The sequence below is a fragment of the Chiloscyllium punctatum genome, chromosome 13 (genome assembly GCF_047496795.1).
Source record: "Chiloscyllium punctatum isolate Juve2018m chromosome 13, sChiPun1.3, whole genome shotgun sequence".
Classification (NCBI taxonomy): domain Eukaryota; kingdom Metazoa; phylum Chordata; class Chondrichthyes; order Orectolobiformes; family Hemiscylliidae; genus Chiloscyllium; species Chiloscyllium punctatum.
Window position 1 is genome coordinate 66,690,918 of NC_092751.1, and position 69,952 is coordinate 66,760,869.

Here is a 69,952-nt window from a genome sequence, read left to right on the forward strand (position 1 = left end):
TCTCGCCCCCAGTCTCTCTCTTGCCCCCAGTTTCTCTTTCGCCCCCAGTTTCTCTCTCGCCCCCGTTCTCTCTCTCGTCCCCGGTTTCTCTCTCGCCCCCAGTCTCTCTCTCGCCCCCAGTCTCTCTCTCGCCCCCAGGTTCTCTCTCGCCCCGTTCTCTCTCTCGTCCCCGGTTTCTCTCTCACTCCCGTTCTCTCTCTCGCCCCCAGTCTCTCTCTCGCCCCCAGTCTCTCTCTCGCCCCCAGTTTCTCTCTCGCCCCCAAGTCTTTCACTCATCCCCGGTCTCCCTCGCTCCCATTCTCTCTCTCGCCCCCGGTTTCTCTCTCGCCCCTGTTCTCTCTGTCGCTCCCGTTCTCTCTCTTGCCCCCGGTTTCTCTCTTGCCCCCGTTCTCTCTGTCGCCCCCGGTCTCTCTCTCGCTCCCGTTCTCTCTCGCCTCCTGTTTCTCTCTCGCCCCCAGTCTCTCTCTCGCCCCCAGTCTCTCTCTTGCCCCCAGTTTCTCTCTCGCCCTCAGTTTCTCTCTCGCCCCCGTTCTCTCTCTCGTCCCCAGTTTCTCTCTCGCCCCCAGTTTCTCTCTCGCCCCCAGTCTCTCTCTCGCCCCCGGTTTCTCTCACACTCCCGTTCTCTCTCTCACCCCCAGTTTCTCTTTCGCCACAAGTCTCTCTCTCGCCCCCGGTTTCTCTCTCGCTCGCAGTCTCTCTCTCACCCCCGCTCTCTCTCCCTCGCCCCCAGTTTCTCTCTCATCCCCGTTCTCTCTCTCGTCCCCGGTTTCTCTCTCACTCCCGTTCTCTCTCGCCCCCAGTCTGTCTCTCGCCCCCAGTCTGTCTCTCGCCGCCAGTCTCTCTCTCGCCCTCATTCTCTCTCTCGCCCCCGTTCTCTCTCTCGCCCCCGTTCTCTCTCTTGCTTCCGATTTCTCTCTCGCCCCCGGTCTCTCTCTCGCCCCTGGTTTCTCTCTCGCCCCCAGTCTCTCTCTCGCCCCCGGTCTCTCTCTCATCGCTGGTTTCTCTCTCACTCCCCCGTTCTCTCTCTCGCCCCTGCTCTCTCTCACCACCGGTCTCTCTCTCACCCCCAGTTTCTCTCTCGCCCCCAGTCTCTCTCTTGCCCCCAGTTTCTCTCTCGCCCCCAGTTTCTCTCTCACCCCCGTTCTCTCTCTCGTCCCCGGTTTCTCTCTCACTCCCGTTCTCTCTCTCGCCCCCAGTTTCTCTCTCGCCCCCAGTCTCTCTCTCGCCCCCAGTCTCCCTCACACCCCCAGTTTCTATCCCGACCCCAGTCTCTCTCTCGCCCCCGGTTTCTCTCTCACTCCCGTTCTCTCTCTCGCCCCCAGTCTCTCTCTCGCCCCCAGTCTCTCTCTCGCCCCCAGTTTCTCTCTCGCCCCCAGTTTCTCTCTCGCCCCCAGTCTCTCTCTAACCCCCGCTCTCTCTCTCTCGCCCCCACTTTCTCTCTCACTCCCGTTCTCTCTCTCGCCCCCAGTCTGTCTCTCGCCCCCAGTCTGTCTCTCTCCCCCAGTCTCTCTCTCGCCCCCAAGTCTCTTTCTCGCCCCCAGTCTCTCTCTCGCCCCAGTCTCTCTCTCGTCCCCGGTCTCCCTCTCTCCCATTCTCTCTCTTGCCCCCGGTCTCTCCCTCGCTCCCGTTCTCTCTCTCACCCCCGCTCTCTCACCCCCGGTCTCTCTCTCTCCCCCCAGTCTCTTTCTTGCCCCCAGTCTATCTCTCGTCCCCGGTCTCCCTCGCTCCCGTTCTCTCTCTCGTCCCTGGTCTCCCTCGCTCCCATTCTCTCTCTCGCCCCTGTTTTCTATCTCGCCCCCAGTCTCTCTCTCACTCCCGTTCTCTCTCTCTCGCCCCCGGTTTCTCTCTCGCCCCCGTTCTCTCTCACGCTCCTGTTCTCTCTCTCGCCCCCGGTCTCGCTCTCGCTCTTGTTCTCTCTCTCCCCCAGTTTCTCTCTCGCCCCCAGTGTCTCTCTCACCCCCAGTTTCTCTCTCGCCCCCAGTCTCTCTCTCACCCCCAGTCTCTCCCTCACCCCCAGTTTCTCTCTCGCCCCCAGTCTCTCTCTCGCCCCCGGTTTCTCTCTCACTCCCGTTCTCTCTCTCGCCCCCAGTTTCTCTCTCGCCCCCAGTCTCTCTCTCTCTCTCGCCCCCGGTCTGTGTCATCACCCCGGTCTCTCTCTCTCTCGCCCCCGGTCTGTCTGATCTCCCAGGTCTCTCTCTCTCTCTTGCCCCTGGTTTCTCTTTCGCCCCCAGTCTCTCTCTCACTCTCGCACCCGGTCTGTCACATCACTCCTGGTCTATCGTCACCCCCAGTATCTCATCAAACCCGGTCTCCCTCGCTCCCAGTCTCACTCACCCCCAGTCTCTCTTGTCAACCCCGGTCTCTCTCGCCCCTGGTCACTCGTCAAACCCGGTCTCTCTCGCTCCCAGTTTCTCTCGCCCCTGGTCTCTTTCGCACCTGGTCTATCTCGACCCCGGTCTCTCTCTCGCTCCCATTCTCCTTCTTGCCCCCGGTTTCTCTCTCACCCCACTGTCTCTCTCTCGTTCCCGGTCTCCCTCACTCCCGTTCTCTCTCTCACCCCCGGTCTCACTCTTGCTCCCATTCTCTCTCTTGCCCCCGGTTTCTCTCTCGCCCCCCAGTCTCTCTCTCGCCCCTGGTTTCTCTCTCGCCCCCAGTCTCTCTCTCGCCCCCAGTCTCTCTCTCGCCCCCAGTTTCTCTCTCGCCCCCAGTCTCTCTCTCGCCCCCAGTCTCTCTCTCGCCCCCAGTTTCTCTCTCGCCCCCAGTCTGTCTTTCGCCCCCGGTCTCTCTCTCCCTCCTGTTCTCTCTCTTGCCCCCAGTTTCTCTCTCGCTCCCAGTCTCTCTTTCGCCCCTGGTTTTTCTCTTGCCGTCAGTGTCTCTCTCACGCCCAGTCTCTCTCTCGCCCCTAGTCTCTCTCTCCCCCCCCCGGTTTCTCTCTCGCCCCCAGTCTCTCTCTCATCCCCTGTGTCTCTCTCGCTCCCATTCTCTCTTTCGCCCCCATTCTCTCTCTCGCCCCCAGTCTCTCTCTTGTCCCCGGTCTCCCTCGCTCCCATTCTCTCTCTCGCCCGTGGTCTCTCTCTCGATCCCATTCTCTCTCTTGCCCCTGGTTTCGCTCTCGCCCCCAGTCACTCTCTCGCCCCCAGTCACTCTCTCGTCCCCGGTCTCCCTCGCTCCCATTCTCTCTCTCGCCCGTGGTCTCTCTCTCGCTCCCATTCTCTCTCTTGCCCCCGGTTTCTCTCTTACCCCTGTTCTCTCTCTCGCCCCCAGTCTCTCTCTCGCCCCCAGTCTCTCTCTCACCCCCGTTCTCTCTCTCGCCCCCGGTTTCTCTCTCGTCCCCAGTCTCTCTCTCGCTCCCAGTTTCTCTCTCGCCCCCAGTCTTTCTCTCGCCCCGGTCTCTCTCTCGCCCCCAGTTTCTCTGTCGCCCCCAGTCATTCTCTCGTCCCCGGACTCTCTCTCACTCCCGTTTTATCTCTCGCCCCCAGTCTTTCTCTCGTGCCCGGTCTCCCTCGCTCCCGTTCTCTCTCTCGTCCCCGGTCTCCCTCGCCCCCAATTCTCTCCCGCCCCCGGGTTCTTTCTCGCCCCCGTTCTCTCTCTCGCCCCCAGTTTCTCTCTCGCCCCCGTTCTCTCTCTCGCCCCCAGTTTCTCTCTCGCCCCCAGTCTCTCTCTCGCCCCCAGTCTCTCTCTCGCCCCCATTCTCTCTCTCGCCCCCAGTCTCTCTCTCACCCCCATTCTCTCTCTCGCCCCCGTTCTCTCTCTTGCCCCCGGTTTCTCTCTCGCCCCCGGTCTCTCTCTCGCCCCTGGTTTCTCTCTCGCCCCCAGTCTCTCTCTTGCCCCCAGTTTCTCTTTCGCCCCCAGTTTCTCTCTCGCCCCCGTTCTCTCTCTCTTCCCCGGTTTCTCTCTCGCCCCCAGTCTCTCTCTCGCCCCCAGTCTCTCTCTCGCCCCCAGTTTCTCTCTCGCCCCGTTCTCTCTCTTGTCCCCGGTTTCTCTCTCACTCCCGTTCTCTCTCTCGCCCCCAGTCTCTCTCTCGCCCCCAGTCTCTCTCTCATCCCCGACTCCCTCGCTCCCGTTCTCTCTCTCATCCCCGGTCTCCCTCGCTCCCATTCTCTCTCTCGCCCCCGTTCTCTCTCTCGCCCCCAGTCTCTCTCTCACCCCCGTTCTCTCTCTCTCTCGCCCCCGGTTTCTCTCTCGCCCCTGTTCTCTCTCTCGCTCCCGTTCTCTCTCTTGCCCCCGGTTTCTCTCTTGCCCCCGTTCTCTCTGTAGCCCCCGGTCTCTCTCTCGCTCCCGTTCTCTCTCGCCCCCTGTTTCTCTCTCGCCTCCAGTTTCTCTCTCGCCCCCAGTTTCTCTCTCGCCCCCGTTCTCTCTCTCGTCCCTGGTTTCTCTCTCGCCCCCAGTCTATCTGTCGCCCCCAGTCTCTCTCTCGCCCCCGGTTTCTCTCTCGCCCCTGTTCTCTCTCTCGCTCCCGTTCTCTCTCTTGCCCCCGGTTTCTCTCTTGCCCCCGTTCTCTCTGTAGCCCCCGGTCTCTCTCTCGCTCCCGTTCTCTCTCGCCCCCTGTTTCTCTCTTGCCCCCAGTTTCTCTCTCGCCCCCAGTTTCTCTCTCGCCCCCGTTCTCTCTCTCGTCCCTGGTTTCTCTCTCGCCCCCAGTCTATCTGTCGCCCCCAGTCTCTCTCTCGCCCCCAGTTTCTCTCTCGCCCCCGTTCTCTCTCTCGTCCCCGGTTTCTCTCTCACTCCCGTTCTCTCTCTCGCCCCCAGTCTCTCTCTCGCCCCCAGTCTCTCTCTCTCCCCCAGTTTCTCTCTCGCCCCGTTCTCTCTCTCGTCCCCGGTTTCTCTCTCACTCCCGTTCTCTCTCTCGCCCCCAGTCTCTCTCTCGCCCCCAAGTCTTTCACTCATCCCCGGTCTCCCTCGCTCCCATTCTCTCTCTCGCCCCCGGTTTCTCTCTCGCCCCTGTTCTCTCTGTCGCTCCCGTTCTCTCTCTTGCCCCCGGTTTCTCTCTTGCCCCCGTTCTCTCTGTCGCCCCCGGTCTCTCTCTCGCTCCCGTTCTCTCTCGCCTCCTGTTTCTCTCTCGCCCCCAGTCTCTCTCTCGCTCCCAGTCTCTCTCTTGCCCCCAGTTTCTCTCTCACCCCCAGTTTCTCTCTCGCCCCCATTCTCTCTCTCTTCCCCAGTTTATCTCTCGCCCCCAGTTTCTCTCTCGCCCCCAGTCTCTCTCTCGCCCCCGGTTTCTCTCACACTCCCATTCTCTCTCTCACCCCCAGTTTCTCTTTCGCCACAAGTCTCTCTCTCGCCCCCGGTTTCTCTCTCGCTCGCAGTCTCTCTCTCACCCCCGCTCTCTCTCCCTCGCCCCCAGTTTCTCTCTCATCCCCGTTCTCTCTCTCGTCCCCGGTTTCTCTCTCACTCCCGTTCTCTCTCGCCCCCAGTCTGTCTCTCGCCCCCAGTCTGTCTCTCGCCGCCAGTCTCTCTCTCGCCCTCATTCTCTCTCTCGCCCCCGTTCTCTCTCTCGCCCCCGTTCTCTCTCTTGCTTCCGATTTCTCTCTCGCCCCCGGTCTCTCTCTCGCCCCTGGTTTCTCTCTCGCCCCCAGTCTCTCTCTCGCCCCCGGTCTCTCTCTCATCGCTGGTTTCTCTCTCACTCCCCCGTTCTCTCTCTCGCCCCTGCTCTCTCTCACCACCGGTCTCTCTCTCACCCCCAGTTTCTCTCTCGCCCCCAGTCTCTCTCTTGCCCCCAGTTTCTCTCTCGCCACCAGTTTCACTCTCACCCCCGTTCTCTCTCTCGTCCCCGGTTTCTCTCTCACTCCCGTTCTCTCTCTCGCCCCCAGTTTCTCTCTCGCCCCCAGTCTCTCTCTCGCCCCCAGTCTCCCTCACACCCCCAGTTTCTATCCCGCCCCCAGTCTCTCTCTCGCCCCCGGTTTCTCTCTCACTCCCGTTCTCTCTCTCGCCCCCAGTCTCTCTCTCGCCCCCAGTCTCTCTCTCGCCCCCAGTTTCTCTCTCGCCCCCAGTTTCTCTCTCGCCCCCAGTCTCTCTCTAACCCCCGCTCTCTCTCTCTCGCCCCCACTTTCTCTCTCACTCCCGTTCTCTCTCTCGCCCCGAGTCTGTCTCTCGCCCCCAGTCTGTCTCTCTCCCCCAGTCTCTCTCTCGCCCCCAAGTCTCTTTCTCGCCCCCAGTCTCTCTCTCGCGCCAGTCTCTCTCTCGTCCCCGGTCTCCCTCTCTCCCGTTCTCTCGCTTGCCCCCGGTCTCTCCCTCGCTCCCGTTCTCTCTCTCACACCCGCTCTCTCACCCCCGGTCTCTCTCTCTCCCCCCAGTCTCTCTCTTGCCCCCAGTCTCTCTCTCGTCCCCGGTCTCCCTCGCTCCCGTTCTCTCTCTCGTCCCTGGTCTCCCTCGCTCCCATTCTCTCTCTCGCCCCTGTTTTCTATCTCGCCCCCAGTCTCTCTCTCACTCCCGTTCTCTCTCTCTCGCCCCCGGTTTCTCTCTAGCCCCCGTTCTCTCTCACGCTCCTGTTCTCTCTCTCGCCCCCGGTCTCGCTCTCGCTCTTGTTCTCTCTCGCTCCCAGTTTCTCTCTCGCCCCCAGTGTCTCTCTCACCCCCAGTTTCTCTCTCGCCCCCAGTCTCTCTCTCACCCCCAGTCTCTCCCTCACCCCCAGTTTCTCTCTCGCCCCCAGTCTCTCTCTCGCCCCCGGTTTCTCTCTCACTCCCGTTCTCTCTCTCGCCCCCAGTTTCTCTCTCGCCCCCAGTCTCTCTCTCTCTCTCGCCCCCGGTCTGTGTCATCACCCCGGTCTCTCTCTCTCTCGCCCCCGGTCTGTCTGATCTCCCAGGTCTCTCTCTCTCTTGCCCCTGGTTTCTCTTTCGCCCCCAGTCTCTCTCTCACTCTCGCACCCGGTCTGTCACATCACTCCTGGTCTATCGTCACCCCCGGTATCTCATCAACCCCGGTCTCCCTCGCTCCCAGTCTCACTCACCCCCAGTCTCTCTTGTCAACCCCGGTCTCTCTCGCCTCTGGTCACTCGTCAAACCCGGTCTCTCTCGCTCCCAGTTTCTCTCGCCCCTGGTCTCTTTCGCACCTGGTCTATCTCGACCCCGGTCTCTCTCTCGCTCCCATTCTCCTTCTTGCCCCCGGTTTCTCTCTCACCCCACTGTCTCTCTCTCGTTCCCGGTCTCCCTCACTCCCGTTCTCTCTCTCACCCCCGGTCTCACTCTTGCTCCCATTCTCTCTCTTGCCCCCGGTTTCTCTCTCGCCCCCCAGTCTCTCTCTCGCCCCTGGTTTCTCTCTCGCCCCCAGTCTCTCTCTCGCTCCCAGTCTCTCTCTCGCCCCCAGTTTCTCTATCGCCCCCAGTCTCTCTCTCGCCCCCAGTCTCTCTCTCGCCCCCAGTTTCTCTCTCGCCCCCAGTCTGTCTCTCGCCCCCGGTCTCTCTCGCCCTCCTGTTCTCTCTCTTGCCCCCAGTTTCTCTCTCGCTCCCAGTCTCTCTTTCGCCCCGGTTTCTCTCTTGCCGTCAGTGTCTCTCTCGCGCCCAGTCTCTCTCTCGCCCCTAGTCTCTCTCTCACCCCCCGGTTTCTCTCTCGCCCCCAGTCTCTCTCTCATCCCCTGTCTCTCTCTCGCTCCCATTCTCTCTTTCGCCCCCATTCTCTCTCTCGCCCCCAGTCTCTCTCTTGTTCCCGGTCTCCCTCGCTCCCATTCTCTCTCTCGCCCGTGGTCTCTCTCTCAATCCCATTCTCTCTCTTGCCCCTGGTTTCGCTCACGCCCCCAGTCTCTCTCTCGCCCCCAGTCACTCTCTCGTCCCCGGTCTCCCTCGCTCCCATTCTCTCTCTCGCCCGTGGTCTCTCTCTCGCTCCCATTCTCTCTCTTGCCCCCGGTTTCTCTCTTACCCCTGTTCTCTCTCTCGCCCCCAGTCTCTCTCTCGCCCCCAGTCTCTCTCTCACCCCCGTTCTCTCTCTCGCCCCCGGTTTCTCTCTCGTCCCCAGTCTCTCTCTCGCTCCCAGTTTCTCTCTCGCCCCCAGTCTTTCTCTCGCCCCGGTCTCTCTCTCGCCCCCAGTTTTTCTCTCGCCCCCAGTCATTCTCTCGTCCCCGGACTCTCTCTCACTCCCGTTTTCTCTCTCGCCCCCAGTCTTTCTCTCGTGCCCGGTCTCCCTCGCTCCCGTTCTCTCTCTCGTCCCCGGTCTCCCTCGCCCCCAATCTCTCTCCCGCCCCCGGATTCTTTCTCGCCCCCGTTCTCTCTCTCGCCCCCATTTTCTCTCTCACCCCCGTTCTCTCTCTCGCCCCCAGTTTCTCTCTCGCCCCCAGTCTCTCTCTCGCCCCCAGTCTCTCTCTCGCCCCCATTCTCTCTCTCGCCCCCAGTCTCTTTCTCGCCCCCAGTCTCTCTCTCACCCCCATTCTCTCTCTCGCCCCCGTTCTCTCTCTTGCCCCTGGTTTCTCTCTCGCCCCCGGTCTCTCTCTCGCCCCTGGTTTCTCTCTCGCCCCCAGTCTCTCTCTTGCCCCCAGTTTCTCTTTCGCCCCCAGTTTCTCTCTCGCCCCCGTTCTCTCTCTCTTCCCCGGTTTCTCTCTCGCCCCCAGTCTCTCTCTCGCCCCCAGTCTCTCTCTCGCCCCCAGTTTCTCTCTCGCCCCGTTCTCTCTCTCGTCCCCGGTTTCTCTCTCACTCCCGTTCTCTCTCTCGCCCCCAGTCTCTCTCTCGCCCCCAGTCTCTCTCTCATCCCCGACTCCCTCGCTCCCGTTCTCTCTCTCATCCCTGGTCTCCCTCGCTCCCATTCTCTCTCTCGCCCCCGTTCTCTCTCTCGCCCCCAGTCTCTCTCTCACCCCCGTTCTCTCTCTCTCTCGCCCCCGGTTTCTCTCTCGCCCCTGTTCTCTCTCTCGCTCCCGTTCTCTCTCTTGCCCCCGGTTTCTCTCTTGCCCCCGTTCTCTCTGTAGCCCCCGGTCTCTCTCTCGCTCCCGTTCTCTCTCGCCCCCTGTTTCTCTATCGCCCCCAGTCTCTCTCTCGCCCCCAGTCTCTCTCTTGCCCCCAGTTTCTCTCTCGCCCCCAGTTTCTCTCTCGCCCCCGTTCTCTCTCTCGTCCCCGGTTTCTCTCTCGCCCCCAGTCTCTCTGTCGCCCCCAGTCTCTCTCTCGCCCCCAGTTTCTCTCTCGCCCCCGTTCTCTCTCTCGTCCCCGGTTTCTCTCTCACTCCCGTTCTCTCTCTCGCCCCCAGTTTCTCTCTCGCCCCCAGTTTCTCTCTCGCCCCCAGTCTCTCTCTCGCCCCCGGTTTCTCTCACACTCCCGTTCTCTCTCTCACCCCCAGTTTCTCTCTCGCCCCCAGTCTCTCTCTCGCCCCCGGTTTCTCTCTCGCCCCCAGTCTCTCTCTCACCCCCGCTCTCTCTCTCTCGCCCTCAGTTTCTCTCGCAACCCCGTTCTCTCTCTCGTCCCCGGTTTCTCTCTCACTCCCGTTCTCTCTCGCCCCCAGTCTGTCTCTCGCCCCCAGTCTCTCTCTCACCCCGAGTCTCTCTCTTGCCCCCAGTTTCTCTCTCACCTCCAGTTTCTCCCTCGCCCCTGTTTTCTCTCTCGTCCCCGGTTTCTCTCTCGCCCCCAGTCTCTCTGTCGCCCCCAGTCTCTCTCTCGCCCCCATTCTCTCTCTCGCCCCCAGTCTCTCTCTCGCCCCCACTCTCTCTCTCGCCCCCATTCTCTCTCTCGCCCCCAGTCTCTCTCTTGCCCCCAGTTTCTCTCTCGCCCCCGTTCTCTCTCTCGTCCCCGGTTTCTCTCTCGCCCCCAGTCTTTCTCTCGACCCCGGTTTCCCTCGCTCCCGTTCTCTCTCTCGTCCCCGGTCTCCCTCGCCCCCAATCTCTCTCTCGCCCCCAGTTTCTCTCTCGCCCCCGTTCTCTCTCCCGTCCCCGGTTTCTCTCTCACTCCCGTTCTCTCTCTCGCCCCCAGTCTGTCTCTCGCCCCCAGTCTCTCTCTCATCCCCGACTCCCTCGCCCCCGTTCTCTCTCTCGTCCCCGGTTTCTCTCTCACTCCCATTCTCTCTCTCGCCCCCGTTCTCTCTCTCGCCCCCAGTCTCTCTCTCACCCCCGTTCTCTCTCTCTCGCCCCCGGTTTGTCTCTTGCCCCTGTTCTCTCTCTTGCTCCCGTTCTCTCTCTTGCCCCCGGTTTCTCTCTTGCCCCCGTTCTCTCTGTCGCCCCCGGTCTCTCTCTCGATCCCGTTCTCTCTCGCCCCCTGTTTCTCTCTCGCCCCCAGTCTCTCTCTAACCCCCAGTCTCTCTCTCGCCCCCAGTTTCTCTCTCGCCCCCGTTCTTTCTCTCGTCCCCGGTTTCTCTCTCACTCCCGTTCTCTCTCTCGCCCCCAGTTTCTCTCTCGCCCCCAGTTTCTCTCTCGCCCCCAGTCTCTCTCTCGCCCCCGGTTTCTCTCACACTCCCGTTCTCTCTCTCACCCCCAGTTTCTCTCTCGCCCCCAGTCTCTCTCTCGCCCCCGGTTTCTCTCTCGCCCCCAGTCTCTCTCTCACCCCCGCTCTCTCTCTCTCGTCCCCGGGTTCTCTCTCACTCCCGTTCTCTCTCGCCCCCATTCTCTCTCTCGCCCCCGTTCTCTCTCTCACCCCCGTTCTCTCTCTTGCCCCCAATTTCTCTCTCACCCCCGGTCTCTCTCTCGCCCCCGGTCTCTCTCTCACCGCTGGTTTCTCTCTCACTCCCCCGTTCTCTCTCTCGCCCCTGCTCTCTCTCACCACCGGTCTCTCTCTCACCCCCAGTTTCTCTCTCGCCCCCAATCTCTCTCTTGCCCCCAGTTTCTCTCTCGCCCCCAGTCTCTCTCTCGTCCCTGTTTTCTCTCTCACTCCCGTCCTCTCTCTCGCCCCCAGACTCTCTCTCGCCCCCAGTCTCTCTCTCGCCCCTGGTTTCTCTCTCGCCCCAGTCTCTCTCTCGCATCTGGTTTCTCTCTCGCCCCCAGTCTCTCTCTCGCCCCCGGTTTCTCTCTTGCTCCCATTCTCTCTCTTGCCCCCGGTTTCTCTCTCGCCCCCCAGTCTCTCTCTCGCCCCTGGTTTCTCTCTCGCCCCCAGTCTCTCTCTCGCCCCCAGTCTCTCTCTCGCCCCCACTCTCTCTCTCGCCCCCATTCTCTCTCACGCCCCCAGTCTCTCTCTCGCCCCCAGTCTCTCTCTCGCCCCCATTCACTCTCTCGCCCCCAGTCTCTCTCTTGCCCCCGGTTTCTCTCTCGTACCCGGTCTCTCTCTCGCCCCTGGTTTCTCTCTCGCCCCCAGTCTCTCTCTTGCCCCCAGTTTCTCTTTCGCCCCCAGTTTCTCTCTCACCCCCGTTCTCTCTCTCGTCCCCGGTTTCTCTCTCGCCCCCAGTCTTTCTCTCGACCCCGGTCTCCCTCGCTCCCGTTCTCTCTCTCGTCCCCGGTCTCCCTCGCCCCCAATCTCTCTCTCGCCCCCAGTTTCTCTCTCGCCCCCGTTCTCTCTCTCGTCCCCGGTTTCTCTCTCACTCCCGTTCTCTCTCTCGCCCCCAGTCTCTCTCTCGCCCCCAGTCTCTCTCTCATCCCCGACTCCCTCGCCCCCGTTCTCTCTCTCATCCCCGGTTTCTCTCTCACTCCCATTCTCTCTCTCGCCCCCGTTCTCTCTCTCGCCCCCAGTCTCTCTCTCACCCCCGTTCTCTCTCTCTCGCCCCCGGTTTCTCTCTTGCCCCTGTTCTCTCTCTCGCTCCCGTTCTCTCTCTTGCCCCCGGTCTCTCTCTCGCCCCCGTTCTCTCTCTCGCCCCCAGTCTCTCTCTCACCCCCGTTCTCTCTCTCTCGCCCCCGGTTTCTCTCTTGCCCCTGTTCTCTCTCTCGCTCCCGTTCTCTCTGTCGCCCCCGGTCTCTCTCTCGCTCCCGTTCTCTCTCGCCCCCTGTTTCTCTCTCGCCCCCAGTCTCTCTCTCACCCCGAGTCTCTCTCTTGCCCCCAGTTTCTCTCTCGCCCCCAGTTTCTCTCTCGCCCCTGTTTTCTCTCTCGTCCCCGGTTTCTCTCTCGCCCCCAGTCTCTCTGTCGCCCCCAGTCTCTCTCTCGCCCCCAGTTTCTCTCTCGCCCCTGTTCTTTCTCTCGTCCCCGGTTTCTCTCTCACTCCCGTTCTCTCTCTCGCCCCCAGTTTCTCTCTCGACCCCAGTTTCTCTCTCGCCCCCAGTCTCTCTCTCGCCCCCGGTTTCTCTCACACTCCCGTTCTCTCTCTCACCCCCAGTTTCTCTCTCGCCCCCAGTCTCTCTCTCGCCCCCGGTTTCTCTCTCGCCCCCAGTTTCTCTCTCACCCCCGTTCTCTCTCTCGTCCCCGGTTTCTCTCTCACTCCCGTTCTCTCTCGCCCCCATTCTCTCTCTCGCCCCCGTTCTCTCTCTCACCCCCGTTCTCTCTCTTGCCCCCAATTTCTCTCTCACCCCCGGTCTCTCTCTCGCCCCCGGTCTCTCTCTCACCGCTGGTTTCTCTCTCACTCCCCCGTTCTCTCTCTCGCCCCTGCTCTCTCTCACCACCGGTCTCTCTCTCACCCCCAGTTTCTCTCTCGCCCCCAATCTCTCTCTTGCCCCCAGTTTCTCTCTCGCCCCCAGTCTCTCTCTCGTCCCTGTTTTCTCTCTCACTCCCGTCCTCTCTCTCGCCCCCAGACTCTCTCTCGCCCCCAGTCTCTCTCTCGCCCCTGGTTTCTCTCTCGCCCCCAGTCTCTCTCTCGCATCTGGTTTCTCTCTCGCCCCCAGTCTCTCTCTCGCCCCCGGTTTCTCTCTTGCTCCCATTCTCTCTCTTGCCCCCGGTTTCTCTCTCGCCCCCCAGTCTCTCTCTCGCCCCTGGTTTCTCTCTCGCCCCCAGTCTCTCTCTCGCCCCAGTCTCTCTCTCGCCCCCAGTCTCTCTCTCGCCCCCATTCTCTCTCTCGACCCCAGTCTCTCTGTCACCCCCAGTCTCTCTCTCGCCCCCATTCTCTCTCTCGCCCCCAGTCTCTCTCTTGCCCCCGGTTTCTCTCTCGCCCCCGGTCTCTCTCGCGCCCCTGGTTTCTCTCTCGCCCCCAGTCTCTCTCTTGCCCCCAGTTTCTCTTTCGCCCCCAGTTTCTCCCTCGCTCCCGTTCTCTCTCTCGTCCCCGGTCTCCCTCGCTCCCAATCTCTCTCTCGCCCCCAGTTTCTCTCTCGCCCCCGTTCTCTCTCCCGTCCCCGGTTTCTCTCTCACTCCCGTTCTCTCTCTCGCCCCCAGTCTCTCTCTCGCCCCCAGTCTCTCTCTCATCCCCGAATCGCTCGCCCCCGTTCTCTCTCTCGTCCCCGGTTTCTCTCTCTCTCCCATTCTCTCTCTCGCCCCCGTTCTCTCTCTCGCCCCCAGTCTCTCTCTCACCCCCGTTCTCTCTCTCTCGCCCCCGGTTTCTCTCTCGCCCCTGTTCTCTCTCTCGCTCCCGTTCTCTCTCTTGCCCCCGGTTTCTCTCTTGCCCCCGTTCTCTCTGTCGCCCCCGGTCTCTCTCTCGCTCCCGTTCTCTCTCTCACCGCTGGTTTCTCTCTCACTCCCCCGTTCTCTCTCTCGCCCCTGCTCTCTCTCACCACCGGTCTCTCTCTCACCCCCAGTTTCTCTCTCGCCCCCAATCTCTCTCTTGCCCCCAGTTTCTCTCTCGCCCCCAGTCTCTCTCTCGTCCCTGTTTTCTCTCTCACTCCCGTCCTCTCTCTCGCCCCCAGACTCTCTCTCGCCCCCAGTCTCTCTCTCGCCCCCAGTGTCTCTCTCACCCCGAGTCTCTCTCTTACCCCCAGTTTATCTCTCGCCCCCAGTTTCTCTCTCGCCCCTGTTTTCTCTCTCGCCCCCAGTCTCTCTGTCGCCCCCAGTCTCTCTCTCGCCCCCAGTTTCTCTCTTGCCCCCGTTCTTTCTCTCGTCCCCGGTTTCTCTCTCACTCCCGTTCTCTCTCTCGCCCCCAGTTTCTCTCTCGCCCCCAGTTTCTCTCTCGCCCCCAGTCTCTCTCTCGCCCCCGGTTTCTCTCTCGCCCCCAGTCTCTCTCTCACCCCCGCTCTCTCTCTCTCGCCCCCAGTCTCTCTCTCGCCCCCAGTGTCTCTCTCACCCCGAGTCTCTCTCTTACCCCCAGTTTATCTCTCGCCCCCAGTTTCTCTCTCGCCCCTGTTTTCTCTCTCGCCCCCAGTCTCTCTGTCGCCCCCAGTCTCTCTCTCGCCCCCAGTTTCTCTCTTGCCCCCGTTCTTTCTCTCGCCCCCAGTTTCTCTCTCGCCCCCAGTCTCTCTCTCGCCCCCGGTTTCTCTCTCGCCCCCAGTCTCTCTCTCGCCCCCAGTTTCTCTCTCACCCCCGTTCTCTCTCTCATCCCCGGTTTCTCTCTCACCCCCGTTCTCTCTCTCGTCCCCGGTTTCTCTCTCACTCCCGTTCTCTCTCGCCCCCATTCTCACTCTCGCCCCCGTTCTCTCTCTCACCCCCGTTCTCTCTCTTGCCCCCAATTCTCTCTCGCCCCCGGTCTCTCTCTCGCCCCTGGTTTCTCTCTCGCCCCCAGTCACTCTCTCGCCCCCGGTCTCTCTCTCACCGCTGGTTTCTCTCTCACTCCCCCGTTCTCTCTCTCGCGCCTGCTCTCTCTCACCACTGGTCTCTCTCTCACCCCCAGTTTCTCTCTCACTCCCGTCCTCTCTCTCGACCCCAGTCTCTCTCTCGCCCCCAGTCTCTCTCTCGCCCCCGTTCTCTCTCTTGCCCCCGGTTTCTCTCTCACCCCCGGTCTCTCTCTCGCATCTGGTTTCTCTCTCGCCCCCAGTCTCTCTCTCGCCCCCGGTTTCTCTCTTGCTCCCATTCTCTCTCTTGCCACGGTTTCTCTCTCGCCCCCCAGTCTCTCTCTCGCCCCTGGTTTCTCTCTCGCCCCCAGTCTCTCTCTCGCCCCCAGTCTCTCTCTCGCCCCCAGTTTCTCTCTCGCCCCCAGTCTCTCTCTCGCCCCCAGTCTCTCTCTCACCCCCAGTTTCTCTCTCGCCCCCAGTCTGTCTCTCGCCCCCGGTCTCTCTCTCACTCCTGTTCTCTCTCTTGCCCCCGGTTTCTCTCTCGCTCCCAGTCTCTCTTTCGCCCCTGGTTTCTCTCTTGCCGTCAGTGTCTCTCTCGCGCCCAGTCTCTCTCTCGCCCCCAGTCTCTCTCTCATCCCCTGTCTCTCTCTCGCTCCCATTCTCTGTTTTGCCCCCAGTCTCTCTCTCGCCCCCAGTCTCTCTCTCGTCCCCGGTCTCCCTCGCTCCCATTCTCTCTCTCACCCGTGGTCTCTCTCTCGATCCCATTCTCTCTCTTGCCCCCGGTTTCGCTCTCGCCCCCAGTCTCTCTCTCGCCCCCAGTCTCTCTCTCGTCCCCGGTCTCCCTCGCTCCCATTCTCTCTCTCGCCCGTGGTCTCTCTCTCGCTCCCATTCTCTCTCTCGCCCCCAGTTTCTCTCTCACCCCCGTTCTCTCTCTTGCCCCCAATTCTCTCTCGCACCCGGTCTCTCTCTCGCCCCTGGTTTCTCTCTCGCCCCCAGTCACTCTCTCGCCCCCGGTCTCTCTCTCACCGCTGGTTTCTCTCTCACTCCCCCGTTCTCTCTCTCGCGCCTGCTCTCTCTCACCACTGGTCTCTCTCTCACCCCCAGTTTCTCTCTCACTCCCGTCCTCTCTCTCGACCACAGTCTCTCTCTCGCCCCCAGTCTCTCTCTCGCCCCCGTTCTCTCTCTTGCCCCCGGTTTCTATCTCACCCCCGGTCTCTCTCTCGCATCTGGTTTCTCTCTCGCCCCCAGTCTCTCTCTCGCCCCCGGTTTCTCTCTTGCTCCCATTCTCTCTCTTGCCACGGTTTCTCTCTCGCCCCCCAGTCTCTCTCTCGCCCCTGGTTTCTCTCTCGCCCCCAGTCTCTCTCTCGCCCCCAGTCTCTCTCTCGCCCCCAGTTTCTCTCTCGCCCCCAGTCTCTCTCTCGCCCCTAGTCTCTCTCTCACCCCCAGTTTCTCTCTCGCCCCCAGTCTGTCTCTCGCCCCCGGTCTCTCTCTCACTCCTGTTCTCTCTCTTGCCCCCGGTTTCTCTCTCGCTCCCAGTCTCTCTTTCGCCCCTGGTTTCTCTCTTGCCGTCAGTGTCTCTCTCGCGCCCAGTCTCTCTCTCGCCCCCAGTCTCTCTCTCATCCCCTGTCTCTCTCTCGCTCCCATTCTCTGTTTTGCCCCCAGTCTCTCTCTCGCCCCCAGTCTCTCTCTCGTCCCCGGTCTCCCTCGCTCCCATTCTCTCTCTCGCCCGTGGTCTCTCTCTCGATCCCATTCTCTCTCTTGCCCCCGGTTTCGCTCTCGCCCCCAGTCTCTCTCTCGCCCCCAGTCTCTCTCTCGCCCCCAGTCTCTCTCTCGTCCCCGGTCTCCCTCGCTCCCATTCTCTCTCTCGCCCGTGGTCTCTCTCTCGCTCCCATTCTCTCTCTCGCCCCCAGTTTCTCTCTCACCCCCGTTCTCTCTCGCCCCCAGTCTCTCTCTCGTCCCCAGTCTCTCTCTTGCCCCCAGTCTCTCTCTCGCCCCCAGTTTCTCTCTCGCCCCGTTCTCTCTCTCGTCCCCGGTTTCTCTCTCACTCCCGTTCTCTCTCTCGCCCCCAGTTTCTCTCTCGCCCCCAGTTTCTCTCTCACCCCCAGTTTCTCTCTCGCGCCCAGTCTCTCTCTCGCTCCCATTCTCTCTTTTGCCCCCAGTCTCTCTCTCGCCCCCAGTCTCTCTCTCGTCCCCGGTCTCCCTCGCTCCCATTCTCTCTCTCGCCCGTGGTCTCTCTCTCGATCCCATTCTCTCTCTTGCCCCCGGTTTCGCTCTCGCCCCCAGTCTCTCTCTCGCCCCCAGTCTCTCTCTCGCCCCCAGTCTCTCTCTCGTCCCCGGTCTCCCTCGCTCCCATTCTCTTTCTCGCCCGTGGTCTCTCTCTCGCTCCCATTCTCTCTCTCGCCCCCAGTTTCTCTCTCACCCCCGTTCTCTCTCGCCCCCAGTCTCTCCCTCGCTCCCATTCTCTCTCTCGCCCGTGGTCTCTCTCTCGATCCCATTCTCTCTCTTGCCCCCGGTTTCGCTCTCGCCCCCAGTCTCTCTCTCGCCCCCAGTCTCTCTCTCGCCCCCAGTCTCTCTCTCGTCCCCGGTCTCCCTCGCTCCCATTCTCTTTCTCGCCCGTGGTCTCTCTCTCGCTCCCATTCTCTCTCTCGCCCCCAGTTTCTCTCTCACCCCCGTTCTCTCTCGCCCCCAGTCTCTCTCTCGCCCCCAGTCTCTCTCTTGCCCCCAGTCTCTCTCTCGCCCCCAGTTTCTCTCTCGCCCCCATTCTCTCTCTCGTCCCCGGTTTCTCTCTCACTCCCGTTCTCTCTCTCGCCCCCAGTTTCTCTCTCGCCCCCAGTTTCTCTCTCACCCCCTGTTTCTCTCTCGCCCCCAGTCTCTCTCTCAACCCCGCTCTCCCTCTCTCGCCCCCAGTTTCTCTCTCACCCCCATTCTCTCTCTCGTCCCCAGTTGCTCTCTCACTCCCATTCTCTCTCGCCCCCAGTCTGTCTCTCGCCCCCAGTCTGTCTCTCGCCGCCAGTCTCTCTCTCGCCCCCATTCTCTCTCTCGCCCCCGTTCTCTCTCTCGCCCCCGTTCTCTCTCTTGCTTCCGATTTCTCTCTCGCCCCCGGTCTCTCTCTCGCCCCTGGTTTCTCTCTCGCCCCCAGTCTCTCTCTCGCCCCTGCTCTCTCTCACCACCGGTCTCTCTCTCACCCCCAGTTTCTCTCTCGCCCCCAGTCTCTCTCTTGCCCCCAGTTTCTCTCTCGCCCACAGTTTCTCTCTCACCCCCGTTCTCTCTCTCGTCCCCGGTTTCTCTGTCACTCCCGTTCTCTCTCTCGCCCCCAGTTTCTCTCTCGCCCCCAGTCTCTCTCTCGCCCCCAGTCTCCCTCACACCCCCAGTTTCTCTCTCGCCCCCAGTCTCTCTCTCGCCCCCGGTTTCTCTCTCACTCCCGTTCTCTCTCTCGCCCCAGTCTCTCTCTCGCCCCCAGTCTCTCTCTCGCCCCCAGTTTCTCTCTCGCCCCCAGTTTCTCTCTCGCCCCCAGGCTCTCTCTAACCCCCGCTCTCTCTCTCTCGCCCCCACTTTCTCTCTCACTCCCGTTCTCTCTCTCGCCCCCAGTCTGTCTCTCGCCCCCAGTCTGTCTCTCTCCCCCAGTCTCTCTGTCGCCCCCAAGTCTCTTTCTCGCCCCCAGTCTCTCTCTCGCCCCAGTCTCTCTCTCGTCCCCGGTCTCCCTCGCTCCCGTTCTCTCTCTTGCCCCCGGTCTCTCCCTCGCTCCCGTTCTCTCTCTCACCCCCGCTCTCTCACCCCCGGTCTCTCTCTCTCCCCCCAGTCTCTCTCTTGCCCCCAGTCTCTCTCTCGTCCCCGGTCTCCCTCGCTCCCGTTCTCTCACTCATCCCTGGTCTCCCTCGCTCCCATTCTCTCTCTCGCCCCTGTTTTCTCTCTCGCCCCCAGTCTCTCTCTCACTCCCGTTCTCTCTCTCTCGCCCCCGGTTTCTCTCTCGCCCCCGTTCTCTCTCACGCTCCCGTTCTCTCTCTTGCCCCCGGTTTCTCTCTTGCCCCCGTTCTCTCTCTCGCCCCCGGTCTCGCTCTCGCTCTTGTTCTCTCTCGCTTCCAGTTTCTCTCTCGCCCCCAGTCTCTCTCTCACCCCCAGTTTCTCTCTCGCCCCCAGTCTCTCTCTCGCCCCCAGTCTCTCCCTCACCCCCAGTTTCTCTCTCGCCCCCAGTCTCTCATTCGCCCCCAGTTTCTCACTCGCCCCCAGTCTCTCTCTCTCTCTCGCCCCCGGTCTGTGTCATCACCCCGGTCTCTCTATCTCTCGCCCCCGGTCTGTCTGATCTCCCCGGTCTCTCTCTCTCTTGCCCCTGGTTTCTCTTTTGCCCCTAGTCTCTCTCTCTCTCGCACCCGGTCTGTCACATCACTCCTGGTCTATCGTCACCCCCGGTATCTCATCAACCCCGGTCTCCCTCGCTCCCGGTCTCACTCACCCCAAGTCTCTCTTGTCACCCCCGGTCTCTCTCGCCCCTGGTCACTCGTCAAACCCGGTCTCTCTCGCTCCCAGTTTCTCTCGCCCCTGGTCTCTTTCGCACCTGGTCTATCTCGACCCCGGTCTCTCTCTCGCTCCCATTCTCCTTCTTGCCCCCGGTTTCTCTCTCACCCCACCGTCTCTCTCTCGTTCCCGGTCTCCCTCACTCCCGTTCTCTCTCTCACACCCGGTCTCTCTCTTGCTCCCATTCTCTCTCTTGCCCCCGGTTCCTCTCTCGCCCCCCAGTCTCTCTCTCGCCCCTGGTTTCTCTCTCGCCCCCAGTCTCTCTCTCGCCCCCAGTCTCTCTCTCGCCCCCAGTTTCTCTCTCGCCCCCAGTCTCTCTCTCGCCCCCAGTCTCTCTCTCGCCCCCAGTTTCTCTCTCGCCCCCAGTCTGTCTCTCGCCCCAGTCTCTCTCTCACTCCTGTTCTCTCTCTTGCCCCCGGTTTCTCTCTCGCTCCCAGTCTCTCTTTCGCCCCTGGTTTCTCTCTTGCCGTCAGTGTCTCTCTCGCGCCCAGTCCCTCTCTCGCCCCTAGTCTCTCTCTACCCCCCCCCGTTATCTCTCTCGCCCCCAGTCTCTCTCTCATCCCCTGTCTCTCTCTCGCTCCCATTCTCTCTTTCGCCCCAGTCTCTCTCTCGCCTCCAGTCTCTCTCTCGTCCCCGGTCTCCCTCGCTCCCATTCTCTCTCTCGCCTGTGGTCTCTCTCTCGATCCCATTCTCTCTCTTGCCCCCGGTTTCGCTCTCGCCCCCAGTCTCTCTCTCGCCCCCAGTCTCTCTCTCGCTCCCAGTCTCTCTCTCGTCCCCGGTCTCCCTCGCTCCCATTCTCTCTCTCGCCCGTGGTCTCTCTCTCGCTCCCATTCTCTCTCTTGCCCCCGGTTTCTCTCTTACCCCCGTTCTCTCTCTCGCCCCCAGTCTCTCTCTCGCTCCCAGTTTCTCTCTCGCCCAAAGTCTTTCTCTCGCCCCCGGACTCTCTCTCACTCCCGTTTTCTCTCTCGCCCCCAGTCTTTCTCTCGACCCCGGTCTCCCTCGCTCCCGTTCTCTCTCTCGTCCCCGGTCTCCCTCGCTCCCAATCTCTCTCTCGCCCCCGGTTTCTTTCTCGCCCACGTTCTCTCTCTTGCCCCCAGTTTCTCTCTCGCCCCCGTTCTCTCTCTCGCCCCCAGTTTCTCTCTCGCCCCCAGTCTCTCTCTCGCCCCCAGTCTCTCTCTCGCCCCCAGTCTCTCTCTCGCCCCCATTCTCTCTCTCGCCCCCAGTCTCTCTCTCGGCCCCAGTCTCTCTCTTGCCCCCATTCTCTCTCTCGCCCCCGTTCTCTCTCTTGCCCCCGGTTTCTCTCTCGCCCCCCGGTCTCTCTCTCGCCCCTGGTTTCTCTCTCGCCCCCAGTCTCTCTCTTGCCCCCAGTTTCTCTTTCGCCTCTAGTTTCTCTCTCGCCCCCGTTCTCTCTCTCGTCCCCGGTTTCTCTCTCGCCCCCAGTCTTTCTCTGGACCCCGGTCTCCCTCGCTCCCGTTCTCTCTCTCGTCCCCGGTCTCACTCGCCCCCAATCTCTCTCTCGCCCCCAGTTTCTCTCTCGCCCCCGTTCTCTCTCTCGTCCCCGGTTTCTCTCTCACTCCCGTTCTCTCTCGCCCCCAGTCTCTCTCTCGCCCCCAGTCTCTCTCTTGCCCCCTGTCTCTCTCTCGCCCCCAGTTTCTCTCTCGCCCCCGTTCTCTCTCTCGTCCCCGGTTTCTCTCTCACTCCCGTTCTCTGTCTCGCCCCCAGTTTCTCTCTCGCCCCCAGTTTCTCTCTCACCCCCAGTTTCTCTCTCGCGCCCAGTCTCTCTCTCGCCCCCAGTCTCTCTCTCATCCCCTGTCTCTCTCTCGCTCCCATTCTCTCTTTTGCCCCCAGTCTCTCTCTCGCCCCCAGTCTCTCTCTCGTCCCCGGTCTCCCTCGCTCCCATTCTCTCTCTCGCCCGTGGTCTCTCTCTCGATCCCATTCTCTCTCTTGCCCCCGGTTTCGCTCTCGCCCCCAGTCTCTCTCTCGCCCCCAGTCTCTCTCTCGCCCCCAGTCTCTCTCTTGTCCCCGGTCTCCCTCGCTCCCATTCTCTTTCTCGCCCGTGGTCTCTCTCTCGCTCCCATTCTCTCTCTCGCCCCCAGTTTCTCTCTCACCCCCGTTCTCTCTCGCCCCCAGTCTCTCTCTCGCCCCCAGTCTCTCTCTTGCCCCCAGTCTCTCTCTCGCCCCCAGTTTCTCTCTCGCCCCCGTTCTCTCTCTCGTCCCCGGTTTCTCTCTCACTCCCGTTCTCTCTCTCGCCCCCAGTTTCTCTCTCGCCCCCAGTTTCTCTCTCACCCCCTGTTTCTCTCTCGCCCCCAGTCTCTCTCTCAACCCCGCTCTCCCTCTCTCGCCCCCAGTTTCTCTCTCACCCCCGTTCTCTCTCTCGTCCCCAGTTGCTCTCTCACTCCCATTCTCTCTCGCCCCCAGTCTGTCTCTCGCCCCCAGTCTGTCTCTCGCCGCCAGTCTCTCTCTCGCCCCCATTCTCTCTCTCGCCCCCGTTCTCTCTCTCGCCCCCGTTCTCTCTCTTGCTTCCGATTTCTCTCTCGCCCCCGGTCTCTCTCTCGCCCCTGGTTTCTCTCTCGCCCCCAGTCTCTCTCTCGCCCCTGCTCTCTCTCACCACCGGTCTCTCTCTCACCCCCAGTTTCTCTCTCGCCCCCAGTCTCTCTCTTGCCCCCAGTTTCTCTCTCGCCCACAGTTTCTCTCTCACCCCCGTTCTCTCTCTCGTCCCCGGTTTCTCTGTCACTCCCGTTCTCTCTCTCGCCCCCAGTTTCTCTCTCGCCCCCAGTCTCTCTCTCGCCCCCAGTCTCCCTCACACCCCCAGTTTCTCTCTCGCCCCCAGTCTCTCTCTCGCCCCCGGTTTCTCTCTCACTCCCGTTCTCTCTCTCGCCCCCAGTCTCTCTCTCGCCCCCAGTCTCTCTCTCGCCCCCAGTTTCTCTCTCGCCCCCAGTTTCTCTCTCGCCCCCAGGCTCTCTCTAACCCCCGCTCTCTCTCTCTCGCCCCCACTTTCTCTCTCACTCCCTTTCTCTCTCTCGCCCCCAGTCTGTCTCTCGCCCCCAGTCTGTCTCTCTCCCCCAGTCTCTCTGTCGCCCCCAAGTCTCTTTCTCGCCCCCAGTCTCTCTCTCGCCCCAGTCTCTCTCTCGTCCCCGGTCTCCCTCGCTCCCGTTCTCTCTCTTGCCCCCGGTCTCTCCCTCGCTCCCGTTCTCTCTCTCACCCCCGCTCTCTCACCCCCGGTCTCTCTCTCTCCCCCCAGTCTCTCTCTTGCCCCCAGTCTCTCTCTCGTCCCCGGTCTCCCTCGCTCCCGTTCTCTCACTCATCCCTGGTCTCCCTCGCTCCCATTCTCTCTCTCGCCCCTGTTTTCTCTCTCGCCCCCAGTCTCTCTCTCACTCCCGTTCTCTCTCTCTCGCCCCCGGTTTCTCTCTCGCCCCCGTTCTCTCTCACGCTCCTGTTCTCTCTCTTGCCCCCGGTTTCTCTCTTGCCCCCGTTCTCTCTCTCGCCCCCGGTCTCGCTCTCGCTCTTGTTCTCTCTCGCTTCCAGTTTCTCTCTCGCCCCCAGTCTCTCTCTCACCCCCAGTTTCTCTCTCGCCCCCAGTCTCTCTCTCGCCCCCAGTCTCTCCCTCACCCCCAGTTTCTCTCTCGCCCCCAGTCTCTCTCTCGCCCCCGGTTTCTCACTCGCCCCCAGTCTCTCTCTCTCTCTCGCCCCCGGTCTGTGTCATCACCCCGGTCTCTCTATCTCTCGCCCCCGGTCTGTCTGATCTCCCCGGTCTCTCTCTCTCTTGCCCCTGGTTTCTCTTTTGCCCCTAGTCTCTCTCTCTCTCGCACCCGGTCTGTCACATCACTCCTGGTCTATCGTCACCCCCGGTATCTCATCAACCCCGGTCTCCCTCGCTCCCGGTCTCACTCACCCCAAGTCTCTCTTGTCACCCCCGGTCTCTCTCGCCCCTGGTCACTCGTCAAACCCGGTCTCTCTCGCTCCCAGTTTCTCTCGCCCCTGGTCTCTTTCGCACCTGGTCTATCTCGACCCCGGTCTCTCTCTCGCTCCCATTCTCCTTCTTGCCCCCGGTTTCTCTCTCACCCCACCGTCTCTCTCTCGTTCCCGGTCTCCCTCACTCCCGTTCTCTCTCTCACCCCCGGTCTCTCTCTTGCTCCCATTCTCTCTCTTGCCCCCGGACTCTCTCTCGCCCCCATTCTCTCTCTCGCCCCCAGTTTCTCTCTCACCCCCGTTCTCTCTCTCGTCCCCAGTTGCTCTCTCACTCCCATTCTCTCTCGCCCCCAGTCTGTCTCTCGCCCCCAGTCTGTCTCTCGCCGCCAGTCTCTCTCTCGCCCCCATTCTCTCTCTCGCCCCCGTTCTCTCTCTCGCCCCCGTTCTCTCTCTTGCTTCCGATTTCTCTCTCGCCCCCGGTCTCTCTCTCGCCCCTGGTTTCTCTCTCGCCCCCAGTCTCACTCTCGCCCCTGCTCTCTCTCACCACCGGTCTCTCTCTCACCCCCAGTTTCTCTCTCGCCCCCAGTCTCTCTCTTGCCCCCGGTTTCTCTCTCGCCCACAGTTTCTCTCTCACCCCCGTTCTCTCTCTCGTCCCCGGTTTCTCTGTCACTCCCGTTCTCTCTCTCGCCCCCAGTTTCTCTCTCGCCCCCAGTCTCTCTCTCGCCCCCAGTCTCCCTCACACCCCCAGTTTCTCTCTCGCCCCCAGTCTCTCTCTCGCCCCCGGTTTCTCTCTCACTCCCGTTCTCTCTCTCGCCCCCAGTCTCTCTCTCGCCCCCAGTCTCTCTCTCGCCCCCAGTTTCTCTCTCGCCCCCAGTTTCTCTCTCGCCCCCAGGCTCTCTCTAACCCCCGCTCTCTCTCTCTCGCCCCCAGTTTCTCTCTCGCCCCCAGTCTCTCTCTTGCCCCCAGTTTCTCTCTCGCCCACAGTTTCTCTCTCACCCCCGTTCTCTCTCTCGTCCCCGGTTTCTCTGTCACTCCCGTTCTCTCTCTCGCCCCCAGTTTCTCTCTCGCCCCCAGTCTCTCTCTCGCCCCCAGTCTCCCTCACACCCCCAGTTTCTCTCTCGCCCCCAGTCTCTCTCTCGCCCCCGGTTTCTCTCTCACTCCCGTTCTCTCTCTCGCCCCCAGTCTCTCTCTCGCCCCCAGTTTCTCTCTCGCCCCCAGTTTCTCTCTCGCCCCCAGTCTCTCTCTAACCCCCGCTCTCTCTCTCTCGCCCCCACTTTCTCTCTCACTCCCGTTCTCTCTCTCGCCCCCAATCTGTCTCTCGCCCCCAGTCTGTCTCTCTCCCCCAGTCTCTCTGTCGCCCCCAAGTCTCTTTCTCGCCCCCAGTCTCTCTCTCGCCCCAGTCTCTCTCTCGTCCCCGGTCTCCCTCGCTCCCGTTCTCTCTCTTGCCCCCGGTCTCTCCCTCGCTCCCGTTCTCTCTCTCACCCCCGCTCTCTCACCCCCGGTCTCTCTCTCTCCCCCCAGTCTCTCTCTTGCCCCCAGTCTCTCTCTCGTCCCCGGTCTCCCTCGCTCCCGTTCTCTCACTCATCCCTGGTCTCCCTCGCTCCCATTCTCTCTCTCGCCCCTGTTTTCTCTCTCGCCCCCAGTCTCTCTCTCACTCCCGTTCTCTCTCTCTCGCCCCCGGTTTCTCTCTCGCCCCCGTTCTCTCTCACGCTCCCGTTCTCTCTCTTGCCCCCGGTTTCTCTCTTGCCCCCGTTCTCTCTCTCGCCCCCGGTCTCGCTCTCGCTCTTGTTCTCTCTCGCTTCCAGTTTCTCTCTCGCCCCCAGTCTCTCTCTCACCCCCAGTTTCTCTCTCGCCCCCAGTCTCTCTCTCGCCCCCAGTCTCTCCCTCACCCCCAGTTTCTCTCTCGCCCCCAGTCTCTCTCTCGCCCCCGGTTTCTCACTCGCCCCCAGTCTCTCTCTCTCTCTCGCCCCCGGTCTGTGTCATCACCCCGGTCTCTCTATCTCTCGCCCCCGGTCTGTCTGATCTCCCCGGTCTCTCTCTCTCTTGCCCCTGGTTTCTCTTTTGCCCCTAGTCTCTCTCTCTCTCGCACCCGGTCTGTCACATCACTCCTGGTCTATCGTCACCCCCGGTATCTCATCAACCCCGGTCTCCCTCGCTCCCGGTCTCACTCACCCCAAGTCTCTCTTGTCACCCCCGGTCTCTCTCGCCCCTGGTCACTCGTCAAACCCGGTCTCTCTCGCTCCCAGTTTCTCTCGCCCCTGGTCTCTTTCGCACCTGGTCTATCTCGACCCCGGTCTCTCTCTCGCTCCCATTCTCCTTCTTGCCCCCGGTTTCTCTCTCACCCCACCGTCTCTCTCTCGTTCCCGGTCTCCCTCACTCCCGTTCTCTCTCTCACCCCCGGTCTCTCTCTTGCTCCCATTCTCTCTCTTGCCCCCAGTTCCTCTCTCGCCCCCCAGTCTCTCTCTCGCCCCTGGTTTCTCTCTCACCCCCAGTCTCTCTCTCGCCCTCAGTCTCTCTCTCGCCCCCAGTTTCTCTCTCGCCCCCAGTCTCTCTCTCGCCCCCAGTCTCTCTCTCGCCCCCAGTTTCTCTCTCGCCCCAAGTCTGTCTCTCGCCCCCGGTCTCTCTCTCACTCCTGTTCTCTCTCTTGCCCCCGGTTTCTCTCTTGCTCCCAGTCTCTCTTTCGCCCCTGGTTTCTCTCTTGCCGTCAGTGTCTCTCTCACGCCCAGTCCCTCTCTCGCCCCTAGTCTCTCTCTCCCCCCCCGTTATCTCTCTCGCCCCCGGTCTCTCTCTCATCCCCTGTCTCTCTCTCGCTCCCATTCTCTCTTTCACCCCCAGTCTCTCTCTCGCCCCCAGTCTCTCTCTCGTCCCCGGTCTCCCTCGCTCCCATTCTCTCTCTCGCCCGTGGTCTCTCTCTCGATCCCATTCTCTCTCTTGCCCCCGGTTTCGCTCTCGCCCCCAGTCTCTCTCTCGCCCCCAGTCTCTCTCTCGCCCCCAGTCTCTCTCTCGCCCCCAGTCTCTCACTCGTCCCCGGTCTCCCTCGCTCCCATTCTCTCTCTCGCCCGTGGTCTCTCTCTCGCTCCCATTCTCTCTATTGCCCCCGGTTTCTCTCTTACCCCTGTTCTCTCTCTCGCCCCCAGTCTCCCTCTCACCCCCGTTCTCTCTCTCGCCCCCGGTTTCTCTCTCGTCCCCAGTCTCTCTCTCGCTCCCAATTTCTCTCTCGCCCCCAGTCTTTCTCTCGCCCCCGGTCTCTCTCTCGCCCCCAGTTTCTCTCTCGCCCCCAGTCATTCTCTCATCCCCGGACTCTCTCTCACTCCCGTTTTCTCTCTCGCCCCCAGTCTTTCTCTCGACCCCGGTCTCCCTCGCTCCCGTTCTCTCTCTCGTCCCCGGTCTCCCTCGCCCCCAATCTCCCTCTCGCCCCCGGTTTCTTTCTCGCCCATGTTCTCTCTCTTGCCCCCAGTTTCTCTCTCGCCCCCCGTTTCTCTCTCGCCCCTGTTTTCTCTCGTCCCCGGTTTCTCTCTCGCCCCCAGTCTCTCTGTCGCCCCCAGTCTCTCTCTCGCCCCCAGTTTCTCTCTCGCCCCCGTTCTTTCTCTCGTCCCCGGTTTCTCTCTCACTCCCGTTCTCTCTCTCGCCCCCAGTTTCTCTCTCGCCCCCGGTCTCTCTCTCGCCCCCAGTTTCTCTCTCGCCCCCAGTCATTCTCTCATCTCCGGACTCTCTCTCACTCCCGTTTTCTCTCTCGCCCCCAGTCTTTCTCTCGACCCCGGTCTCCCTCGCTCCCGTTCTCTCTCTCGTCCCCGGTCTCCCTCGCCCCCAATCTCCCTCTCGCCCCCGGTTTCTTTCTCGCCCATGTTCTCTCTCTTGCCCCCAGTTTCTCTCTCGCCCCCCGTTTCTCTCTCGCCCCTGTTTTCTCTCGTCCCCGGTTTCTCTCTCGCCCCCAGTCTCTCTGTCGCCCCCAGTCTCTCTCTCGCCCCCAGTTTCTCTCTCGCCCCCGTTCTTTCTCTCGTCCCCGGTTTCTCTCTCACTCCCGTTCTCTCTCTCGCCCCCAGTTTCTCTCTCACCCCCAGTTTCTCTCTCGCCCCCAGTCTCTCTCTCGCCCCCGGTTTCTCTCTCGCCCCCAGTCTCTCTCTCACCCCCGTTCTCTCTCTCGCCCCCGGTTTCTCTCTCGTCCCCAGTCTCTCTCTCGCTCCCAGTTTCTCTCTCGCCCCCAGTCTTTCTCTCGCCCCCGGTCTCTCTCTTGCCCCCAGTTTCTCTCTCGCCCCCAGTCATTCTCTCATCCCCGGACTCTCTCTCACTCCCGTTTTCTCTCTCGCCCCGTCTTTCTCTCGACCCCGGTCTCCCTCGCTCCCGTTCTCTCTCTCGTCCCCGGTCTCCCTCGCCCCCAATCTCTCTCTCGCCCCCGGTTTCTCTCTCGTCCCCAGTCTCTCTCTCGCTCCCAGTTTCTCTCTCGCCCCCAGTCTTTCTCTCGCCCCCGGTCTCTCTCTCGCCCCCAGTTTCTCTCTCGCCCCCAGTCATTCTCTCATCCCCGGACTCTCTCTCACTCCCGTTTTCTCTCTCGTCCCCGGTCTCCCTCGCCCCCAATCTCTCTCTCGCCCCCGGTTTCTTTCTCGCCCACGTTCTCTCTCTTGCCCCCAGTTTCTCTCTCGCCCCCAGTTTCTCTCTCGCCCCTGTTTTCTCTCTCGTCCCCGGTTTCTCTCTCGCCCCCAGTCTCTCTGTCGCCCCCAGTCTCTCTCTCGCCCCCACTCTCTCTCTCTCTCCCGGTTTCTCTCTCACTCCCGTTCTCTCTCTCGCCCCCAGTTTCTCTCTCGCCCCCAGTTTCTCTCTCGCCCCCAGTCTCTCTCTCGCCCCCGGTTTCTCTCACACTCCCGTTCTCTCTCTCACCCCCAGTTTCTCTCTCGCCCCCAGTCTCTCTCTCGCCCCCAGTTTCTCTCTCGCCCCCAGTCTCTCTCTCGCCCCCAGTTTCTCTCTCGCCCCTGTTTTCTCTCTCGTCCCCGGTTTCTCTCTCACTCCCGTTCTCTCTCTCGCCCCCAGTTTCTCTCTCGCCCCCAGTTTCTCTCTCGCCCCCAGTCTCTCTCTCGCCCCCGGTTTCTCTCACACTCCCGTTCTCTCTCTCACCCCCAGTTTCTCTCTCGCCCCCAGTCTCTCTCTCGCCCCCGGTTTCTCTCTCGCCCCCAGTCTCTCTCTCACCCCCGCTCTCTCTCTCTCGCCCCCAGTTTCTTTCTCACCCCCGTTCTCTCTCTCATCCCCGGTTTCTCTCTCACGCCCGTTCTCTCTCTCGTCCCCGGTTTCTCTCTCACTCCCGTTCTCTGTCGCCCCCATTCTCTCTCTCACCCCTGTTCTCTCTCTCACCCCCGTTCTCTCTCTTGCCCCCAATTTCTCTCTCGCCCCCGGTCTCTCTCTCGCCCCTGGTTTCTCTCTCGCCCCCAGTCTCTCTCTCGCCCCCGGTCTCTCTCTCACCGCTGGTTTCTCTCTCACTCCCCCGTTCTCTCTCTTGCCCCTGCTCTCTCTCACCACCGGTCTCTCTCTCACCCCCTGTTTCTCTCTCGCCCCCAATCTCTCTCTTGCCCCCAGTTTCTCTCTCGCCCCCAGTCTCTCTCTCGCCCCCGTTCTCTCTCTCGTCCCTGTTTTCTCTCTCACTCCCGTCCTCTCTCTCGCCCCCAGTCTCTCTCTCGCCCCCAGTCTCTCTCTCACCCCCGTTCTCTCTCTTGCTCCCGGTTTCTCTCTCGCCCCCGGTCTCTCTCTCGCCCCCGGTCTCTCTCTCACCGCTGGTTTCTCTCTCACTCCCCCGTTCTCTCTCTCGCCCCTGCTCTCTCTCACAACCGGTCTCTCTCTCACCCCCAGTTTCTCTCTCGCCCCCAATCTCTCTCTTGCCCCCAGTTTCTCTCTCGCCCCCAGTCTCTCTCTCGCCCCCGTTCTCTCTCTCGTCCCTGTTTTCTCTCTCACTCCCGTCCACTCTCTCGCCCCCAGTCTCTCTCTCGCCCCCAGTCTCTCTCTCTCGCCCCCGTTCTCTCTCTTGCCCCCGGTTTCTCTCTCGCCCCCGGTCTCTCTCTCGCCCCCAGTCTCTCTCTCGCCCCCCGTTCTCTCTCTCGCCCCCGTTCTCTCTCTCGCCCCCGGTTTCTCTCTTGCTCCCATTCTCTCTCTTGCCCCCGGTTTCTCTCTCGCCCCCCAGTCTCTCTCTCGCCCCCAGTTTCTCTCTCGCCCCCAGTCTCTCTCTCGCCCCCAGTCTCTCTCTCACCCCCAGTTTCTCTCTCGCCCCCAGTCTGTCTCTCGCCCCCGGTCTCTCTCTCACTCCTGTTCTCTCTCTTGCCCCCGGTTTCTCTCTCGCTCCCAGTCTCTCTTTCGCCCCTGGTTTCTCTCTTGCCGTCAGTGTCTCTCTCGCGCCCAGTCTCTCTCTCGCCCCCAGTCTCTCTCTCATCCCCTGTCTCTCTCTCGCTCCCATTCTCTCTCTTGCCCCCAGTCTCTCTCTGCCCCGGTCTCTCTCGTCCCCGGTCTGTCTTATCGACCTCCCGGTCTCTCTCTCACCCGGCCTCTCTTGCTTCCCGGCCTCTCGCCCCTGGTCACTCACCCCCGGTCTCTCTCTCGCCCCTGGTCACTCACCCCTGGTCTCATCACCCCCGGTGTCTCACCCCTGGTCTCTTTCACCCACAGTCCCTCTTGCCCCTGGTGTGTCTCATCCCCCCCTGTCTCTTAAGCACCTGGTATCTCACTTCCCAGCCTCTCTTGCTCCCGGTCTCTCTCTTGCCCCCAGTCTTTCTAGCCCCCCGGTCTCTCTCGCAAACCCGTTTCTCTCGCCCCCCTGGTCTCTCTCTCTCACCCTCCACTCTCTCTCACCTCCCGGTCTCTCTCGCACCAGGTCTCTTTCGTTGCCCCCGGTCTCTCTCACCCCCCGTCTCTCTCGCCACGTTCTCTCACCCCCGGTCTCTCTCGTCACCCCATTTCTATCGCCCTCACTCACCTCTCGCCCCCGGTCTCTAGCCACCACCCCCCAACCCCCGGTATCTCTCACCTCCCCAGTCTCTCTCACCCCCATTCCTCTCTAGCCCCCGACCTCTCATCCCCGGGCTCTCGCCCCCGGTGTCTCTCGTCATCCCCTGTCTCTCGCCCCCAGTTTCTCTCGCCCCTGGTCTATCACCCCTGTCCCTCTCGCCCCCGGCCTCTCTCTTTCGCCCCCAGTTTCTCTTGTTGCCGCCGGTCTGTCCCATTACCCCTGGTCTCTCTCGCCCTTGATCTCTCTCGTCCCCCCAGTCTCTCTCACCCCCGGTCTCTCTCATCACCCCGTTTCTCTCGCCCCCAGTCTCTCCAATCCTCCCCGGTCTCTCATCGCCCCCGGTCTCTCTCGCGCCCGGGTCTCACTCTCGTCTCCCGGTCTCTCTCGCACCAGGTCTCTCTCTCGTTGCCCCCATTCTCTCTCATCCCCCGTCACCTCCCTGTCTCTCTGGCCATGGTCTCTCACCCCCGGTCTCTCTTGTCACCCCATTTCTCTCGCCCCCAGTCTCTCTCGCACCCAGTCTCTCGCCCCCACCCGGTCTCTCATCTGCGGTCTCTTTCATCACCCCCTTTCTCTCGCTCCCAGTCTCTCTTGCCCCCGATATCTTTCGCCCGCCCCGGTCTCTCGCCCCCCCAGTCTCTCTCGCCCCCGATATCTATCGCCCCCCCCGGTCTATCGCCCCCCGGTCTCTCTCTCTCTCTCACCACGGTCTCTCCCTTGTCCCCTGTCTGTCTTGTTGCCCCGGTCTCTCTTGTGGACCCCTCTCTCTCGCCCCCGCTCTCTCTCGCCCGCAGTCTCTCTCTCGCCCCCCGGTCTGTCTCATCTCCGGTCTCGCTTGTCCCTGGTCTCTTGCCCCCGGTCTCTCTCGCCCCCGGTATGACTCGTCGCCGCCGGTCTCTTTTCACCCCTTTTCTCTCACCCCCAGTCTCTCTCGCCCCCGGCCTCTCGCCCCCGGCCTCTCGCCCCTGGTCTATCTCGCCCATGCTCTCCTGTTGCCCCCTGGTACCTCTCGTTGACCACGGTCTCTCTCGTCACTGCCAGTCTCTTGTTACCCCCTCTCTCTCAACCCCAGTCTCTCTCTCGCCCCCGGTCTCTCTCACCCCCGGTCTCTCTCGCCCCCAGTCTCCTTAGTCCTGGTCTCTCTCGTCGCCCCAGTCTCTCTCATCAAGCCCTCTCTCTCACCCCCAGTCTCTCTCTCGCCCCCTGGTCTCTCTCGCCCCCGGTCTCTTTAGTCCTGGTCTCTCTCGACCCCGGTCTCTCTCACCCCCGGTCTCTCTCGCTCCTGGTCTCTCTCTCCCCCGGACTCTCTCAACCCCGGTCTCTCTCTTGCCCCCGGTCTCTTTTGCCCCTGGTCTATCTCGCACCCAGTCTCTCTTATCAAGCCCTCTCTCTCACCCCCAGTCTCTCTCTTGCCCCCATTCTCTCTCGCCCCCGGTCTCTCTCGCCCCCCCCAGTCTCTCTCGCCCCCCCGGTCTCTTTAGCCCCCAGTCTCTCTCTCTCCTTCGGACTCTCTCGACCCCGGTTTTTCTCGCCCCCGGTCTCTCTCGCCTCCGGTCTCTTTAGTCCTGGTCTCTATCGCCCCCGGTTTCTCTCTCGCCCCCGGTCTCTCTCTCCCCCGGACTCTCTCGACCCCGGTCTCTCTTGCCAACCCCCCAGTCTCTCTTGCCCCCAGTCTCTCGCCCCTGTTCTCTCTTGCCACCCGGTCTCTCTCTCTCGCCCCCACTGTCTCTCACCCCCAGTCTCTCCCCCCACGGCCTCTCGCCCCTCTGGTCTCTCTCCCCCCTGGTCTCTCTCGTCGCCCCAGGTTCTCTTGTCGCCGGTCTCTCTCTCCCCCACTGGTCTCTCGTCAGCCCCAGTCTCTCGTCACCCCCGGGCTCTCGCGCCCCCGGTCTCTCTCGCCCACGGTCTCTCATCACTCCTGGTCTCTCGCGCCCCAGTCTCTCTTGGCACCCCCGGGTCTTTCATCACCCCTGGGCTCTCTCGCCTCTGGTCTCTCTCGTCCCTCGGTCTCTCTTGCCCCCTGGTCTCTCTCGCTCCAGTCTCTCTCTCAGGCGCCCCGATCTCTCTCGCACACCGCTCTCTCTCGCCCCCAGTCTCTTGTCAACCCCCCCCCCGTCTCTCTCACCCCTAGTCTCTCTCCCCCCCACCCCCCGGTCTCTAATCAGCCCCTGTCTCTCATCATCCCCAGTCTCTTGCTCCGGGTCTCTCTCGCCTATGGTATCTCTCGTCGCCCCCGGTCCCCCTCGTTGACCCCGTCTCTCGTCACCCCCGGTCTCTCTCAACCCCGTTCTCTCTCGTTGCCTCCAATCTCTTGTCACCCCTTGTTTCTCTCGCCACTGGTCTCCCTCGTCGCCCCCGGTCTCTCTCGCCCCAGTTCTCTCTTTTTGCCTTTCTCTCTTTCTCTCTCTTTTGTCACTCCGGGTCTCTCTCATACCCCCATCCCCCTACCCCGGTCCCTCTCGCCCCCGGTCTCTCTCACTCCCGGTCTCTCTTGCCCCCAAGTCTCTCTTTTTGCCCCGGTCTCTTGTCACCCCCGATGTCTTGCCCCCTGTCTCCCTTCTCCCTTGGTCTCTCTCGTCCCCTGTCTCTCTTGTCACCCTCTCTCTCGCCCCCAGTCTCTCTCACCCCCCTGGTCTCTCTCGCCGCTGGTTTCTCTCATCCTTGGTCTCTGTCACGTCTCACCTCCTGGTGTCTCATCACCCTCTGTCTCTCATCGACCCGGTCTCTCGTCACACACAGTCTCTCAACCAGGTCTTTCTTGCCCCCGGTCTCTCTCGCCGCCCCTGGTCTTTCTCTTACCCCCGGTCTCTCTCTTGCCCCTCTGTCTCTCTCTCGCACCTCCCCCCATCTCTCTATCTCGCCCCCAGTCTGCCGTGTCGTCCCGGTCTCTCTTGTCAACCCCTCTCTCTTGCCCCCAGTCTCTCGCATCACCCCCGGTCTCTCTAATCTCCCCCGGTCCCTCTCTTGCTCCCCCTCCCCTTCTCTCTCTCTCTCTCTCACACCCCCCCGTCTCTCTCTCTCTCTCTCACCCCCCCTCCGTCTCCCTCTCTCTCTCGCGCCCCCGGTCTCTCTTGTCAACCCCTCTCTCTCACCCCCAGTCTCTCGCATCACCCCCTGTCTCTCTTATCTCCCCCAGTATCTCTCTCGCACCCCCCCCAACCGCCGGTCTCTCTCCTGCCACTGGTCTCTATCGCCCCCCGGTCTCTCTCTCTCGCCACGGTCTCTCCCTTGTCCCCTGTCTGTCTTGTTGCCCCGGTCTCTCTTGTGGACCCCTCTCTCTCGCCCCCGCTCTCTCTCACCCGCGGTCTCTCTCTCGCCCCCCGGTCTGTCTCGTCTCCAGTCTGTCTTGCCCCCAGTCTCTCTCACTGCCCCCGGTCTTTCTTTGCCCTGTCTCTGTCTCTCGCCCCGGTCTCTCTCGCTGCCCCCGGTCTTCCTTTGCCCTGTCTCTGTCTCTCGCTCCCAGTCTCTCTCATCATCCCCGGTTTCTCTTATCTCCCTGGGTCTCTCTCGCCCCTGATCTTGATCGTCCCCGGTCTCTCTCTTGCCTCCCCAGTCTCTCTCTCTTGCCTCCCCAGTCTCTCTCTCTTGCCTCCCCGGTCTGTCTCGTCACCGCGGTCTCTCTTGTGAACCCCTCTCTCTCACCCGCAGTCCCCTTTGCCCCCGGTTTCTCTCTAACCCTCAGTCTCTTTCTCGCCCCCAGTCTCTATCACCCCCAGTCTATCTCGCATTCCCTGTTCTCTCTCTCATGCCCTTGGTCTCTCTCTCACCCTCCTGGTCTCTCTCTCACCCCCGGTTTCTCTCTGGCCCCCGGTCTCTCTTCGCCCCCAGTCTCTCTCATCAACCCCTCTCTCTCGACCCAGTCTCTCTCTTAATCCCTGGTCTCTCCTATCTCCCCCGGTCTCTCTCTCGCCCCTGGTCTCTCTCAATCCCTGTCTCTCATCGCCACCGGTCTCTCAACCCAGTCTCTCATCGCTCCCGGTCTGTCATTGCACCCAGGCTCTGGTCACACTTGATCTCTCTCGCCCCCAGTTCCTCTTGCCCCCGGTCTCTCTCTTGCCACGGGTCTCTATCGCCCCCAGTCTCTCTCTCTCTTGCCACGGTCTCTCTCTTGCCCCCGTTCTGTCTTGTTGCCCCAGTCTCTCTCGTGAACCCATCTCTCTCGCCCTTGGTCTCTTCCCCCACCCCCGCCCCTCCCCGGTCGCTCTCTCACCCCCGGTCTCTATCATCTCTGGTCTCTCTCGCCCCGGTCTCTCTCTCTTGCCACAGTCTCTCTCTCGCCCCTGGTTTCTCACATCGCCCCTGTCTCTCTTGTGAACCCCTCTCTCGCCCCAGTCACTCTCACCCCCGGACTCTCTCTCTCGTGCCCCCGGTCTCTCTCTCATCCCACCCCACCGGTCTCACTCTTGCCCCCGGTCTCGCTCGCCCCCGGTCTCTCTTGCTGCCCTGGGACTCTCTCTTTCTCGCCCCTGGTCTCTCTCTCTCATCCCCCAGTCTCTCTCTTGCTCCCTGTCTCTCATCGCCCCTGCCCTCTCATTTCCCCCAGTCTATCTTGCCCCCCGGTCTTTTTTGTTGCCCCCAGTCTCTCATCGCCCCAGTCTCTCTTGCCCCCGGTCTCTCGTTGCCCCCAGTCTCTCTTCAACCCCAGTCTCTCTTGTACCCGGTCTGTCTTGTCACCCCCTCTCTCTCGCCCCCAGTCTCCCTCTCACCACGGTCTCACTCTCACTCTCGCTCCTGGTCTATCTTGTCGCCAAGTCTCTCTTGTCAACCCTTCTCTCATCACCTCCGTTCTCTCTCTCTTGTCCCCGGTCTCTCAGGCATCCAGGCTCTTGTCAACCCCTGTCTCTCGCCCCCGGTCTCTCTCGACCCGGTCTTTCTTTCCACCCCAGTCCGTCTCGCCCCCGGTCTGTCTCACCCCCGGTCTCTCTCATCACTCCTGGCCTCTCTCATCGCCCCCAGTCTGTCTCGTCATCCCCAGTCACGCTCACCCCCAGTCTCTCTCATCCCCCCTACCCCGGTCTCTCATTGCCCCCGTCTCTCTCTAGCCCCCCCCGGTCTCTCTCGCTGCCCCAGGACTCTCTCTCGTGCTCCCGGTCTCTCTCTCTCTCGCATCGCCCCCGCCCCGCCCCGCCCACTCACCCGGGCTCTCTCTCAACCCGGGTCTCTTTCACCCCCCGGTCTCTCTCGCCCCTGGTCTCTCTCGCCCCGGTCTCCCTCTCGCCATGGTCTCTCTCTCTCGCTTCCAGTCTGTCTTATCACCAACAGTCTCTCTTGTCAACCCCTCTCTCACGCCCCCAGTCTCTCTTCGCCCCTGGTCTCTTTTCACCCCCGGTCTCTTGTCTCACCCTGTCTCTCACGCCCCCGGTCTCTCTCTTGCCCCATTCTCTCTCGCCCCCGATCTCTCTTATTGCCCCCTGTGTCTCGTCACCCCTGGTGTCTCGCCTCCAGACTCTCTCACTCCCAGTCTCTCTTGCCCCCCGTTCTGTCTTGTCGCCCTCGGTCTCTCTCGCCCCAGGAGTCTCTCTCTCACCCCTGGTCTCTCATTGCCCCCGGTTTCTCTCTTGCACCGGTCTCTCTTGTACCACCCCCCACTCCGTTCTATCTCGTCATGCTCGGTTTCTCGTTGCCCCAGGTCTCTCTCGTCCCCGGTCTCTCTCGCTTCTGGACTGTCTCATCGGCTCCTGTCTTGCTCACCCCCCGTCTCTCTTGTCACCTCCAGTCTCTCGTCACCCCCTCCGTCTTGCCCCTGGTTGCTCTCACCCCCCTATACTCTCATTTTCCTGGTTTTTCTCGTCACCCCCCCCGGTCTCTCTCGCCCCCGGTCTCACACGTCCCCGGTTTCTCTCGTCGCCCCCAGTCTCTCTCTCATCCCCCTCTGTCTCGCCCCCCCCCCACTCGGCCCCCTCTCTCTCTCGCACCCCCTCCCTCTCTTGGCCCCTTTTTTTCTCGCAACCCCCCTTGCCCCCCTCTCTCTCTCACTGCCTCTCTCTCTCTCACCGCCTCTCTCTCTCTCGTCACCCCCTCTCTCTCGCCCCCGGTCTCTTTTGCGCCCCCCCCCGGACTCTCACGGCCCTGGTTTCTCTCGTCGCCCCGGTCTCTCTCTTGTCCCAGGTCTCTTTCATCGCCTCTCGTACCCCCCCTCTCTCTCTCACGCCTCTGTCTCTCTCGCCCCCCTCTCTCTCTCGCCCCCTCTCTCTCGCCCCCCCCTCTCGAACCCCTGTCTCTCTTGCCTCCTGTCTCTCACTCCCCCCTCTCTCGGCCTCCCCTCTCTCGCCCCCCTCTCTCGCACCCCCCGTTTCTCCCACCCCTTTTGTCCGTCCCCTCTATCTCTCGCCTGCCTCTTCTCTCTCTCTTGCCCCTCTCTCTCACCCCCTGTCTCTCGTCCCCCCACCCTGTCTCTCCCTGCTCTTTCACACTCTCTTGAATCACAGTCGCCTCATCTCCCTTTCTCTCCTCCCTCTCTCTGTCCTTCTCGCCCCTGCCTCTCTCTCTTTCTCTTGCTGCCATCTCCCTCTATCTCTTGACCCCTCTGTTTGCCCCTCTCTCATTCCCTCTCTCAACTCCATCCCTGTCTCCTCTCTCTCTCTCTCTCTCTCTCTCTCTCTCTCTCTCTCTCTCTCTCTCTCTCTCTCTCAGGGAGGGAGAGAGGGAAGAGTGGAGGCAGATGGAGAAACCGGGATTGGGGGTGTGTGTGATAGAGACGGGGGAATGAGTGAGAGTGAAAAGGAGAGGTGTTGAGAAGGAAAGAGTATGCAGAGACAGAGAGGGAGAGCAATGAGGAGAAAGGGTAGGGGAGAGGAAATGGGGAGTCCAGGTTGGAGTGGGGGGGGACAGAGGGAGTTAAACCCAGCTCCTGAGCTCAGGCCGCAGTGCCCTCCCCTTCCCTGAGGACCAGGACTTGGGGCTGTGTCTGTCTATCTCCAGCTCAGCTTCTCCAACACAAAGACACACAACAACATTGGTCACTCTGCTGCTCGGCACGCTTTAATCAACATTTTTATTGGTTACAAATGGAAGTGATGGATACAGTCAGTGGGATGGTGCCTTTTCTCACCGGCCCCTGAGTTGTGAGAAACATTGAAATGTGTCCCTGTAATCCCCCTGTGGGATAAGGATGGACAAACCAGCGCGACCCTCAGTCTGTTACCATAGTGACAGGCTGCTCCATCGCTGAAACACTGAACTGAAATGAGAAAGTCCCGGATGGTGTGATTAATGAGGGAATTTAATGGATGGATGGATTTGGGTGAAGGGATATTTCAACACATTCTTAAGCTGCTGCCTGAACTTAGTCTGGGTCACGGCATAAATTGCGGTGTTTGTGCAGCAACTGAGGAGCTGCAGCATGAAGCCCAATTCCTGCACAAAGGTATGGAGATACACAGACCCATAGCCAAAATACCACATCCGGGTCCATATCGAATACAGCATTAACATTGACCATAACAGGATGAAATTGGCCGAGATCACAAACAGTAAAATGATGGATTTTGTTCGGTTTCTCATTTCAGTGTCAGACTGAGCGTCCCCATTGGTGTGAGCGCGGAGTCTCCTGCGGGCTCTGCTGGTCACTAAAATGTGTCTGACAGTGAGAACATTGAGCAGCAGAATCAGGAGAAATGGGACACACGGGGTTAGAATGTGGTGGAGGAACTCGATTGTGACCCAGACACTGGAGACTAGAACAGCGTCTGTTGCATCACAAAACCAGGGGTCGTTCCAAAGCCAATACCGAGCCGTAAACATAAAATACCAGAAAATGTTCTTTAAACAGCTCAGCACAGTCACTGCTCCCAGAACCACAGCCGCCGTTTTCTCACTGCAATATTTACTTTTCAGCTTCTGGCAACAAATGGCCACAAACCGATCAAAGGTGAAAGTGACGGTGAACCAGACAGAGCAGTCAGTGGCTGCATAAAGCAGGACGGCGTGGATATTACACACGGGGACGGAGTCCATCAGGAAATAAAACTGTTCCTCATAAACAATGGGAATGTGTCTCAGGATCAGGTCGAGGATAATGACCAGGAGATCCGCCGCTGCCATGGCCCCCAGATAACGTCTGACACATGGAGACAATCCACAATCTTTATAAAGAAGGACGTAGATGGTCACTACGTTAACTGTGAGGAAGGAAAACAAACCCATTATCCATCAGCCTGGAGGCAAAGGTACCCGTTTGATCGGGGACCCAGTGAGATTTTCAAATGTGTCCCTGTATTCAGGGATTTATTAAAATAATTGGAGCTGGAATAACAAATGGGAAGGTCGGAATTACTGACAAAAATGTGACATAAACCACCAGAAACTCTCCCTCCCCAAACACACAGAGACACATCTATAAGGACAGATGGTTTCTAGAATATTCCCACACACTCGATCCCTCGAGAACAGACACAGGTCACTCCTTCCCAGTTCCTAATACGGAGGGTGGGAATATTGCTGTCCTGAAGGATTCTCTCCCAGTTTCCTGAAGACAAACGGAGTTTGGGAATTCCTGTATTTTGGTCTAAATTGTGGTCGATCCTGTGTCGTGGAGAAATGTAAACGCAGGGAAAACATATTCACCCCTTTAACTGCCTGAGGGGCCTTCGGAACAGTGTCTCCTTCTCCCTGGAACGGGATCTCTTCCCTCAGGACCTTATCATTTGTTCAATTCACTGACGTCCGGCCGTTCACAAACAATGTCAGGGACAGAACGTTCCGGGGAATGTCAGTTATAGAATGTCAGGGACAGAACTCTTTGACCTGTTCATGACCTTCCCCCATCCTCTCTCACCTTTCATCTCTCCCCCACCTCCATCTCTCGATCACATTCCCAGCTCCCTTACCCCAGCCCCCAGCCCCCAGCCCTGCCCCCTCCCATTTATCTCTCAGCTCCCCGGCCCACAAGCCTCATTCCTGATGAAGGGATTATGCCTGAAACGTTCATTCCCCTGCTCCCCGGATGCTGCCTGACCTGCTGTGCTTTTCCAGCACCACACTCCCAGTCAGGGAACAGTCCAACACTGTCGTACTCACAGGATCAGGCCTGATGGGTAATTTAGATTAGATTAGATTACCTACAGTGTGGAAACAGGCCCTTCAGCCCAACAAGTCCACACCGACCCTCCAAAGACCAACCCACTCAGACCCATTCTCCTACATTTACCCCTTCACCGAACACTACGGACAATTTCCCATGGCCAATTCACCTAACTTGCACATCTTTGGACTGTGGGAGGAAACCAGAGCACCTGAGGAAACCCACGCAGACACGGGGAGAATGTGCAAACTCCACACGGTCAGTCACCTGAGTCGGAATTGAAGCTGGGTCTCTGGCGCTGTGAGGCAGCAGTGCTAACCACTGTGCCACCGTGCTCACCCATCATGTTTCATGAAGCCCCATCACCATCCTGGGGCATATCCTGTCCCACAGCAGGACAGACCCACTAGTGGTGGGGACTCCCTGGGATACAGTCAGGGAAGGAGTTACCGTGCAATTCCCCAACATGATTCCAGTACCCAGGAAATCTCATGGTAACAGATCATGGTCAAGGAGGTCGCCTGAGGGTGGTTATCTCCTGCCCTCCCCTCCTCTCGGTGATAACTCAGTTCCCCTCGATGTTGGAAACAAATCAGAGGAAGCACTGAGGGGGATCAGGACTCAGACCATCCTCTGGGTGTGGGACTTCAATGTCCATCACTAAGAGTGTCCCCACAGGCCCACCGCTGCCTGAGCAGGGACAGGCTTCAATACACAACAGCCAGACTGGGGGAAACATTCTCACCAAACTCCTTGTCCCTGTTGGATCTGTCCCTGACAGTATCTGTAGGAGCAGCCAGCACACAGTCCTGGTGGAGGCACAGTCTCAGCCTCATATTTGACATACTCAAGATTAGTGTGTTCCTGGAAAAGCACAGCAGGTCAGACAGCATCCGAGGAGCAGGAAAATCACCGTTAGGGGCAGCAGACCTTCATCACGAATGAGGCTGTGAGCCTCCGGGATGGAGAGATAAATCATATTAGGCGTACTGCTCACTGTGTGATGTGGCACACCCTCCTGTGAAGGAGGACATACATCTAAAGGACTGAGCACATGGAAACTGGCCATCCATGAGGCACTGTGGGCTAGAAACTGCTGCAGCATCAATGGCCTTCCCTCCATCATAAAGTCAGAAGGGGCCAATTCACTGATGGTTTCAAAATATTCAGCACCACTCACAACTGCACTGATACTGAAGCAGGCTATTCAGCTCATCAAGAGTTTTAAACAGGAACAGAATGAGGCCAGTCAGCCATTGGAGGCTGTTACTCAGCGATTGGAGCAGATCTTTTAATCTCTCATACCTGTTACACGGGAAATGGAAGAGAACAGTCAGTATTTCAAAGCTGCGACACAGGAATACGGGGAACTGTGTAGACCACAGCAGTGCATTGATCTATAAACCCAGACTAGATATCTGTCCAGGACGGGGAGCTGTGCAGACCACAGCAGTGCATTGATCTATAAACCCAGACTAGATACCTGTCCAGGACGGGGTGCTGTGTAGACCACAGCAGTGCATTGATCTATAAACCCGGACTAGATATCTGTCCAGGACGGGGAGCTGTGCAGACCACAGCAGTGCATTAATGTCATAACGTGAAAGAAATATCCATCCAGTATGTGGATCTGCACAGACTATACCATTGCATTATCTATGAACCTCAACCAGTTAGTCTGCCTGTGAATTAATCTGTAAACCAGGACCAATTACAACCCCCCCCCCCCCCCCCCAGCATGTAGGACTGTGTACCCCACCCCAGTACATTGATCTGTAACCCAGGAGCAGTTACCCTCCCAGCATGTAGGACTGTGTACCCCACCCCAGTACATTGATCTGTAACCCAGGAGCAGTTACCCTCCCAGCATGTAGGACTGTGTACACCATCCCAGTACATTGATCTGTAACCCAGGAGCAGTTACCCTCCCAGCATTAGGACTGTGTACCCCACCCCAGTACATTGATCTGTAACCCAGGAGCAGTTACCGTACCAGCATGTAGGACTGTGTACACCACCCCGGTGCATTCCTCAGTAACACTGTGTTAGATCACTGCCCAGTGTGGGGAAACTTGCAGCCCATGCTGGAAGTGACACGATGTGCAGCTCCCACCCATTTACAGCTCCATATCCCCATTCTGCCCTGACAAGGGGGTGCTGTGGGTATGAACCTCACTGCCAGAGAGAGATGGCGGGGGACTCAGTTTAAATATCATCACATGAGAGGGGCTTGGGGTATAGACGGAGAGGGGAAGACTGAGAGACAGTGTCATGGAAGGATGTGTTCCCAGGTTGCAGAATGCTGAAATGTAGACACTTCGATAGCATCCTGTAACATGAGCCAGTCTTCCCAGGAAAGATGGGAAAAAGGGATATCGGTGTGAGGTCAGATGAACATTTGTTCTGCATCTTTGTCACTGCAATTGGTTTCAATAGAATCTATGACTCACTGGGCAGATTCTAACAATAATTTATCTTTGTTTGATTTTCTTTGAGTGTGACAAAGGGATCGTCCACACGAGGCTGAGATAGTTTCCTGGTGCCATCGTATCGGACTCACCTCATGAACTACCCAGCCTCTCTCATTCAATACCAGCCCGATTCTCCCACCCATCATGACTGGAGGTGCTCACCATCGCCCGGATGCCCCTGGATATTCCGTGATCCCTGGCACTGGTGCCACCTTTAATAGGCCAATGAGCACACGCTTGAGCTTTCTCTGTTAGGAGCTGCCCTGCACAGTTTACCCCAAGCATGGCAGATAAGGGGCAATTACACCGCGGTTTGTCGACAGGGGCACGGAGGTGCTGGTGGATGGGCTAGTCCAGAGGGGACCATTCACTTCCCAGAGGGGGCGACACCACCAGACCCACCGAGCATGGTCTGAACTCCCCACCCAGCTCAGTGCAGTATCTGCGGTCTGAAGAAATGTCCAGCAATACAGGACAAGCATCATTAACCTTCCCCATTCTGTTAGGATAAGGATCACTGTGTCCTCTCTGCTCCCTCACACTCACTGTATATCTGTTATAGCACCGACCCCCGAACAAGGCTCATGCTCAACCACTCTCACTGCTGCATGCACCATCTTTCCCCCACATCCCCATCTCTCTCTCTGTCTCTCTCTCTCTGTCTCTCTCTCTCTCTCTGTCACCCCTTCCATTACACTAATAACACTGCATGAATACAATACTGTGGACTGACTCTCCCCATCACTCACCTACACCAGCACTAACAACAGGACCACCCACTCCCACCCTCCCTTCCACCCCCCCTTTCTCCCATATCCGTTCCCTCACTCCCCTCCCCACCATGTTGGGAGGACGCTGGTAGGAGCCGGAGAGGACCGGGACACCTCGTGTGGAGATTCTGAAACATCCACGTCCCACCGACCGAGTAAGGAGTAATGTTCAGTGAAGGACAATTCTCACTTTAAACCCACTGGCAGCTTCGTTTCCCCCCGGCACAATTTAGATGCCGTGGCCCTGATGCCATCTCCCTTTTGTGTCGAGCTGGTACAAATGGAATCCCCACAGTCTCGGTGGGCAGGAGGGTGGGCTCACAACACATCGTCACCACCACCTCCCAGGAAGGGAGCACGGAGACTCCCTCCTACACCTCCTCCTGTAAACAGCTCAGATACTGAAACTAATCTGTGATAGTTACTGCTCTCCCCACTTGTGCTGATATCTTCAACAACCTGTGCTCATATACACCCAGCGCCCTCTGCTCCTGCAGCCCCTTTATAATGGTACAGCCTGTTTCAAACTGCCATTCAATGTCCTTCCTACCACAGTACATCACCTCACACTGCTCTGCACTGATCCCCATCTGCCCGAAAACTACTCCAACGTATCACTGTCCTGTCAGAGTTCCACACTGTCCTCCATAGACTTCAGAGTTCTTCCAGGTTCGGTGCCATCTACAAACATTGAGATTGTTATAGTGTCACAGTCCCCATGAAAGAACTGAAATCCTGCCCCACACTCGCGAGTGTGTGCAAGTGAAATACTGATACATTCACACGGATGGAATCGAATAATGACGTGCTATCAATGGAGCAGCAAAACTCCTGACACACACCAGACGGAGCAAATGAAATATTGACAAACCACAGAGCAAGAGAAATCCGGTTAGGTCCCACTTATCAATATTCATCCGGGTATAATGTGATGAAGTTGAAAGTGTGTATTGTACCTTTAAGAGAGAGGGAATGCTGTTCTGAATAGCTTACAAGCACCTGTGGTATGAGAGGATGGCAGACCCAGACACAGTATATTGCTATAGAGCTGGAGTCGGGTAATAAGCAGTTAAGAGAAAGGGGGTCCCAGAATTGTGAATAGTTGAAGTAAAATGTTCACTTTCAGAGTGAAAAAATAAATCGATGATTTTATTTAAACAGTGGAATTTGGGAGTTCTCTGTCCCTCATATTTTAACAGTTTACGAGGCGAATTGAGCATTTTTTAATGTTTAGTTTAAGTTACTAGATTAGCTTCACGCAGTGCCCTAACCATTCCCGTGTGTGAGTCTGTGTCTCTGTGTGGGGCAGGTCTGTCAGTCTCTGTGGTGCTTAAAGTGATGCAATGCCACCCTCTGCTGGCCTCCACACGCCACTGCACAGGCATTGGCGGAGGGTGAAAACCAACAGGGATTCATTCAGAGAGGGGGAGGGAGAGAGCAGCTGCTCACAGCACCATCCAAACTGATGTCTTATCCATTGACTGATCTAAATGTCCTTTAAACATTGTAACTGCAAACATTTTCATCACTTCCTCTGGAAGTTCATTCCACACACAAGCCAGATTTTGTCTAAAATAATTACCTCTCATGACTTTTGTAAATCTTTTTCCTCGCATCTTAAAATATCCCTCAGTTTTGAATCCCCAACTCTAGGGAAAAGACATCAGTCCTTCAGCTTATCTGTCCCCCTCACGATTTTTTAAACCTCCGTAAAGTTACCCTTTAATCTCATCCTCTCCAGTGAAAAAAGTCCCAGCATACCCAGCCTCTCCTTCTAGCTCACTCCCTCCATTCCCAACAACCTCCAGGTTAATCTCTTTTGAACTCTCTCCAGCTTAATAATATCAATGTCAGTAATATCAAAGTGAATAGTCAAGGTGTTTTCTAAGGGTATGGGGAGACCAAAACTAGAGGGCATAGGCTTAAGGTGAGAGGGGAAATATTAAAGTGACCTAAGGGTCAGCTTTTCACCCAGAGGTTGGTGCGCCTATGGAATGAGCGGGCAGGGTGACCAGACTGGACACAGTATTCCAGAAGGGGTCTCACCAATGTCCTGTACATCCTCAACATGACGTCCCAATTCCGATACTCAAAGGTCTGACCAATGAAGACAAGTGTGTTAAACACCTTCTTAACCACACGATCTATATGAGATGCAAATTTTAAAGAATTATACCTGATGGCCGAGGTCTCTGTCATACAACACTGCCAAAGGCTCTACTTTTAATTGAAAAAGTCCTGCTCTTGTTTGATTTACCAAATCCAATGCCTCGCATTTATCAAAACTAAACTCCATCTGCCACCCCTCAGCCCAGTGAGTGTGATATTACTGCCACCTCACCCTCCCCCTTCAATTTTAAAACACCCATCCTTCTCCAGGAGGCCTGCACACTCCGGCCTAGATTTTCACAAAGACTCTGAGCTTGGTTTGCCTTGTGTGGTTAAAGTGAGGAGGGACAGATTGCAGACACAGTCAGTGGGGAGGAGAGGCTGGACAGTCATCATCGATCAGGAAGAGGGCAGTCGCACGTTGGAGGTGGCTAAGAATGATCGGTGCTTTGGGATGAGCAATTAAGCTCTTCTTCCGTCTCTGGTGTTCAGTAATAAATATCTATTTGAGACCCTTCATTGTGCAGAGTGTGTCTGCAGGATTTCTTTCCCTAATATTGCAGACTTCAGATAACAGCGATTAAAGCTGTTCATAGTTAACTTCGATGGCACAGCACGTACACTCAATATCCGACAGTTGAGACAAATATCTTGCATTTGTTTAACAATACAAAGTGTTTTGTGTAGTTCAGTAATGATAACCTGATTATAATAAATCCACACCGTGCTGAAAGCTGACACTTAAAATATGACACAAAATCTGGGTATGGTAGTTGTAGTGGGCAATGTCCCTGTCTCTGAGCCAGAGGTCTGGATTTGATTCCAATTCCTGAACTTATGTGGTAGTGATCCTAGCTCTGGACTAGAAGTTCTGGATTCAAGTCATGCCTGTTGGAGAGGTATGTCCCAGCATGTCAGGACAGTCTGATGAACAAACACACAGGAGAATACTCTTACAGCTTTATGGGTATTGCTGAGCGATGCTCGTGTCCCTACCTCCGGGCACAAAGGTCTAGGTGTAAATCCCACAGAAGTGTCTCATTATACATCTGAACAAACTGATTAAAATGGATTTAGAATTGTGACTTGATGGAGAAGGAAGAGGTGTCAGTATTGAATTTCAGAATTTAGGCCCGGGATGACTGAATGTACAGCCATTTGTGTTGTTTGGAGTCACATTTCGCAGCAGTAAAGGTTTATAAAATCAGAATGGTCATGGGTAGGGAGAATAGTCAGGGTTTTTAACCAGGTTAGGGGCGTCCAAAACTAGAGGGAATTGGTGGAAAGTGAGAGGGGAAAGGTTTTGATGAGGCCTAAAGAGCACCTTTTCATGCAGAGGGTGGTGTGTGTATGGAATGAGCTACCAGAGGAAGTGGTGGAGGCTGGTACAACTACAGCATGTAAAAGGCATCTGGATGCTGACAGACCTGCCGAGCTTTTCCAGCAATTTCTGTATTTCTTTAAAAAATACATGCATTTTAACACAGATATTCTGAATACATTAAATATTTTATTTTTTTATGACGCAGGGCCATGTAAACATATTTCAAATTGGCCGAGACCATTGTTCTGCTAAGGATATGGCTCTGTGTATGACAGCAACAATGATACACCTACATGGAACAGGGAATGTGATGGAGACTTAGTTTGGACAATGTACAAGGAGACCTCACATGGTCCAGTTTGGGAGAGGATGACATTACTGTGTGATTCAGCTCAGAGAGGGAGAAAATGTAATCTGCCAGAGAAGGAATGGCCTATTGCTCTCTCTCTCTCCTTCATTGTCCCTCATCACAGCAATGTGTGCGAGCTAAAAAAAAACCTCTACAGTCATCATTACCGTTCTTATTTTTATGGGATCCCTGCAGTGTTGAAACAGGCCCTTCGGCCCAACAAGTCCATACCAACCTTCCCAACCCATGCCCCTAATTAATGCACCTAACCTAGAATTCCCTGAACACTACAGACAATTTAGCATGACCAATCCACCGAACCTACACATTTTGTGGTAGGAAACTGGATCACCCATTAGAAACTCACACAGAAAAGTGGAGAATGTGCAAACTTCACACAGACAGTCACCCAAGGCTGGAATCGACCCCAAGTCCCTGGTGCTGTGAGCCAGCAGTGCGAACTACCGTGCTACCCTTTGGGTGCTCCCTGACCAGAATTCACTGGAATCTACTCACTGCCTAAAGCAAAGGGAATTCAGCCAAATCCAACTGTCCCAGAATGAAATTCCATTGCTAGCAGCTGTGTGAGTACAATACCTTCAGAAGCAGAATAACGGTTTGGACAATCTCAATTTTTACTTTTGTCATGAGTTCCATTAATATCTGGACAACCTTCTTTCAAATTAAAATTGCAAAAATTTTGTTCATCTGTGTGTGTGTGTTTGTTTGTGTGTGCGTATGTGTGTGTGTGTTTGTGTGTCTGTATGTGTGTGTGTGGGTTTAGAAAGGGAAGTATTAGACCATAAGACCATAAGACATAGGAGTGGAAGTAAGGCCATTCGGCCCAGTAAATCCACTCTGCCATTTAATCATGGCTGATGGGCATTTCAACTCCACTTACCTGCATTGTCCCCTTAGCCCTTAATTCCTTGTGACATCAAGAATTTATCAATCTCTGCCTTGAAGACATTTAGCATCCCGGCCTCCACTGCACTCTGCAGCAATGAATTCCACAGGCCCACCACTCTCTGACTGAAGAAATGTCTCCGCATTTCTGTTCGGAATTGATCCCTTCTGATTCTAAGACTGTGCCCACGGGTACTCGTCTCCTCGCCTAACGGAAACAATTTCTTAGCGTCCATCCTTTCCAAGCTATTGATTATATTATTGCAATACCCAAACAGTTTGCCATTCATCTTTCCACCATAGTTTGAGTAACATTGCTCTGGATCATAAACGTGTTGTTTTAGCAGATTAAAGAAACTAGCCTGACTTGTTCCTAAAACTGACCCTGACCCAGTCTGAGACTGATATCATCGGCCACATCACCAACCTGGTTACATTTAACATTTGTTGGTAGCAGTGGAGGAGTGGGACGAGAAAAGGAAACAGTGACCCCAAAAAGCCGGGGAACTATAGACGGGTGAGCCTGATGTCAGTGTTGGGTAAGTTGTTGGAGGGTATTCTGAGGGACAGGATTTACATACATTTGGGAAGGCAAGGGCTGATCGGGGTAGACAACGTGGCTTTCTGCATGGGAAATCATGTCTCATTAATTTGATTGAGTTTTATGAAGAGGTGACAAAGAAGATTGATGAAGGAAATTTGGTAGACATTGTCTATATGGACTTCAGCAAAGTGTTCATTTAAAGAACAAAGAACAAAGAAAATTTACAGCCCAGGAACAGGCCCATCGCCCCCCAAGCTTGAGCTGATCCAAATGTACTGTCTAAACCTGTCGGCCAATTCCTAAGCATCTATCTTCCTCTGCTCCCCACCTACTCATGCATCTGTCCAGATGCATCTTAAATGAATCGACCTTGCCTGCCTCCACCACCTCTGCTAGCAACAAGTTCCAACTGCCCACCACCCTCTGTGTGAAGTACTTACTGCGTGTATCCCCCTTAAACTTTCCACCTCTCATCTTGAAAGCATGACCTCTCGTTACTGAATCCTTCACTCTGGGAAAAAGCCCCTCTCTATCCACGATGTCTATACCCTTCATGATTTTGTAAACCTCAATCAGGTCCCCCCTCAGTCTCCTTTTTTCCAGTGAAAATAAACCTAACCTACTCAGCTTCCCTTCATAGCGAGTATTTCATTCTGATTGGTAGACAGATTAGTAAGTTTCAGTCACATAAGATACAGAAGAAGCTAGTCACATTGGCTTGAACGAAGACTGGAGGCTTGTGAACAGCAGTGTGCTGTAAGAATCAGTACTGAGTTCACTGCATTTCATCATTTATGTAAATGATTTAGATGTGGATACTAGGGCCATAGTTAGTAAGGTTAAAGATGACATCAGAAAGGTGGTGTAGTAGATTATCTCAGAGTACAACAAGATCACAATTAGATGGGACAAAAGGTCAATGAGTGAGAGATGAAGTTTCTTTAGATAAATACGAGGTTTTGCATTTTGGGAAGGCAAATCAGGGCAGGAATTATACACTTAATGGTAAGGTCCTGGAGAGTGTTGTGAAACAAAGAGATAGGGCTGCAGATACTTAGTTCCTTGAAAGTGGAGTCGCAGGTAGACAGAGTGGTGCAGAACACATTTGGCACATTTACCTTAATCAGTCAAGCATTGAGTATAGGAGTTGTGGTGGCATGTTGTATCTGTACAGGATGTTGGTGAGGCCACTTTAAGAATACTGTGTGCATCTCGGTTTTCTGCAGAAATGACTTACACGGGAGTCCCAGGACTGGGAGTTTGAGCTGTTGGGAGAGGTTGATTAGTTTAAGGTGTTTCCCCCTGGAGTGTCAGAGGCTGAAGGGTGACATTATAGAGGTTTATAAAACCATCAGGAGCATGGATATTCTGAACAGCCACGTTCTGCTCCGCAGGGTAGGGGGGTCCAGAACAAGAGGGCATAGGTTGGAGGGGAGAGGGGGAATGATTTAGAAGGGACCTGAAGGTAAATATTTCACACAGAGAGTGGTGTGTGTACAGAAAGTGCTGTCAGATGAAGTGCTAAAAGCGGTTACAATCGCACATTTAAAAAGTGTCTGAAAGAGGAGAGATATTGGCCAAATGCTGGCAAATGGGACTGGATCAGATTTGATATCCGATCGGAGTGAACAGATTGGACTAACGGGTCTGTTTCCATTCTGAATGACTGCCTGATTCTATAAGAAGGATGACGAATAATTCTGAAAGGACCTTTCAAGTGGGAATTCTCTTCACTGGAAGTTTATCGTGGCCACATGCTCACATTGATTGAAAGCTGCATTAGGTAAATATTTGACAGAGAAGTGAGTCATGGATAATGGGATATAGACAGGAAAGTGAGGCTGAGACCCCAACCTGATCAGCCACAATCTTAGTGCCTGGTGGAGAAGGCTCAAAGTATCTAATGACCCACTCCTGCTCCTCAGTCCCATGTTCCTGTGTTCCATTCAGCCCCTCAAACCTGCTAGACAGGAGCAGTTGGAGGCTACTTACTGCTATCACCCTATGCACAGAAACAGAGGAGACCATTCGGCCCTTCAAGACTGTCCCACACGCTTTGAGGTGATTTGGGAAATGTAATTGGGAAGCCCAGGCTGGGTATGAAAGAGGCCCCTCATCTCTCTTCACATAGCTTCCCCTCTCTGCAACTTGTGCTTCATTTGTTGGTCATGTTGTACACAAAGATTCACTGAGAATACAGCCCATATATCTCTCCCAGAGATGGGTCACAAAATCATCTGGTCTCCCTGACTGCAATATGCAATACCAGAACATTCATGAAAATAACACCCAATAACTTTTCAATAACAGAATGGGAGAACATCAGAAACAGGAGCAGGTCGTTCAACCCCCAAGCCTGCCTTGCCCTTCACTAAGATTGTGGCTGATCTGCTCTCGGTCTGAAATCCTCTTTAATACCCAATTCTTCATAGCCCTCACCTCTCTGACAGATCAATATCCATCTACCTCCTCTTCAAATACTTTCAGTCATCTCGCTCCCCGAACACTCTTCAGAACAGAAATCCTGACATTCAATCCCACCTGTTTGAAGAAAACACTTGCTGCTCCTATATCATGGCTTATTGAGATGAAAAAAAGAGGTTGAGACAAGGGTTCAGGTATTAATGACCGACCCTGATATCAAGGCAGTGGTTGCCTTCTGTTGACATCAAGGACCTTAACAAAACTGGACTTAATGGGAATCAGAGTAACCTCTCCAGTGTTTGGGGTCAAACATGTCACAAAGGAAGATGTTCACTATCTCAGTCCTGGGTCACCTCTGTGGGACATCCTCTGGGTAGCTTCCTCTTCACAAACATCTTCAGCTGCTTCATCAATGTCTCCCCTCCCCACCCTCCCCACCATAAGATCAGAAGTGGGGATGGTCGCTGAAGATTCCACAATGTTCAGAACATTTTGTCCCCCGTCAGCTCCTGAACTGGTCTGTGTCCATGTGCAGCAAGGCCCAGACTCCATTGAGAGTTGTGCTGTTAACGTGTCAGTAACATTCATGTAACAGCACTGCCTGACACTGCACATTGCCACAATAAAACAAGAGTTCATTCAGCACCTCACGCTGGTTTCACAGGAATATGAGGAAGTCATTCCGCTCATTGACTCTATTGGAGAAGAACAGGGACAGCCCATTCAGTGCCTCCAGCCTATTACTCAGGAAGAGAAGGAGTCCAGTGTGATGGACCACACCAGAGCCCCTCGAAAATATTTGAAGGCAATAGCCTAGATTCTAATGTTTTCTTATTTTAAAGGGAATGTAAAGTGTCTGTTCCAGATGCAATGTGACAGCATCAAGAGAAAATTCAGAGACAGTAGCAGCCAGGAGACATTCCCTGAAGCTTCCACCTCTGTGGAGACCCCGATAGTTTTTGATGTTACTGAGAAACCAAACCCCAGAGATCCTAATCTGCGAAAGCTGGCCACACCCATTCAGGCTGCATTAAAATTAACCTAAGGCATCCCTTGCTGTTGACCCAAGTGGTCTTAACTAACCAGCTTGGTAACGATCGTTCAATCTCTCTCTTAAAAGTAACCAGGACAAAATAACCTCTTAAAGCTACAGCATCATCACACTTGTCAGTACATCGAGCTGTCAAACAGGAACCAGGGGTAACCAGTCAGGCCATTGGCTCTGTCCAATCAGACGAGGAAGAAGTCAATCAGTCCGTTGAGTCACTTATACAGGAACAGTAGGAGGCCAATCCCACCTCCATGCACTTACACAGGGGGCAGAATGTGGTAATTGATGGTGATTCCTGATGAATGTCTTATTCCCGAAACGTCGATTCTCCTGCTTCTCGGATGCTGCCTGACCTACTGTACTTTTCCAGCAATCGACGCTTTATCAGTTGAGGCAGCATCCGAGGAGCAGTAAAATCGACGTTTCAGGCAAAAGCCCTTCGAGGAGGAAAACTTCTTCAAGGCAGGCATCCTTGCAAGAGGGTTCGCAGTAGGGTTAAAATCAACACGGTAAAAACAATGACTGCAGATGCTGGAAACTCTGATCACCAGCATCGGCAGTCTTTCGTGTCTCCTAATTGATGCTCTAACATGATGAACAAGTGGGGCAGAGGCTGCACAGACAGACTGCTCCACGTTGTTCCTCCTGGCTCCGTTGCTTATGATCCACGCGTGGGAATTTAACGTGGTTTCCTCGTGGTGAGCAGGGCAGCCATATGTCTTGTGTGAGATCTCAAGAAGGCATCTTTCATCCCCAAGAAGACAGCCTGGTGTTCTCTATGCAGGTTGGAAGCTGGTGGAAATGGTTACCTGTTTCAGATGGAAGGTATTGTGGCTGCTGTTGGGGATTGTGAACAACCTGACGTTCAGTACAGGGTTCACTCACCGACTGCACAATAACATGGGGAGAGTTAATTAAGGCATATAAACTATTAGGAAAGTCACGTTAGACTGATGAATGGACTCTCTAAGTTCAAATAATGGTGATCTTGCTCGTGTTGACCTTGTCTAGTGCACGTCCTGTTCAGTGTATCCTGTATGCCTTACTCTGTCCAAGTCTATTTCCACCCTATGATCTATCTGGCCATGCTTACTATGATCTGCCTCCACTGCTCATAAACAAAGTGTTTCCCTGTACTGAGGTACACATGACAATAAATCAAACCAATCAATCCTGTGTAAAGTATGGAATTTCTCTCCCTGTCAATGTCTGTTTTGGAAATAATTGATCGCTGCCACTCATCGTGTTTCAGCGTTACCATTTCTTCGTCTCTCACAGCTCCACAGATTAAACACTCAGCTTTTTCACTCATTCCTTTCAAAGGAGATCAAACCTGTAGAAAGTGCCCCAAATGATCTCTCAGCAAGGCTCTACAACAGCAGGAAGATGGCTTTACTTATGTACTCGAATCATCTTACAATGAAGGACAGCATACCATTGACTGCACCCATTACTTACACAGGGTTTGATTCAGAGCAGTCAGCATAGACTTGTGATTGGGAAATCATGCTTCCCAAATTTGTTAGAGTTCTTTGATGAAGTGACCAGAAAGGTTGATGAGGACAGAGTGGGAGACGTAGTCTCTATGGATTTCAGTAAGGCCTTTGATAAGGTTCCATATGGTAGGCTGCTCAGGAAGGTTACATCGCGTGGAATGCTGGGGGAACTGGCCAATTGGATACACAGTTGGGTTGTTGATAGGAAACAGAGGGTTTAGTGGAAGGATGCTTGTTTGACTGGAGGCTGGGTCCATAGCTGTTTGTTATCTATGATTATCTATGATTATCTGTGACTGCAGACACATAGACATGGGATAAAACTTTTCAATGATCTCTGAATCAGCCACGCAAGACACTCTATTGTATCAAACTGCTCTGAGGTCTTAAAGGATAAACCTGGACAGAAAACCTGGACCCAGCCTCAGTATCGGAAAAAGGGAACAGGAAACACAGTCCTGTTGACCCTGCAGAGACTTCCTTCCTAACGTCTGAGAGCTTGTGACAACAATAGACAATAGACAATGGACAATAGTTGCAGGAGTAGGCCATTCTGCCCTTCGACCCTGCACCACCATTCAATATGATCATGGCTGATCATTCCTAATCAGTATCCTGTTCCTGCCTTATCTCCATAACCCTTGATTCCACTATCTTTGAGAGATCTATCCAACTATTTCTTGAATGAATCCAGAGATTGGGCCTCCACTGCCCTCTGGTGCAGAGCATTCCACACAGCCACCACTCTCTGGGTGAAGAAGTTTCTCCTCATCTCTGTCCTAAATGGTCTACCCCGTATTTTTAAGCTGTGTCCTCTGGTTCAGCACTCACCCATCAGCGGAAACATGTTTCCTGCCTCCAGAGTGTCTAATCCTTTAATAATCTTATATGTCTCAATCAGATCCCCTCTCAGTCTTTTAAACTCAAAGATATACAAGTCCAGTCGCTCCAGTCTTTCAGTGTAAGGTAATCCCACCATTCCAGGAATTGACCTCGTTAACCTACGCTGCACTCCCTCAATAGCCAGAATGTCTTTCCTCAAATTTGGAGACCAGAACTGCACACAGTACTCCAGGTGTGGTCTCACCAGGGCACTGTACAGCTGCAGAAGGACTTCTTTGCTTCTATACTCAATCCCTCTTGTTATGGAGGTCACCATGCTATTAGCCTTCTTCACGACCTGCTGTACCTGCATGCTTGCCTTCATTGACTGGTGTACAAAAACACCCAGATCTCTCTGTACTGCCCCTTTACCTACATTTATTCCATTGAGGTAGTAATCTGCCGTCCTGTTCTTGCCACCAAAGTGGATAACCATACACTTATCCACATTAAACTGCATCTACCATGCATCTGCCCACTCACCTAACTTGTCCAGGTCACCCTGTAATCACCTAACATCCTCATCGCATTTCACCCTGCCAACCAGCTTTGTATCACCAGCAAGTTTGCTAATGTTATTGCTGATACCATCTTCTATATCATTAATATATATTCTAAAAAGCTGCGGTCCCAGCACGGATCCCTGCGGTACCCCACTGGTCACTGCCTGCCATTCCGAAATGGAGCCGTCTATTACTACCCTTTGTTTCCTATCAGCCAACCAATTTTCAATCCAAGCTAGTACTTTGCCCCCAATACCATGCGCCCTCATTTTGCTCACTAACCTCCTGTGTGGGACTATATCAAAAGCTTTCTGAAAGTCCAGGTACACTACATCTACTGGATCTCCCTCATCCATCTGCAGAGTTACGTCCTCAAAAAAGTCCATAAGATTAGTCAAGCATGATTTCGACTTCATAAATCCATGTTGACTCTGACCTATCCTGTTACTACTATCCAGATGTGTCGTAATTTCATCCTTTATAATAGACTCCAGCATCTTTCCCACCACTGAGGTCAGACTAACTGGTCTATAATTTCCTACTTTCTCTCTCCCACCTTTCTTAAAAAGTGGTATAACATTAGCAAATCTCCAATCTGAAGGAACTGATCCTGAGTCTATCGAACTCTGGAAAATAATCACCAACGCATCCACGATTTCCCGAGCTACCTCCTTCAGTACCCTGGGATGTAGACCATCAGGCCCCGGGGACTTATCAACCATCAGACCGAACAGTCTCTCCAACACCAAATCCTGGCAAATATAAATTCCCTTAAGTTCAGGTCCTTCAGCCACTGTTACCTCTGGGAGATTGCTTGTGTCTTCCCCAGTGAGCACAGATCTGAAGTAACAATTCAATTCTTCTGCCATTTCTTTGTTCTCCGTATTACATGCCCCTGTTTCTGTCTTCAAGAGCCCAATTTTAGTCCTAACCATTTTTTTGCCTTGCACATACCTAAAAAAGCTTTTCCTATCCTCCTTTCTATTCTTGGCCAGTTTACCTTCGTACCTCATTTTTCCTCTGCGTATTTCCTTCTTAGTAATCCTCTGTTGTTTTTTAAAAGCTTCCCAGTCCTCCGTTTTCCCACTTATATTTGCTATGTTATACTTTTTCTCTTTTACCTTTATATGTTCCTTAACATCCCTCGTCAGCCATGGCCACCCATGCCTCCTCCTGGGATCTTTCTTCCTTTTTAGAATGAACTGATCCTGCAACTTCTGCATTATACACAGAATTATCCGCCTTTGTTCCTCCCCGGTCATCCCTGCTAAGGTATTGCACCATTGAACATTGGCCAGCTCCTCCCTCATAGCTCCATAGTTACCTTTATTCAACAGAAATACTGTCACTTCTGACTGTACCCTCTCCCTCTCAAACATTTACAGAGCTTTCCCACAGACTGCACAGAAACATCAGGAATGGATTAGGCCATACAGCACATTGAGCCTTCCTCATTGTTGTTCATGTTCAAACATCTCCACAATGCACTTATCCCACACAATGAATATATCCGTTAATGTGATTAACCTTGGGAAGCTATAAAATAGGAAGTGCAGTCGTCCCTTTGGTCTGTCGAGTTTGCTACCCAATTCAATAAAATATTGGTTGACCCTTTACTTCCACACCATTCTCCTGCTCTCCCACCATCCCTTTCCTGAATCTAAATCTGTATTTATATTCAGTGTGTTGGCTTTCTGGTTCGAGTGCATTCCCCAGGTTCACCAGTCGCTGAGTGCAGACATTTATTGTCATCTCATTGCAGAATAGCCTGCCTGTACCTAATACTGTGACTCCTTGTTTTAGACACCACAGCCAGGGGAATTATTATCCCTTCTTCCAATCTGTCTCACCCTGTCAGAGCTTTATATATCTCACTGAGATCTCCACCCATTTTCCTAAACCCCATGGAATGCAGGCCCAGTCGCCCCAAACTCTGCTCCCACAACAAACCTGTCATCACAAAGATCGGTCTGGTCATCCTTCACTGCTCTCCCTCAATGTCAGGTTTGTCCTTTATGAGGTACAGAGACCGAATCTGCACACAATACTGCACAGTGTTTGAGATGGGGAGTCACCAAGGCCCTGTATAACTGCAGTAAGACACGCTTACTCCTGGACTCAAATTCCATTATAATGAAGGTCAGCACTTCATTGATCTTCCTAACTGCTTTCTTTCCTGCAATATTGCTTTCAGTGACTGGTGTACAGGGAGATCCAGATCCTTTGCAATGTTAAAGCTCCCCACTTAGTGGGTCTATGCACACTGGTCAGTGTGTCAGTGCCATTCCCAGTATTGAGTTCTGGGTTCAGACCTCACTGCGCTGCAGGGACCTCAGAGGGCTATGCAGAAGGAAACAACAAAAAGGAGCATACATCCCTTTGTAGATCAACATGTTTCAAGCAATCCCTTTTCGAACGACAGTCTTCCAGTCTATTGTTCCCACAAAAGGGCACACCGTCACCTCTACCCACATTGTTCTCCATCTGCCACGTATTTGCCCATTCACTCCACTTGTCGTAGTCACCTTGAAGCTTTTTTACATCGTCCTCACCCACTCACAATCCAACATCCTTTAGTTCTGTCAACAGGTTGGGATATATTGTATTTGATTCCATCAACCAAATGTTTCATGGGTATGGTGAACACGTGTGGCCTGTGCACTGGTCTCTGTGATATCCCAGCAACCTTCCTCTGTTATTTTATTTAAAAATAATATTTATTTCGTGAATCTGGGTGTGACTGGTTGGGCCAGCATTTATTGCCTGTCCCTGGTTGCCCTTGAGAAGGTGGTGGTGAGCTGCCTTGTTGAACCACTGCAGTCCACTGTGGATTCAGTGACAGTAACACCATTGAATGCCAAGCAGCAGTCGTTAGATTGTATTTTAGTGGTAATGGTCATGGTGTGGCATTTGTGTGACATCAATATTACTTGCCACTTCTCAGCGTGGATACTGTCCAAATCTTGTCGCATTTGGACATGGCCTGCTTCAGTATCTGAGGAGCAACAAACATTGCTGAACATTGTACAATCATTAGCGACCATCCCCACTTCTGACCTTATAATAGAGGCAAGGCCATTGATGAAGAAGCCCTGAAGATGTTTGGGCCTAGGCCACTGCCTGAGGGACTCCTACAGACTTGTCCTGGAGCTGAGATGACTGACCTTTATCAACCATGACCATCTTCCTCCGTGTCAGGTATGATTCTAACCAGCGGGGAGTTTGCCCTAATACCCATTGATTCTAGTTTTGCTAAGGCCCCTTAATGCCACACTTGGTCGAAGGCAGCCTTGATTTAAAGCCATGTCACTCTCACCCCACCTCTGGAATTCAGCTCTGTTGTCCATGTTTGAATCAAGGTAAAGAGGTCAGGAGCTGAGTGGCCCTGGTGGAGCCCAAACTGGGCGTCATTGACCAGGGTATTGCCGAGCAGGTGCTGCTTAAAAGCACTGAGACCTTCCACCACTTTATTGATGATCGAGAGTAGACTGATGGAGTGGTATTGGCCGGATTGGATTTGTTCTGCTTTTTATATACAGGAGATACTTGGGGTAAATTTCGACGTAATCGGGGAAATGTTGTTGTAACGGTATTGGAACAGCTTAGGTAGGGCAGTGACAAGGTCTTGAGAACAACTTTTCAGTACTATTGCCAGAGTGTTATCAGGGTATGTACCCTCTGGGGTATCCAGTGTCTCCAACTGAATTGGGATGTCGCGTGGACTGAACCAAATTGGCTGATGACTTGTAACTGAATTGCTGAGGATCACTGGAGGAGGTTGAGGTACATCATCCACTCAGCACTTCTGACTGAAGATTATTGCGAATGTATGAAAGTTACCTTTGCACTGAAGTGCTGGGCTCTTCCATCATTAAGTATGGGGATACTTGTGGAATCTCCTACTCCAATGACTTGTTTAATTGTCCATAACTATTCTCAACTAGAAGTAGAAGGACTGCAGAGCTAAGATCTGCACCCTTGCTTGTGGGATCACTTAGCTCTGTCTATGACGAACTGCTTATGCTGTTTGGCACACAGGTAGTCATGGTTGGTGGCTTCACCAGGCTGACACCTCATTTTCAGTTATTCCCAGTGCTGTTCCTGCCCCCCTGCACACTCCATTGAACCAAGGTTGATCATCTGGCTTGATGGTAATTGTCGTGAGGGGGATACGCCAGGCCATGAGGTTGTGTGGGTGTACAATTCTACTGCTATTGATGACCCACAGCACCTTATGAAAACCCCGACTTGAGCTGCTAGATCTGTTCGAAGTCTGTCCTATTTAGCACGGTGATAGTACCACACAAAATTGTGGAGGTTATTCTCAATGTGAAGGTGTGACTTTGTCTCCACAATAACTATGCGGTGGTCACTCGTACCGATACTGTCATGGACAGATACTTCTGCAACTGGCAGATTAGTAAGTCTGTGGTCAAATGTGGCTTTTCCCTCTTGTGGGTTCCTTCACCACCTGCCGCAAACCAAGTCGAGAAGTTATATCCTTTCGGACCCAACCAGCTCTGCTGAACCACTCTTTTTGTGGACATTGAAATCCCCCACCCAGTGTACATTTTGTGCCTTTGCCACCCACAGTGCTTCCTCCAAGTGTTGGTCAGCTTGGAGGAGTACTGACTCATCAGTTGGAAGAGGCTGGTACATGGTAATCAGCAGCAGGTTTCCTTTCCCATGTGTAAACTAACGCCATGAGACTTCATGGGATGCAGGTCACTGTTGAGGACTCCCAGAGCAATTCCCTTCAAACTGTATCCCACTGTGCCACCAATTCTGTTGTGTATGTCCTGCTGGTGAGAGAGGAGATATCCGGGGAAGGTGATGGGGTGTCAGGGATATAGTCATACTCACAGAACCATACCTTAAATACAATGTCGGGCTGTTGCTTCACAAGTCTGTTTATTTCTATTCACTGTTTCCTGCCTGCTGTCCCATTCTAGAAGCTTGTCCGTATATTCACCCCAATTCACTAAGATTTGATTTTGCAAACTGGGCTTGGAGGTTTATCAATTTTTTTCTGAAAATCCGCTTGTTTTACATCCATTGCTTCTCTTTCATTTGTCTCCCAGTCTGTTTCTCAAACATAATTCCCATTTCATAAATCTATGTTAGTGTTGTCCATGACCATTATTTTCAGTTCCAATAATTTCTCCCAAACCATTTACTTACTATGTTCTATGTTCCATGTACCATTTCGTTTTTCATACCAGGCTGGGTTTTCCTGGTATTGTCAGAAAGTTCTGTGAAGACAGAACTGAAGTTGTGGATTCATAGTTTTGCCATTTCCCTGTTTCCCATTCTCCAACCTCTGGTTTCAAACTGGAAGGAACCTGCACTGTTTTTTCATACTTCTCACATTGACATAATTTGACAAGCTATAACAGTTCACTCTTATAACCTTTGTGAACATTATCTTCAGAAACCTATCAATTCCTGTCTTAAGCTGCTCAGCTCCACATCATACACGCACAGGAGATAGTCTCTGTACCAACAGAAATACAGCACGATCTATATTAGTCCCACTTTCCAACACCAGGCACATAGCCTGGAATATTATGACACTTCCAAGTGCTCGTCCAAGTACACTTAACGGTTGAGAGGTTAGCTGTGATAACTCCCCTCTCAGGAAGTACATTCCAGACCTCAACACTCTCTGGGTGAAAATAAAGTAATCTTTAAATCGTCTCTGAACGTCAAACCCTTCACTTTAAGGTGTGCGCTCCCTTGTTCTTGACCCTCTGTCTAAAAGGAACAGCTACTGTCTATCCACCCTGTCCATGCCCCTTGTTAACTTATCCTTCTGAATCACATCCCCCTCAGCCTTCTCTGCTCCAAAGTAAACAACCTGTGCTTATCCAGCCTCTCTCCATAGCTGATATGCCCCATCCCAGGGAACATCCTGTTGAGTCTCCACTGCAACGCCCTCCAGTACAATCACATCCTTCCTGTAATGACGCTCCCAGAACGACATACAGTACTCCATCATGGACTAAACCAAGCCCTGTATAACACTTATAATCTACTCCCTGATTAATAAACGCGACACCCAAGGTTCAATTCTTAACTAGTCCATCACCCTGTTCAGTCACATTCAGGGATGTGTGGAGAAACACCATGTGAGCTCCCTAGTGTGCTGCCAACCATTGTGTACACCCCATGTCTGGTTCCTCCTTCCAAAGTACATCACCTCATATTTATCAGGATCACATTCCATCTGTCATTGATCTGCCCATCTGATCATTCCACTTGTATTTACCTGTAAAATCAGAACTTCCTCCTCACTGCCAACCACCCAGCCAATCTTTGTGTCAAACACAAACGTACTTATCTCAACTCCCACCCTTCCACCCACTCCCCCTCCAGATTCACACCTATACTATTTACGAATGCTGCAACAATAAGGGACACAGCACTGATCCCTGTGGTACACCAGGGGACACTGGTCTCCAGTCACACAAACAGCCTTCTCCCACCACCCTCTGACTCCTGACACTAAGACAATTTTCGTTGTAAGTTTTCAAGTTACCCTCGATACTCTGATATTTTACTTTATGTTTTTCAATTTCCCATGTGGAACGTTGTCAAAGGCCTTGCTGCAAAACTAAATAAGCAACCTCCTCAAACTAATTCAATCAAATTCATTAGGTGTGACTTCACTCTGATAAAGTCATGATGATTATCCCTGATCAAACCTTGCGACTCTGATTGGAGTTCGATTTTCTCCTTCTCTACTTTCTCCAGTAGTTTCCTGAACAGTGATCTAATACTCGCTCATCTATAGTTACCTTGGAAAATCTCTACCACCCTTACTGTGAATTTGGAATCATATTAGCTGCTCTCCAGTCCTCTAGCACCTCCCCATGGTCAGAATCTAATTAAAATTTCCAGTCAGGGTCTTTCCTCCCTTGACTCCAACAGTATCCAGACCTGTGAATTGGTCCAATTTTATACCAGACAAAGCCTCAAACTCCTGCTCGTATTTTACATCAATCCCTTCAAGAGCTTTCCAGTCCATCTTCTCAAATACTGTACCTGCATCCTCCTTCTCCCAAGTAAAAGAGCTGTGATGTTTACATGTAACAATCTATCAATGTTCTCCGGGTTGACGCACTGATTGCCCCCCTTTGGTTTCTAATGGTCACTAACTCTTTGCTGATTGTTTTGTTCTACTTGACCGTGTAGAATACCGTGGGATTCTCCCTAATCTCGCCTGCTTGCACTTCTCCATGTCTCTCTGTTATTCAGTCCCCTCAATGTTCCAAAGTTTAGAAGTTTCACTACAATCAACTCTCATGTTTTGAACTCGAGATCACAGGCTGTTTCCCCATCAGACAATCTTGCCATTTTATGGATTAGTCTGGAAAATACCTTTTGCAGTTCCTCTGTAGTCAGAATATTCTATCTTAGATTGGGAGTCCAAACGGTACACGATACTTTAAGTTTAGTCTCAGCAACACTATATGCAGCTGGTGCATGACATCTTCTATATTCCAATTACATACACATGAATGTAAACCTAATTTTTAGTTTCCTATTTGCATGCATTCTTCCCAATTCCTTTCACTTTAACTTTTCTTATGATGATAGTGGGAGAGTTCTTAAAGAAAGATCTTCCTGAATATCCAACGATACGTTATCCATTGTTGTCTACGTCCACAAGAATCATCTCCAAATCATTCCAAAAAATGTTTGCCACTTATGGTTTTAGTTTCATCGATGCATTATCATCCTCCCCAATTTTCCCATTAACTTCTATATATCCAGTAACACGTTCTTTGTAATTCAGCCCAAGAGACACCCGACCGCGGATTACAAGTTAACTGATCTGTAGTTCACCACTCTCAATCTTTATCCTTTCTTAAACTGTTGGATAATATTTATAACTTTTGCCATATCCAGATTGACTAAATATCTTTCCAGAATGTATTGGAAAATAACATGAAAATCTGAGATGCAATCAATACGTCTATTGCTGCTTCCTCTGTAATTCTTGTATGAAGTACATCTGATCTGTCAGATTTACAAATACGCAATCCAGCTTTCTTTTCAAAGATGACCTCAACACTGATAAGAATGATCTTAGACTTTACTTACACAAGTCCCATGGTCACTTGGTATTTCTGGAAGAATTTCTGGATATTCTGCCTTGAAAATAGACTCAAAGAAACTGTTTCTTTCCCCTGTGATTTCTGTGTTCTCTACAATAAGTTACCCTGTCTGCACACCTACTGTTCCACATTTCACCTTGTTTTTACTTTTGTTTCATACACTGATGCATGTTTTTTTTTAGCAATCTTTATGTTTTTCTTTAGCAGTCTTTATGTTTTTCTTTAGCAGTCTTTGTGTTTTTCTTTAGCAGTCTTTATGGTTTTCTTTAGCGGTCTTAATGGTTTTCTTTAGCATTCTTTATTGTTTTCTTTTGTTTGCATGCTGTTTCGCTTTTTGATTTCCTTCTCAGTTTCTTGGTCATCCGTTGCTGGGTCCTATCTTTCTCCGAATCCACTGGCTTACAACAACACTTGGCATTTTTCTAAGCTGCTTTCTTTGACCTAATAGGTAGTTAAAGGTGAGGCTGAAAGGGTTAGGTCGGAGAGGAGGGTGGACCAGATTGATGGGAAGGAAGATGAGCACATAGGAACGTTCAAAAGGGGGAGTGTGCTGAGTTGGAATATTGGACTGGGATAAGGTGGAGTTAGGGGAAATGGGGAAACTGGTGAAATCTACATTAATCCCCAGTGGTTGGAGGGTCCCAAGGTAGAAGAGGAACATTTCTTCATCCATGCTTCGGGTGGTTAGGGTTGGCGATGGAGGAGGCCCAGGACTCTCATGTCCTTGCCAGAGTGGAAAGGAGAGTTAAAGTGTTCAACCACAAGGTGGTGGAGTTGGTCAATGTGGCTGTTCCAGCGATGTTCTCTGAAATGATCCACGTATGTCTCGCCAATGTAGAGAAGATCACACTGAGTTTAAAGGATGCAGTAGATGAGGCGTTCTGTCTCCCTTCACCTATCACTTTCAACACCACCTTCATCCACCTATCGCATTCCTAGCTACCTGCCTCCTGCCACACCCCCTTCTCATTTATCTCTCAACTCCCTTGACCCAGAATCCTCATTCCTGATAAAGGGTTGTGCCGAAACGTCAATGCTCCTGCTCCTAGTACGCTGCCTGACTGTGCTTTTCCAGTGCCACTGATCTCCAGCATCTGTAGTCCCTACTTTCTCCTCACACCTTCAGGGCTTGCATGATTCAGATTTATAACAGTTACTTCAAATAAACCAAAAGCTACAGTGTACTCAAACAGTATAAAAGAAAACCAATGCATTGTGGTCACTGATCCCAAAATGTCCTCTACAGCAAAGTTTTCAATTAGCTTTTCTGATCATCCAACATCAATTTCTAAATAATCTGATCTCTACCTCAGTGCTCAACAAAATGTTAATGACAGCTATCGACCACATGCTCATGAAATCCATTTTTCCCAGCATTAGCATTCAGTTGGGTTAACACAGTTTAGATATAATGTCAACAGGACATTATTTTTGCAGTAGCCACAAATGTGTATGTCTCATTTTCCTGTTTTATAACATTCCCAACAGTTGTATTGCAGCTTTCACTTTGATATATAGCTCCCATCAATGTTTCCTTCTCCTTGCTGTTTTTACGCTCCACATAACAAGATTCTGTAGAATCTGAGCGACGTGGGCTTTGGGGAGATTAATGGTAGAGATCATCTCGCCACATCATTTATGTTCTTCTTAAGCATCATTGTGACATTTTCTCCATATTTCCTGTAATGCTAGTGGAGTAGAGAAGGACAATGATCGTTCAACAATGCTCTGTATTCCCCCAGAGACCTGAGACTGCTCTTAACTGGGTGGGAACGTTACAGCAGGCTGGTAAAGCATTGCTGCTGCTGTACAGGATCTTAGTGAGATCACATCTGGAGTAGTGTGTACAGATTTAGTCTCTTCAATGAAGAAAGGATGATGTTATATTGGAAGCAACTCAGAGGTGGTTCCCTCAGCTGATTCCTGCAATGAAGGTACTTGCTTATAACGAAAGGATGATTAGGTTCATCCAATCGCCATTGGAGTTTACAAAAATAAAGGATGAACTTATTTCAACATAGATGACAGGAAGGAGTCAACAACTGAGGAGAATTACACAGATAGTGGGGGAATCCATTCCGTTATCCAGCCTGTTACACAGGAACAACAGGAGGATATTAAGGCCTTCGAGCCTGTTACACCAGAATAGGACGACACTGTTCAGCCCCTCGAGCCCGATGTATATTTACAGGAGGAGGCCAATCAGCCCCTCGAATCTATAACACTGGACCCAGAGTAGGCCATGCTGCACCAGTATCCTGTTACACAGCAACAGGATCAGTCCATTCAGCCTCCTCAAGTCCGTAACATAGGAACTGGAAGTGGTCACACAGTGACTGGAGATTGTTACACTGGGATAACAGGAGGCCATTCAGACCCACCGAATCTGTTGCAAGGGAAATGTGTTAGGATAAAAACTATCTGAGACTTTTTTCATGAGAAAGGAGGAGGTAATTCAGACACGTGTCTGTTGTATGGGAACAAGAGAAGACCAATCGCTCCCTTCGTCCCATCTCTGGGATACATGAGGAGACCGTTCAGTATCTCCACCGATTATGGAGAAATATGAGAAGACCCATCAGCCCCTCACAATGTAACATAGTAATGGGAAGATTCCATTATCCCCCACCCCTCTAATGCATCAACAGGAGGTGGTCATTCTGGCCTTGGAGATGACAACATGGGAACCCCAGAAAGACTTCATCCCATCGATTTTGTACACCAGCAGGATGATGAGTCCAGTCAGCCACACATACCGCTTATGCAGCAATTGGAGCACATCTCTTAAAACACTTTGCCCATCAAACAGGAATTCAAAGAAAACGTAAAGGTTTTTAAAAGGGAAGAACATATAATAACTGAATACATTAGGGAGTAAATTGTAACAATAAAGTATTGTAATTTAAGACAAATTATTAGAATCCATTGTTGAGGACATTTGCAAACGTAAACCACAATCCATCGGACTCAACATGGTTTTACAAAAGATAAACCATGATTGAAATGTTTTCTTGAGTTATTTAAAGATGTGACAAACAAGGTGGATAGTGGGAATCCTGGAAATGGAATATATCTGGTCTTCATGAAGGCATCGGATACGTCGCTTCTCCAAAGAGTAAATGGTAAGATCAGACAACATGGGTTTAGGGGTAATTTATTGGTTGGATGGAGGATTAGTTAACTAACAAAATGCAGTCAGATGAATTAAATGTATAATTTTCTATTGGAAAATGCAATTTGTTGGGTGCCATAGATTTCAGTTCTCATGCCTCAACCATTTGGGATAGATATTATTACTCGGTTGACGGGATCGAAAATACAATAGCTACATTTTCAGATGACACTAACGTTGGTGGGAAATTACTTCGGAATGATGATGCAAGAGATTTAAAAACTCTATGAATAGGTTGGGTGAATGGGCAAACATTTGGCAATGAAAATTAAAGTGGATAAATATGGGGTTATTCAAGTTGGCCAACCTAATAAAAAGGCAAATTATTATCTAAATTGAGAGAAACTTCAAAGTGCTTAAGTGCAGAGGGATCTGGGTGCCTGCTTGAATATCACAGAAAACTTGCTTGCGGGTACTTCAAATGCTGAGAAATGCAAGTATAACTTCATCGTTTATTTGTAAAAGGATAGAGTAGAAAGGTAGGGAGTGTTGGTGTAGCTATGCAAGGCATGAGTGAGGCTGCAACTGGAGTACAGTTTGGGTGTCCTGCAGAATGAGGTATTTCCATTGGAGGCAAATCAGAAGAGCTTCATTAGATTGATTCCATATTTGAAGTGTTTGTCTTATGAAGAGAAATTGAGCAGTTTAAGCATATACTCTCGATTTTATAAGAATGAAAGGAGAGCTCATTGAGGTCTGAAAGATGCGAAATATAATTGAAAGTGTAGATGTGGAGTGGATATTTTTTTCATCAGCCGCAATCTCCAACAAGAGACTAGAGTTTGACGATCGAGAGATAGCAGGGATGTGGAACAGAGGCCGCGATGACATCAGCCATGATTGTATTCCATGGCGGAGCATATTCGAGGGGTTGGGTTCCTGACTGATTCTCCTCGTTCATATTCAGCTTTTCCACTGTGTTACACAGTAATGGGAGAGGACTGTGTATCAAACAGGAAGCAGGCGCTTTGGATAAATCAGTCTTAATCAGTTTGACAGAACGTCACCAGTGGAGTAACACAGTGACCAGTGTCCACTATTTACAATCTATATCAATGATCAAGAGGATGGAACAGATATCGAGATACTGAGTTTGGTCATGTTTATGTGATAAGCAAGAGATTAAATTATCAAGCGAGAGTGGAGGGTCTACAGATAGATACAGAGAGGTAAAGGCAATGGAGAATAATTTGGCAGCTACAATATAACATGATATAACCTGTCATTCCATTTACAGGAATAATGGAAGGCAGTATGTTACTGAAATGGAGAGGGATTACAGGGATTAATGATACTGTGTACTGTGGGGTTCACTCAGTCCCGTTCAGACATGGGAGGTTTTGCTCCATCCCTGATAGTCTGCTCCTTCACACTCCAAGTGTCCCCATTGCTCTCCGTACACATGGAATGTTTTGAAGTGTTTTGTTGGTGATGGGGATGCTGTTTTCAAACATGTATTAAGGGGACGGCCTTTATCCAAGATACATTCATTCATTTCTACATGGAGACCCGAAGACGATGGGAATGCTGTCTGCTTGTGAATGAAGGAACTGTGGCTGCTGTCAGGACAAAGGTATTCACCAACATAGTGTACTGTGCATGGACACACGGTAACATTAACAGAGAGAGAGCTCCTTCAGTTCCTCTACCTCTCCCCATTGACATGGGTACTCTGCAGATGCCATGTAGAGCATCGGGAATCCGATTATACTGGATACACCCGGCAGCTCCCTGCTGTGGGGGAAACGATGTATTTACCTCATCCACCATATATATCCTCCATCACCGAATGGTTACATTGATGGCAACATACTGGGAGATGATGGCTATGTCATCCAGTCCTGCTTGGAAAGTTCCAGAACATAGAAGCTGAATGAATCTGTGACCCGAACAGCCACTGGCAGCACCGTCCTTTCCCCTGGGGTGAAGCTGCAGGACGTGTTAAAGGAGGTGACACTGCTCTGTGACCAGCTGCTTGTTCAATCAGTGTCCCTTCACACTCTGCTCCTGGATTAAGTGTAGCTTGCGAGGCTGTTAATGGAAAACTCGGGTGGGTCCATAGGATCCCTTTCCACACATACACTAACTGTGTTTTTCAGAGTTTCCCCGCTCTGTTACCGTTGCTCCATTTGTTGCTCATGTTACTGACCCAGATGCTGTAACTACAGTCCCCAGGCTCCACCCAAAGATTGGTCAGCAAATCCTCATGTCTCCCTGAATGTCTCAGGCAGCTCACAGCACAACCTCCAGCAAACCATCCCCAACCCCTCCACTACATTTTCAATAAGAGTCAGTCAGAAACTCCTCATCTGTAACTGTTGTGGACCAGACCAGATCCCTGCAAAATATTTTAAGAAGGTCGCTTAGACCCAAACCTTTCCTTATTTTAAAAATAGATGTGAAGTTTGCGTTCCAGATATGTTGTGACTGGTCAAACCACTCGACATTAAGCAAAAATATAATCTATTCAAATGCTTTAGTTAAAATACAATTAAAGAAAAGGACATTTTGAAATAGCTTATATGTTTGAACACTTACACAAACAATAGATACCGTACCTTCTTGGTATACACTGCTTGGCACAAAGATATATTCAAATACAAATCCTTACATGCAGTTTTCCGATCGAAGAGATATCAACATCAACAGAGATCTCAGAGAGAAAAGCAGCTGGGGATCATGTATTGAAACTTCCAACCCTTTCCGGGATCTCCAACAGCTTCTGAATGCTGCAGCTAAAAGCAAACCGACAAAACCTGGTCTGGGAGAGCTGGCTGCTGCACTTCCATTGTTACCAATGTTTTAATAAAACATAAAGGCTTTCTCAATTATTTACTTAAACTGTTTTCAGACAGCAGTTCTGCACCTCTGTCTTTCTAACCTCTCTTCAAAAAAAATCCCAAGATAAAATAACCTTTTTATAGTGATAGTATACTCACAACTCCACCTTTAATAAAATGATCCATCAATATACAAAAAGGGGTTCATTTTAGACCTCCTCATCTTCCTCTATGAGTAGACTGTCGGGAATGGCGGGATTATCTTACACTGAAAGACTGGAGCGACTGGGCTTGTATACCCTTGAGTTTAGAAGACTAAGAGGGGATTTGATTGAGACATATAAGATTATGAAAGGATTGGACACTCTGGCAGCAGGAAACATGTTTCTGCTGATGGGTGAGTGTTGAACCAGAGGACACAGCTTACAAATACGGGGTAGACCATTTAGGACAGAGATGAGGATAAACGTCTTCTCCCAGAGAGTGGTGGCTGTGTGGATTGCTCTGCCCCAGCGGGCAGTGGAGGCCCAGTCTCTGGATTCATTTAAGAAAGAGTTGGATAGAACTCTCAAAGATAGTGGAATCAAGGGTTATGGAGATAAGGCAGGAAGAGGATACTGATTAGGAATGATCAGCGATGATCATATTGAATGGTGGTGCAGGCTCGAAGGGCAGAATGGCCTACTCCTGCACCTGTTGTCTATTGTCTATTGACTGCAATGCATAGATATTACATTGACTCTGAGCATACAAATGTTCACAACGAGATTCGATTTTAGTCATTTTACTCCTGCCACAGAATGCCTTTGTCTTTCTTCACTCAAGTTTCCATAACGTGTCAAAACTTAGGTTTTCTAACCCTGTCACATGTATAATTTCATATTGAATGGTGGAAATAATAAGCTCAGTCGACACAGACTGGTATTTTTCTCCAAAAACTTCTCCAAAAACTTTAAGGGGTCACGATCAGTGAAAACGATTTGTCTCAGATACGTTATTTGCAATGTAAATGCTGAAATATTGCAACGCCAACACCAAGCTCAAGGCCTCCTTCCCCATTGTGGAATAAATCTGTTGGTGTTTCCACTGGACACTCCAACCGCACGTTACATAATGGAGCACTTCTCATCTCTCCAATAGTCCCTCTGAATGACATAGCTCCTCATGTCTCAGCATAAAAGAATTACATCCTTCTTTACCTCTTAATGCTGTAACCTCTTTACTTGCTACTCCTGGCCTTTGTCAGTAAACCTTACTCTCACAGGGATATGTTCTAAAAAAAATCTCACACATTCTTCTCAATCTCTCACAGAAACCAAACTTTGATTTCTGAACTCAATCATCATCATCAGCCATTTTAGCTTCTAACCTTCCCATTGTTACTCTCTGCTCTTCCACACGAGTTCTCATGACTGCAGGAAGTAAATTGTTGAACTTTCTCGAAAATAAGAATCCCTCTAAGAGTCATAGGGTTGTTCTGTTTTAATACCCTTCCCCACCTTTCAAAATTTGTCTGATCCTTTCAAACACAACGTGCGTTTAACCAGGCATGCTATTTTATATTCCTGAAACAGTCTGTCAGCTTCTGGCACAAGCTCATATGCACTTCAAACGGCTTTCTTTACCTCCTCATACTCAGCAGATACCTCCTCCGATAGGGATGTAAATGGCTATCAGCTTTGTTTGAATCAACTAAATCCACATGTTCTCTGGCAACTGCATTTGTTTAGCCACTTTCTGAAATAATATTAAAAAGGGTCCCTCCATCATTCTCATCAAATTTAGATAATGCCTGGATGTATTTAAACCGATCCCCATCAGACCTTTGGTTATATAGGGTTGCTCATCCTCACTATCCTCCTTGTCCAGCCGACTGTCGACCTTCATCTCCACCTTCTATGTCAACATTCCTCTCTAATTACTAACTTTTGAAGTTGAAACTCTCTGCTTTTCTTCTTTCTTGTTCTCTTTTTCTTCTTCATTTCCTTTTCTTTTATTTCTACTTTTCATCATAATTGAAACTGTTTCAATTCCTTTTCGTGTTCAAGGTGCCTCATTTGAAATTGAATTCTAGCCATTTCCAAAGACTCTGATGGCGTTTCCACCAAATGTAATTGCCAAGCTCTAGCTGTAATTATCTCTCATTTTCTCACAGACAAACACAATTCCAACTCCAGCTTGTCTGTCAATTCCTACAGCTTCCCTTCATTACCTTTTGTAAAACCCCTAACTTTACTTCTTCCA